This window comes from Nicotiana tomentosiformis, chromosome 11 (assembly GCF_000390325.3).
Source record: "Nicotiana tomentosiformis chromosome 11, ASM39032v3, whole genome shotgun sequence".
In the NCBI taxonomy this organism is placed as follows: domain Eukaryota; kingdom Viridiplantae; phylum Streptophyta; class Magnoliopsida; order Solanales; family Solanaceae; genus Nicotiana; species Nicotiana tomentosiformis.
In genome coordinates, this window is record NC_090822.1 from 21,870,429 (window position 1) to 21,942,517 (window position 72,089).

The 72,089-nt window shown below is 38.8% G+C and overlaps 2 protein-coding genes across 4 annotated transcripts; both read right to left on the minus strand.

Moving 5' to 3' along the window:
* Positions 1-10,779: 10,779 nt before the first annotated feature.
* Positions 10,780-46,871, minus strand: LOC104110863 (uncharacterized). 3 transcript variants are annotated; one of them, XM_070188016.1, is made up of 20 exons: positions 45,760-46,871; positions 43,900-44,335; positions 35,305-35,392; positions 35,017-35,198; positions 34,506-34,642; positions 28,448-28,514; positions 26,541-26,670; positions 26,292-26,406; positions 24,105-24,180; positions 23,814-23,996; positions 23,226-23,386; positions 22,175-22,280; positions 21,414-21,615; positions 21,000-21,286; positions 20,665-20,786; positions 19,797-19,941; positions 19,600-19,692; positions 11,752-11,825; positions 11,610-11,663; positions 10,780-11,537 (listed from the first exon to the last, which is right to left on the minus strand). In XM_070188016.1, the coding sequence occupies exons 1-20, from the start codon at positions 46,737-46,739 to the stop codon at positions 11,252-11,254; spliced, it is 3,924 nt and encodes a 1,307-aa protein (XP_070044117.1). In that variant the 5' UTR covers positions 46,740-46,871; the 3' UTR covers positions 10,780-11,251. The 3 variants fall into 3 exon arrangements, with proteins under 3 accessions (XP_070044117.1, XP_070044116.1, XP_070044118.1); XM_070188015.1 differs by having other exon boundaries at positions 43,900-44,338; positions 45,760-46,870; XM_070188017.1 differs by lacking the exons at positions 35,017-35,198; positions 35,305-35,392 and having other exon boundaries at positions 43,900-44,338.
* A 13,948-nt stretch (positions 46,872-60,819) lies between these two features.
* Positions 60,820-62,563, minus strand: LOC104109666 (uncharacterized). The gene is made up of 4 exons (XM_009619016.1): positions 62,126-62,563; positions 61,802-61,957; positions 61,343-61,682; positions 60,820-60,875 (listed from the first exon to the last, which is right to left on the minus strand). Exons 1-4 carry the CDS (start codon positions 62,561-62,563, stop codon positions 60,820-60,822), a joined length of 990 nt encoding a protein of 329 aa, XP_009617311.1.
* Between the last annotated feature and the right edge of the window lie 9,526 nt (positions 62,564-72,089).

Consider the following 72,089-nt stretch of genomic DNA (forward strand, 5'->3'; position numbering starts at 1 on the left):
TTAATCACTATGATTTGGCTGAGGCCAATACACCAGATGGTGTCGTTACAGGTGCGATCCTGATTTTTATTATAAAAGGATATTTTTCTTAATTTGATTCGGTTCTGAATATTGAGGTGAATCCTCTTATTATGCTCCACTTATGGGTGAGCTTCGTAAATTTGTGACCCACTTATATGTGTATCCCTGTTGGGAGATTTAGAGATGTGAGCCTCTGTCTGTCATTTTATTTTTGTGCAACATTGAGGGCTATAAGTCCAAAAGCAAAATTTTATTATTCGATATAGTGGGTTTAATGTGTTTCAGAATAATTGATTCCAATTTTTATGAATTATACGCCCTACCGGTATGAGGGTTCATTATATGTTGTGAAAATTATTTATGAAATATATTGAAAAGAAGAAAGAAAGGAAATTGAAAATTTTAGTTGACACAATGTGCAAAATACTTGTGACTCGGAGTTGAGGACGAGATCCTCGAATTTTATATATGATGTGAAATATTTAAACCGGGCTGCAAGCCGCGATGGAAGTTATATAAGGACGAGGTCCTTGTGGTGAAATGTTTATGAGTTTAAAATTCTCCCTTGTGAAATTTAATTTGTGTAATAATATTAATAGGGAGTCATGCCTGTTAGGCTTATTTGATAATACTTGTATATTTTCTGTTCATTTTCATCCATTTTTGTGCTGTAAATATTGAGTTTTAGCCTATAAGGTGAGTGCACAGGTGGCGTTAAATGTGACTCATTAATCTGAGTAAGTAATCATGAGGTCTTCATGCCTCACGTTCTGTTGTCAGTGTTGTGAAAATTCGAAACGAGGTGATGATTAATATGAGATTAATTGATGATGTTGGAATTAATTATGAACAGCTTTTAAGACCAGAGATGTGGTGATGAGCATACATATGATGTGCTTCATGTCCTGATATCATTATGATCAGGCAATGCTGAGATTAATATTATTGATATATACCCTGTGGTATTTTGTTGGATTGTGGATATGTTGTTAAGAGTTGTTTGGGTGTTACTCTGGCAGGTGGATAGGCCCAATTACAGGGGAGACTCTGCCAAAATTTTTGAAAAATTTGCAAAAGAAGAGATAAATATGTTATGTGTTTGAGGGCGAATGATCCTAAGCGGGGAATAATATAGCACCCCAGAGAAAATTTTGAGTTACTTCAACACTATTGAGAAAATTTATATGTGCATAGGCACGAGTTGCTATAGCCAGTTGAGACTAATGTTGTGCGTTATTGTGAGAATTCAGGCATTTTTTGAAATGATTGGAGAGTTAGGGATTTTGCTTTAAAGCTTATAAGAATGGAGAAAAGAAATAATCCCAATTGAGATGGTGTTGTCGGACCCGTGTTGAATTTCGGGAATATAAAATCACTCACAAGTATGTGTGCAAGAATATACTCAGTAATTTAAAGTCCTCAGAAAGATTCTTAGCACGTTCGAGGACGAATGTTTGTTTAAGAGTGGAGAATGTAACGACCCGACTTGTCGTTTTAAGAATTTACGCCCCGTTCAGTGACTTAAGGTCTTGAGCAGCCTCGCAATATGTATTATGACCCGCGTGTGTGGTCGAGTTTGATTTACGGATGATCCGGAGAGATTTGAGACACTTAGTCCCTCAGATGGAAGCTTAAGTCTTAAGATTTTTACCATAGTCGGAACTGTGTAAAGACAACTCCGGAATGGAATTTTGATGATGTCAATAGCTCCGTTTGGTGATTATGGACTTAGGAGCATATCCGGAAAAATTATTTGGAGGTCCGTAGAGGAATTGGCTTGAAATGGCGAAAAATGAATTTTTGGGAAGTTTGACTGGGGGTTTGACTTTTTGATATCGGGGCCGAAATCCGATTCTGGAAATTGGAATAGCTTCGTTATGTCAATTATGACTTGTGTGCAAAATTTAAAGTCATTCCAAATTGATTTGATGTGTTTCGGCACAAGATATAGAATTTAAAATCTCAAAGTTCATTAGGCTTGAATTGGGGTATGATTCGGGGCTTTGATGTTGTTTGATGTGATTTGAGGCCTCGAGAAGGTTCGTGTTATGTATTGGGACTGGTTGGTACGATTGGACGGGGTCCCAGGGGGGCCGGGTTTGATTCGGGGTGGTTCCGGACCAAGTTTGGGTGTTTTGATGCTGCTGATTGCTGGTTTTGGTGTTGTTCTTCACGTTCGCGAGGAGCCTCTCGCGTTCGCGAAGAAGGATTTTGCTGTTAGGACTTTGTTCTTCGCGTTCGCGAAGAAGGAAATTTTGTTGTTCGTCGTCAGAGGCTCATATCTCGCAATCTATAAGGAATTTGGAGATGATCCATAAATAAAAGTTGTAGCCCTTTCTGTCTAGTTTTCAGAAATGTAAACCATTTGTCATTTGGAGTTGCGTACAAAGCATTATGGTAGATATACTATAGGCTACACAGGGCTGATTTTGGAAGCTTATATCTCGTAATCTATAAGGAATTGGTAGATGAGAAACAAACGAAAGTTATATCCTTGGAGTCTAGTTTTCATAAAGTCAAAACATTCATCATTTGGAGTTTTGTACAAAAGGTTATGACCAGTATACTAAAGTCTGTCTGAGAAGAGTTTGAAAATAACTTTTGAAGAATTTGTTCTTCGCGAACACGAGGGGAGTCTCGCGAATGCGAAGAACAAACCCCTGGGCAGCAGAATAAAGTCCAAATTCGTGTCATTCTTCCATTTTTGGACCAAGGAAGCTCAGGTGAGGCGATTTTTCAAGAGTTTTTTAAGGAAAATATTGGGGTAAGAATTCCTAACTTGATTTTGGATAAATTACATGAATGTATTGTTGTTTGTATCACTAAATTAGTGAATTGGGTTGAAAAATTTAGAAAACCCTCTTGGTTTAAATTTAAGATTTGGAGGTCGATTTGTTATTGGAATTCGATAAAATTGGTATGGTTGAACTCGTATCGGAATGCGTGTTCGGATTTCATAAAAATTATGTCGGGTACCGAGAGGCGGGTCCCACGTTGACTTTTATTGATTTTTTGGAATAAAATTTTAAGTCGACGTATTATTATCCGGAATTATTTCCGATGAATTTTAATGAAGTTATACAATTAATTTGGATAGATTTGAGCTGTCCGGAGGTCAATTCAAGCAAGAAGGCTATTTTGGAATATCGGCCTAACTTCAAAAAGGTAAGTGTCTTGCTTAACCTCGAGTGGAGGAAATTCCTCTTAGGCATTGAGTCTTATGTGCAACTTGGGTAATTGAAAATCATGTACGCGAGGTGATGAGTACGTACTTGGTTTATATGTGCAAATTTTATTGAGTTAAAGTCTTGAGCATATTATGTAGTAAATTGGATAATTGTTGGCATATATTTTATCATCTACTTGTCGTGCCTAAACCCTTGTTGTTAACTCTGTTGTTATATGACAATGTGATGTGATTGTTATTTGATTATTTATGAAATTTTGTGAATTTGTTGGCTTGATAATTTTTGGAATTTAATTTCATTTTGGATTTTTCCTCTACAAATAATTAATTAAATGAGCTTAAGAAGAGGTGTTTATATAATTATTGAAAATTTGATCTTTTATGAAGACTTTGTTTTATGTTGAGTAATTTCTATCTTTATTGATTGTTTTTGGGTGTTGTACACATTGTATGGAGCATTTGGCTATTTGCTGTAAAATTAATTGACTTGGTTGTAGCTTTAAAATTTGGTTGTGGCCATTGGGCAAATTGTCATATGAATTGATTTTTGTTATGTTGTTGTGATAATTTCCCGTGTAAATCATTGTGTTGTGTGAGTTATTATTTTGGGGAGATAAGGGTGGCATTTCATCGTTGATATTATGTGGTTATAAGGGTGGCATTTCACTGTTGTGTTTGTTGGCTATTGATATTGTCTGGGCGGAGCGATAAGGGTGGCTATAGGAGCGATAAGGCTGGCTATTGTCAGGGATGATATGTGATGATGTGGGGTTGTGGTGATTTTCATGTGATGTTGTGATTTTCTTGTGTTTATTTTTATACCTTGTGCAACTTGTCTTGTTGTTACTAAATTGATAATAATCTGATTTTGTTGAAATTGGGAGCCTGTGGCTATTGCCAGTCGGTTTATAAAATGAAATGTGGGCACGAGGTACCGTGAATTATGATATAAAATGGGGATATTGGCAGGTGAATTGTCCGTGCAGTTGTGATATAAAATATGGGCACGAGGTGTTGTGATGAAATGATAATGATATTTGGCACGTGAATTGTCCATGCAGTTGTGATATGAAATGAGGGCACGAGGTGTCGGGCAAATATGATGATTAAATTATGGGCACGAGGTGCCGTGGAATTATGAAAATGGGTCGAGACCCGTATTTACGAAAAATATAAAAATGGACTGAGACCCGTATTTTGATGATTTTGAAATGAGGTGTCACATGGTGACTTTTTAATTGAAAGAAGTATATTTAAAATATTTATTTGAAAGGATTTTTACTTAGAAAGTATCATATAAAAGAATTGTATTTTGAAAGATATTTATTTGAGGAAATTGTATTTGAAAAGATTTATTGAAAGAATTATATTTGAAAAATAATTATTTGAGAGAATTATGTTTGAAAGAAAGTTATCTCGAAGAACTATGTGAAAGACATTTATTTGAAGGGCTTGATTTAATTGGGTGTAATTGTGTTTATTAATTGTTGAGTGATATTAATGGTGTTCTTGTTGTCTGTTGTGCATATCACTGGTTGTTTTATCATGCCTTTATTATTATTTGTTTTCTATTATTTTGTATATTATATTACACAGGTTATTAGACTAGTGAGTGTCTTAACTGTACCTCGTCTCTACTCCATTGAGGTTAGTCTTGATACTTACTGGGCTCCGCTGTGGTGTGCTCACTCTACTCTTCTGCACATTTTTGTGCAGAGCCAGGTATTAAAGATATCAAACTTGAGCAGAGTTAAAGCGCGATCATAAGGATTCAAGGTAGAACTGCTTGGCCGTCGCAGTCCCTTGGAGTCTTTTCATTTCATTGTACTGTTAATTTGTAATCAAACAGTATTGTATATTCGGTCCTCGTGATCATTTCATGTATTCAGTTAGAGTTCGTGACTCAGTACTACCAGTCTTGGGAGGTTGTGTATTGTAATTATTTTCGCTATTAGATTTTTTTTAAAAATGGCTTCAAAATGTAATAGAAATCGGCTTACCTAATCTTAGAGACTATGTGCCATCACGACGCCTGTGGTGGGATTTTGGGTCGTGACACCAATGCCACCGTCTTGGCGTGACAATCAAGGATAGCATGATAGGGAAACAACCAGTCCATGCTCAAAATAACATCAAAATTCACCATACTGAGCAATAATAAATCGGCTCTGGTCTCAAAACCACTAAGAACAATCAAACACGACTGATACACACGGTCAACAACAATAGAATCACCCATGGGTGTAGACACATAGACAGGTGAACTCAGAGAATCACGGGATACATCCAAGTATGAAGCAAAATAAGATGACACATAGGAATAAGTGGAGCCTGGATCAAATAAGACTGGTGCATCTCTATGACAGACCAGAACAATACATGTGATGACAGAATCGGATGCAACTGCCTCCGTCCTAATAGGAAGGGCATAATATCTGGCCTGGCCTCCCCCTCTAGGGCGACCTCTACCTGTCCGACCTCCACCTCTAGCTGGCTGTGCAGGTGGGGTGGTAGCTGGTACAGTAACCATAGCCTGAGGACCTGGTGGAGCACGCGGTGCCTGAGAAATCTGTGAAGGTGTATACCTCCTAAATCTGAGGCAATCCCTCACTATATGGCGGGTGTCACCATACTCAAAACAAGCTCTCGGAGGATGTGGCTACTGCGACTGGCTCGAGCCTGATCGACTGGACTGACCACTAAAAGCACCCCGCACATGAGGTACGCTAGACACTGGCAGTGAATAATAGGGATCCTGGGGCCTAGGAGTGGCCGGAGCACCGCTGGCGGCTGGAAGTGCTGAATGAACGGGGCGCCCCATATAACCCCTGCCCTGATGAGCTGTCGCTGGGGCACGAGTACCACTATAAGTGCCAGACTCTTGAGACCTCTTGGCCTCTCTCTCCTCTCTATCTCGAGTCAGCATACCCTCTAACCTCCTAGCAATCCCCACTACATGCTGGTATGCAATATCTATCTCCAACTTTCAGATCATACTTAATCTGATACTGGGGTTGAGCCCCTCAATAAACCGACGAACCCGCTCTCGCAGTAGCAACCAAGGCTGGTGCATGCCTAACAAAATCACTAAACTGGACCGCATAATCTGACACGGTCATAGAACCCTAGCGCAACTTCTCAAACTCTGCGCGCCAGGCATCTCTGAGACTCTGGAGAACATACTCCCTTAAGAACATATCTGAGAACTGAGTCCAAGTGAGTGAAGCTGCCTCGGCCGGACTACCCAACTCATATGCGCGCCACCACTGATAGGTCGATCCTCTAAGCTAGAACGTAGTGAAAGAAACCCCACTAGTCTCTGCAACACCCATAGTACGGAGGATACGGTGGCACTCCTCAAGAAAACCCTGGGAATCCTCTGACGCCAAGCCACTGAAAGTATAAGGGTGGTAATTCTTGTACCTCTCGAGCCTGAGCTGCTCCGCCTCAGAAATAGATGCCCTAACCTCGGGCTGAACTGGAGCTACCGGCTACATCGGTATGATCTCTGGAACCTGATCGACCTGTACCCGCTGCTCTGGGGTACTGGCGACTAGAGTCTATGCTCCTCCCCCAGCCTGAGATGTGGCAGGAGCAAGAGGTATCAATCCTGCCTGAGCCAAGGTACTGAATGCTCAGAAACTGGGCTAGAGTCTCCTAGAGGGTTGGTGCAGTAACAGGCGTCTCAGGTGCCTGCCCCCCAACTGGAGCTACGGGTGGCTTGTCTGTAGTAGCTCGTGCGGGTGCTCTGGCTGCACCACGTGAACTTCCCCGGCCTCTACCCCGGCCCCGGCCTCTCGCGGGTGTCTGGTCATCTGATCCAGCTATACTTGTCCTCACCATCTGTGAGAGAATAGAAAGATAGAATTTAGAATCCGAAGTCAACATCTCACACAACAAGGAATCAAAGAAGTGAAGTTTTTCCTAACATTTCCATAACCTCCCGAAGATAAGTACAGACGTCTCCGTACCAATCCGCGAGACTCTACTAAATCTATTTGTGACTCATAACACCTATGAACCTAGAGCTTTGTTACCAATTTGTCACAAACCCAATTTTCCTCTGTAGGATGCCGTGATAGAACCTAGTCTCTAAGACTAGGTAAGCCTAACAGTTATGCGAAATAACGGAAATATAAAACTGAAAATCAAATCTCAACATATAACATAAATCAAATTGCGATTCAAAATAGATACAACTCCCAAAATCCAGTAGAAATAAATCACAAGCTTCTAAGAGAAAATACTAAGTGTCTCTATACATCAAAGTCTAAAGAGAATAAGGGAAACAACATAATAAGGATAGAGGGGGGACTCCAAGGTCTGCGAACGCTGGTAGATATACCTCCACGTACGGTCCGGCTAACTGGTATCTGGTCTGGTAGGAAGAGCCTGGATCTGCACAAAACAATTATGCAGAAGTGTAGTATGAGTACACCACAACGGTACCTAGTAAGTGTCAAGCCTAACCTAGGTAGAGTAGTGACGAGGCCAGGTCAGGGCCCTACTGGAATAAAAAGAAATGAGGCAGAAAATATAATAATATAATGAAATGACTGAGAAATGAACAACAAGAATTTACAGAAAGGTAACAGCACAGCAAATAGAGGTAACCAACAGGGGCGCTCCCGAGGTACTGCCTCGTAGTCCCAAACGTAAATGCACAACAGGGGGATTTCCCGAAGTACCGCCTCGTAGTCCTAAAAGTAAATATGCAATAGGGGGATTTTCTGAGGTACCGCCTCGTAGTCCCAAAAGTAAATATGCACAACAGGGGGGATCTTCCGAGGTACCGCCTCGTAGTCCCAAAAGTAAATATCCAACTCATAAAATTATGGAACAACGAATTTACGACAAGGAATCCTACAATTAAAGACCGAATACAATAATCAAGGAAACAGGTAATTCAACTAAGCATGTTGCACAAATTTCAAATAAAGGTTAAGATACGTAGACATGCGATACTAGGCTGAACATGACTGGTACACATGCTAAGGAAACTCAATTAAGGGATTTAAAAGAAGTCTACTCAGCAAGAACCGTAATTTCCACAATTTTCCCGTGTATGCACTCGTCACCTTGCGTACACGGCGCTCACATATCACAAATTGTTACAACTGTACCAAAACATAAGGGAATTTTCCCCCACACAAGGTTAGACAAGTCACTTGCCTCAAATCTCGCTCAATCAATCGATAAGGATGCCTTTCCCTTGATTTTCCGACTCTGAATGGACCAAATCTAGCCAAAAATAATTACATACCATGAATACAACTATAAGAAATTAATTTAAATCATAAATCTACGACTTTAGCAAAAAATTGAAAAACCGCCCCAAAAAGTCGACCCGGGCCCACGTCTCGGAATCGGGTAAAAGTCACAAAATATGAACACACATTCGATATCGAGTTCACCCATACCAAAATTACACAAATCCGATACCAAAACCTCGATTAAAATCTCAAAATTCGGCCTAAGGATCTTTCACCTTTTTCCCTCAATTTCTCAACCCAAATTCTTAATTAAATGAAGAAATTAATGATAGATTAGTGAATATTAATCAAAAATGAGTGTAGAATCCTTACCCAAATGTTTCATCTGAAAATCCCTCAAATATTTGCCTCAATCCTAGCTCTCTAAGTCCCAAAATGAAAATGAGATCAAACCCTCATTTTTCCCCTTTTTCTGCCTAGTCAAACCACATATGCGGCCCAAGAATCGCTTTTGCGATACCGCACCTGCGAAAAATCATCGCAGGTGCGAAAAACACTTAAGTCCTTGACATCCGCTTCTGCGGTCAAGAGCTCGCATTTGCGGAATTGCTTCTGCGGTACAAGGATCGCACCTGCAACCCAAAGCGCTTTTGCGCTCCTACCATCGCAGAAGCGAATGCGCTTCTGCGGAAAATGTTTCGCTTCTGCGACCACTGCTGGGCAAGGCCAGCTTTGCATCTGTGACTCGAAGCTCGCTTATGCGAGTTCGCACCTGCGGCCAATCCCACCGCAGGTGCGATGACACCAGAAACAGCCTAGCATCAGTTATTCCTCTAAGTCCAAAAATGATCCGAAAATGATCTGAATCACACTCGAGGCCCCCGGGACCTCAACCAAAAATACCAACAAGTTCTAAAACATCATATGAACTTAGTCGAGCCTTCAAATCACACCAAATGATGCTAGAAACACGAATTGCGCATCAATTCTAGCCTAATGAACTTTAAAACTTCAAACTTCAAACTTCAACATTCGATGCCGAAACCTATCAAATCAAGTCCGGTTGACCTCAAATTTTGCACACAAATCATAATTGGCATTACAAACCTACTCCAACTTACGGAATCGAAATCCGACCCCGATATCAAAAAATTCACTCCCGGTCAAACTTCCACAAAATCATTCAATTTTTCAGTTTTCGCCAATTGACGCTAAAATGACCTACGGACCTCCAATTCAACATCTGAACACGCTCCTAAGACCAAAATCACCCTACGGAGCTATTGGAACCGTCGAAACTCCATTCCAGAGCCGTCTTCACATAATTCAACCTACGGTCAATTCCTACGACTTAAACTTTCATTTTAGGGACTATGTGTCCCATTACACTCCGAAACCAAAAATAAATCCTCCCGGCAAATCGCGTAACCACAAAATGAAGTAGAAGGAGCAATAAATAAGGGTTCGGGGCTAATACTCTCAAAATGACCGGCCGGGTCATTATAGTTTAATGATTGAAAAATGCGAACCAACCAAACATATGCACACCCCTAGTTACACCATGTGCCAATAAAATGTATCAGATGAAGCAATCAAACAAATATCCCCGTATTTTCCTTCTCTTTCTTATCACCCAAAAAAAAAAATAGATCTCCCCTTCCCCCGGTTCTGCCTATATCTTCTCCTTCCCTCCTATCCGTCTTCTTCTTTATCGAAAACAAATTATTCAAACCTTTTACCTTTACAATCAAATATCAAAAGCCTCTCTTCTTGAAAATGTGAAATAGAACAATCATTCGCACTCCAAATTGAATTTCTCTGTTCAGATTTTTATACACTTTTAGTTGCACATCCGGTGTAGCTAAAAATTATAGTGGTTTCGTTATGTAAGAAAACAACACAAGGACAAACAACAACAAAAAGAATACGGGGTAAAACACATGTTTTTGCCATATCAGCAGGAATAAAGTAACCTCACCCGCTCAAAAATTTGGGTAAAGCACACGTTTTTGGTTCAGGAGACGCACGGCGCCTGGAACCATATGCAAATTGGACATTTCAAGTCGATTTGATTAGATTTTTCTCGAATACACCTACTGTCCTTTGTTAAACTATTCTCAAAATAGTATTAGAACTTAGAAAGTCTCATTGAAAAGGATGAATTTGAATCCTGAAGTTATCAGTCAAACAACTTGATACTCCAAGTCCAAGACAAATATCTTGGACTCCAAATCATTCACGTTGATACAATTACATGCAACAGTTAAAAAGGTCGAGCATGCTTCTGACGGCTTGCTAGTTCATCGTGCATAAAAATGAACTACCACTTTGATGGTTTTATTGGTTATGAAATAACAATGAACTCAATGATTCAATGCCTATTATATAATTATAGTCAATCAATCAATATACAGCAGTTCCATTTAATACAAAAGAATTGATCTTGTAATCTGGCTAGCTTTCAAAGGACGAGTATTAAGGAACAAACATCTAAACAGAACAATCGTTCATCTCAGTGGAATGAATTTACGAGTGGTAGTATACATGTCAAAAAAACATCTCCCACCAGGTTAAAAGCGTCGTCACCAATTCAGTCAGGATTGACCCACAAAGAACTGCAGATTACTTTCTCTATTGGATAAGTGCGACAGGCCAAATATTTTCAAACTGATACCAAACTGTAGTTCCGGCAAGGCTCTTGGCGCTTAAATGTCTCGAGGTTTAGGCTCAAATGTATGGTTAGGGGGAAGGGAAGCTTGTCTTGGTGACTCGGATAGTTGAGCCCGAGATCTTAAGACGCACTGCAAAAGATATGCCAACCAAGTTTTTCTCAGTCAGAGAATGGTTGGGAGTCCATGCAAAGATGGACTAGTTTTCTCTGGTATTGTCCATAGTATTCACCGACTGCAGTGACATCTTCACTTTCTGGGTTCAGACCCGGCAAGTTAACCAACTTATCTGAAGATCTTAATTCATCATCCAAGCTAGACAGATATTCACTATGGATTTCCCGGCAAGCAAGTATAAACATGGCTGCTGTATCTGGTTGTTGTGCCCCACGAAGAGCAGCCAATGCCTCTGGCAATGCACCAGCAGCAACATACAAGATAAGTGCCCTGCATTGAGTTATTACTAGATAAGAAAACCATTGATTTTCTAGAAAATATCAGATGAAGAGATGATGATACCTCCAAATGTTGTGTTCAGAATGAAGAACATGCTGAGCCCACCTTAGCAAAACCCTGCAGGACAGACATTTTAACTTTTCCATATTGACAAGTATACTACTAATAATATCCACGTTCTCTTTAATCAAAGATAGGTATTAACCTTGCATAATCAGTTCCTTTTAAATGTGTTGCTGCTAATGTTGCAGCATCAGTCCAGCATCCAGCATCTTGTAACTGCCAAATAGATAGAACGTGAAATTAGCCAAAAAGTAGAGAAATATGAATGTGGCCTATCACTTGGAGTTGCAAAATCTGCACGCTAATGTAAGGCATAATCTCAGAACAATAAATTAGTAAGAGGAAACCAAACTCGTAGCAACTAGAGGATGCCCCTCTTGGAAGACCACAAAGATGAAAACACAACCCAGCTATGGGTGCATTTAGCACAAACAAGATTATTTTCGATGGAAAATGTTTTTGTGTAAATGTTTTACCTCGGAAAAACATTTTCTGGTATTTAGTAGGGTATAAGTGTAAATGGCACATGTTAAATTTAAAAGTGTAAGAGGTTTTGATGATAGTGTTTGGTGATATCTTTGAGTATTAAAGATTTGATTATAATGTTTTTCAAATGAAAATTTTAACAATACGGTTCACGAGTTGGTTGAAGCAAGTGATAATGAGTAAGAGTTGGGATACTTGCAGAAAAGAATGACATTTTCCCAAAAGCAAGGGAAGTCATTTCACCACTTTGGTGAAAAATACTTTTCTTGAAGAAAGCGTTTCCCACAAGGAAAAAGCAGTTTTGGTCCATGAGTTGCTGCTTTACTCTAATTTTGTTCTCTGTATTATTAGCCGAAGTGCATATGATCTTTAAATAAATCAAATGGTTAACTTGGTCCTTAAATGGATTGAGTCTATTGCACTTTAATGTTTCCCAAGGGCAATTCTAGACTTTGGAACTGATTGTTGAATTCTAAACTTGCTTCTTCCCAGCACCTATAAATTCGTGAAGGAACATTATCTCTAGATATGATATGACGATAACTAGGATGTCTCTCAAAGACATTGAACCTTCCTGAAGAGATTACAACCAATAATCTCCAGGCATACTATAGTTTCTAATCATCCAAATGCCTCCAATTTCATCATAATGGCCAGTCAGATCGGAGAAACAAAATCGAGAACTGCACTTTGATTCTTATCAATAAATGATCCTGCTTCCCTTCCAATCGACAGTAGTAACTCCATAAGAAATTGTCTTGTAGAGTCTTTCAATGAGTTTTCTGTTAATTATGCTATCCGTCATCCCTATCAGGTTCCACCAAAATTTCATAACCAGCACCTTCCCATAATTGACAGAAGATTGCAAAGACCTTAACAATGTCCCCTCGTCAAATATCCTCACGCAGGAGCAAATTAATCAACAACACTCGTGAAGATAAAAAAGAACTAAAATTCCACACCGATAAAATCTCCCATGTGCAGAATCTCATTCAAGGTCATTGCTTCAGCTTACTTCAGATAATGTTCAATTGAATGTCATTGAAATTGTAACTAGCCTTGTGTTCTTAAACAACTCATTTTTATCCTCCTTATCACAATAACTAACAGCATCCTTCTTAGCAGCAAATATTTTGCTCGCAATTCCATCGCGGGATTTGGGAAATTTTTCATCACCGGATAAGGACGAGGCTAGAAACATTGCTCCAGTCTATGAGATGGTAAAAATACCAATGTAGATCTTAAAGTAGCGCAATAAAACCAGCATTCTCTCTCTCTCAATACCAATATATTTGTAACCTGTTGACTTTTGTTTTTAATCCTATAACCTTTTCTATTGTTTTATTATGCAAATGCTCTCAGGCACTGTTTTCGAGACTCTTCTCTCTCCTTCCCTCTAGGAGGGAGAATCTCTCCTTCTCCGGTTTTCTTCCATCGGAGATACCTTTCTCTTTCTCTTTCTTCCCCTCCCTCTGTTCTCTCTTTTCAAGGAATCAACTTCTGTGGTTGCTTTCTCCATTCTTATCCCTATCCAAGGTTTTGGAATGGGGGAGAACAGGATTTACTTTAATGCTGGGTTCAAATCTTTTGATATTACCAGGTGATCTGCTAGCAACTCAGAGTGGTATGAATGGGTTGATCATGGAATGGATTTGCTTCACTCTTAAAGAGGCCTCAAAGGACCAGAATAGAGTGGTCAGGAGATGGAAAATTTCAGAGCAGGACTCAGAGCACTTTTGCACCAGGAAATTTAATGAGCATGGGAGATACATAAGTATTCTGTCATTAAATGGTGGAGGAAGATCAGTACTTATTATTCATGAACCAGTCTTTAATGCAGGTTGGAATGAGATAGCATTTAAGATCAACAACTTCATTAAATACTCAAAAAAAGTAGTAGTGGTTGTTCCCTCAAGATTAACTGAGGCCAACTATCCTTATAAGAAGGCTGTACAAGATAGTAAATGGCAGACTAGGAGTCTTCGTGAAGCAGAGGTGACTTGTAACAGTGGAAATATTGACATCTCTGAATCTGCTAATGCACAAGAGAATGGGCCTTTGAAGAGATGTTTAGTGGGGAGTTTCGGAGAAGAGGCGAACGAAAAACCCACACTTGCTGACATAAGAAGGTGGTCAACTTCAACTTGGAAAAATGTTTTTGGGGTGAACATCTATGAGATGTACTGGGATTTGTTCTTATTCGAATTCCCTAATAAATACATGGCTGAGAGGACCATTCAAGGGCAATGGTTCTGGAAAAAGCTCAGGTTGCAATTAGAATGGTGGAACCCCATGGCAGGGTGTATTTCAAATTCTATTGAAATCAAAGAAACCTGGATTAAAGCAGTAGGAATTCCCCTTCATCTGTGGTCGCAGAGAATTTTTCAAGAAATAGGCGAATTCTGTGGAGGATGGGTGGCTACTGAAGAAGAAACAGAGCTCAAAAATCATCTGAAGTGGGCCAGAATTTTGTTAAGGAACAATGGGAGGAATCTACCAAGAGAGGTATCCATAACTAGTAAAGGAATCACTCACCACATTCCAATCTGGCTGGAAAGCAAAACCCAGGTATTGCCTTTACCCAGAGGGCAAATAGGGTTACCAACTGTGCTGAAGTACAAAAATCCCCTTCTTACAGGGATTTCAAAGACAGAAAACACGTGGGTGGTACTTCTTTGACAGCTGAAAAATATGTGAAAACAAACGCACGTGAGAAGCAGGTGGTTAGGTTTAATGAAGCAACTAAAATGAGCCAGCAAGCTGAGCCCAATAAGGAAGTTGCTTTTAATAATTCTTTTGGGCCATACTTTGCAGGCCAAGTCATTTTTAATGACTTAAAAGATCCCACTTCACAAGATTTACCCAGCGATCTCTTTGTTGAGCTCTAGAACCTTATTCCACCCAAAAGTTGGTGCATGCAAAGCCTCAAAGTGCAGATTTTCAAGGAAACTGTGCAGAGATAAATGCGGCCATTACAGAGGCTGTTTTCGGGGAATCTTCTCTAGATTTAATTGGGGCAACAGAATCCGGAGGAAAGAGAAGATGAGAGCAGGGGAATGGAAGAACAAACTTTGGAATTAGCACAACAAAATACAATCATAGCTATAGAAAATTAGGAAGTGGAAGAGGCTGAACCTCTTCTCATTCAGCAACAACAAGCCATTCAAGTCACAGCAAGGGAGACATCACTATGGGTCCAAAAGAATTTGATCAAGCTGATCAAATTACTTGGGGTAGATTTCCAGGGGCATGAAGAGGAGGCTTTGGAATTGTTGTTACAAGTAGATAGCTGTAGACAAGCTAGAAGGATGGAGCCTGACAGTGTGTGTAAGAAGACAAGATTCAACGAGGAACAGGAATTAAAAGGTCTAGTTACTTTCGATGTTAAATTCAAGAGCGAGGGGGAAAGGAGTAAGGAGAGGAAGATGCTTACCCTGGATCCATGCAGTTCAAAATAGTTTCATGGAATGTAAGGGGATTGAATGACAGGGATAAAAGGAGAATTGTGCAGAGTTTGGTAGTTGACTGGAATGCAGACATCATATGCTTCCAAGAGACTAAACTAGAGGGGGACATTAGAGAGATTGTCAAAGAAGTGTGGGGAGGAAGATGGGTTAGATTTGCTCACTTGGAGGCTAGTGGCACTAGAGGGGGTATCATGTGGGATTGTAGAAGCTGGGAGGGGAAAGTTCTGGAAACTGGTTGCTACACTTTGACTTGCAAGTTTGTGGCACATTTTCAGAATTTTTTATGTCATATAACTGGGGTACATGCTCCAAATAACTACATTGAGATAAGGATAGTGTGGGATGAGATATGAGATATGTGCAATAAGGGGATTGATGGAAGGGCCTTGGGCTGTTTGTGGAGACTTTAATGTCACCAGATTCATTTCAGAAAAAAAAGATTGTAGGAGGAGAACAAGGGGTATGGTGGAATTTTCTGATTTCATTGAAGACATGAACTTAATTGATCTACGATTAGAAGATAGTAGCTTCACTTGGCTTAAAGGGGATAATCAAGACATAGCTTCCAGAATTGATAGGTTCCTGATTTCTGAGGAGTGGGATGATAGTTTTAGTAATATAAAACAGATTCCACTACAAAGACTAGCATCTGATCACATTCCAGTAGCTCTACAGGGGGGCACTTGGAACAGGAACAAAAACTATTATAAATTTGAGAATTGGTGGCTAGGAACAGCTGGTTTCAATGACAGAGTCAAAGAATGGTGGAGTTCTTTCAATTTTTCAGGCATGCCTGACTTTATACTGGCCTGTAAATTAAAAGCTCTCAAATCAAAACTCAAGGAGTGGAGCAGAAGTGAGACTGGGAATTTGGGATATCAAAGGAAGAAATTGTTAAGTCAAATGGCAGAACTGGATGAGGTGCTTGGAGACAGAATTTTAACAGAGGAAGAAACTATCAAGAAGACAGCACTATTCATGGAGTATGAGGAGTTGATCAAAAATGAGGAAATCTCATGGAGACAAAAATCTAGGGCCCTATAGTTGAAAGAAGGTGACAGGAACACTAAGTTTTTTCACAAAGTAGCAATGCACATAAAAGATTCAACAATATTGACCAACTGATGATACATGGAGAACTAACAGAGGAGCCAGCTAGAATAGAAGAGGAAATTATTGATTATTATCAGAAGTTGTACAAAGAAACTACTCAATGGAGACCTACATGCCACTATGATAATTGCCCCGTTTTAACTGAAGAGGATAAGGAAGCTCTACAGGGTAACTTGGAAGAGAATGAAGTGCTAAGGTGCTTGCAGCTATGTGCAATAGATAAAGCTCCTGGCCCCAGATGGTTTTACTATGGAGTTCTTTATCAAATGCTGGGAGATAGTGAAGTATGACATCATGAATGCTTTTCAAAACTTCTATGACAAAGAAGTTTTTGAAAGAAGCTTCAATGCAACATTTATTGCTCTCATTCCAAAGAAGAAAGGTGCTAAGGAACTAAGGGATTTCAAGCCTATCAGCTTGATAGGTAGCATTTACAAATTGTTTTCCAAAGTTTTGGCAGAGAGACTAAAAAGGGTAATTTCACAATCGGTGGACTATCAACAAATGGCTTTCATTAAAGGTAGACAGATCATGGATGTTGTAATGGTAGCCAATGAAGCAGTTGATTCTAGGTTGAAACAAAAGAAACCTGGTATCTTGTGCAAACTTGATATTGAAAAGGCTTATGACCATGTCAATTGGAATTTCCTCCTGAGCCTGCTAGAAAGAATGGGTTTTGGCCAGAAATGGATAAATTGGATTAAATTCTGCATGTCAACAGCCAGATTTTCAGTTCTTATAAATGGCTCCCCAGCAGGTTTTCTCAAAGCAGAAAGGGGACTAAGACAAGTTGATCCTTTATCACCTTTTCTGTTTGTGATTGCTATGGAAGGTCTTAACAATATGATTAAAACAGCCAATCAGTATGGGTGGATAAAAGGTTTTGATGTAGCTAGAAGGGGCAATGATAGTTTAGAAGTGAGTCATTTACAATATGCTGATGATACCCTCATATTCTGTGATGCTGAAGAAGATCAACTAAAATACCTCAGGGTGATTCTGGTTCTTTTTAAAGGAATCTCTGGCTTGCATATCAACTGGAGGAAGAGTTTTCTTTACCCTATCAATGATGTCATAAACATGGATATGTTAGCTGTTGTTCTGGGTGGTGAAGTAGGGGCTTTACCAACAATATATCTTGGAATGACTTTGGGAGCTAAATCTAAGTCAATAGGGATTTGGAACAATGTTATAGAGAAGTGTGAAAAGAAACTGGCCAGGTAAACCCAGCATCTATCTCTAGGTGGCAGAGTGACTCTTATCAACTCAGTTCTTGATGCACTTCCAACATATATGATGTCCTTGTTCCCCATTCCAACAGGGATCATCAATAGGTTGGATAGCATCAGGAGGAATTTTTTATGGAATGGGAACAAAGAAAGGAAGGGCTACCACTTGGTGAAATGGAAAGCACTCACTTTTGGCAAGAACCTTGGACTTGCAGGGTTAGGGATCAAGAACTTGAAGATTCAGAGTAAAGCTCTTAGAATGAAATGATTGTGGAGGCTCAACAAGGAGAATCAACTCATGTGGGGAAACATTATTAAAGCAAAATATGGACAGGAAGACAAATGGATGACTAAGGAGGCCACTACACCATATGGGGTTAGTCTATGGAGATCCATTAGATCATTATGGAGTGAGTTGAGGAATGATTCCAAGATCAAAGTGTTTGATGGGAATAAGACTAGCTTTTGGAAGGACAATTGGCATGAAGTTGGCAGATTGGATGTGGCTTTTCCAGAAGTTTTCAATTTAGCTCTACATCAGCAAAGGACTATAGCAGAGATGTGGACACCTCAAGGATGGAACATCATTTTTAGAAGACATATAAACGATTGGGAAGCACAAAGAGTGGTTGAATTCTTCTGTGCACTAGAGCAGTTTAGTGGATTACAAGCAGGTGAAGATGTACTATGGTGGCAAGGCAGCAGTAAGGGTTTATTCAAAGTTAATGCAGCTTACAAGAGGATGAATTACTCCAACCAGCAGATAGCCAATTGGCCTTGGAAACACATCTGGAAAACAAAAATTCCTCACAAAGTTGTTTGTTTTGTGTGGCTACTGGCTAAGGAAGCAGTCCTTACACAAGATAATTTGATGAAAAGAGGTTTCATTTTATGTTCTAAATGCTTTTTGTGTGGGGAAACAGCAGAGACAGTTAACCATCTCTTTCTTCACCGTAAGATAACATCTCATCTATGGAGAATTATTCTTAACCTCAAAGGCATTTCCTGGACCATGCCTGGGAAGGTGATAGATACTCTTAAAAGTTGGGAGGAAACAGGGCTACAGGCAAAGGACAGGACCAGATGGAGAATTATACCTGCTTGCATTTGATGGACAATTTGGAAAGAAAGAAACTCCAGATGTTTTGAGAATGTGGAGAATGGGGTGCAGAAGATCAAGTTAAACTTTATTTTGTTGTTGTGTTTTTGGTGTAATCAGATCTACACAAATGATACTGACACCATTATTGATGTTTTAGAGTCAATATAGAGTGTCAGTGATAGTTTGTATATATGGTTTCAGTACTACCTAAGTACTGTTTTGCTACATATGAAATATAGAGAAGTTACCAGTTTCAAAAAAAAAATATTAGTAAAAATACCAATGTGTGTGTGTATATATATATATATATATATATGCAATTTTCAACATGCAGAAATCAGCCTGACGCAACATAGAACCTTACAAAAACAGTGAATAGTTCCACAAAGAATGAAAGACAAATGAATTGGACAAGATGATATAAGATTTAATCATGAACTCAAGCTCAGTCTGCAATAAGTACACTGCAGATAGTTATACATCTAGCTCATTATAGTTCAACAAACTGAAGGCATATAACTTCAGCATCAGTCAATTAATGTTCAAGGCAACATCAAGATCACTAAAAAAAGAGAATATATAGCGATCACTACCTGAGAACAAGCTTCTTGATACCTGCCAACAGCACAAAGAAGATGTGTTCCAGACAAGGACCGGTCTGTTCTCACCATATTGGCAGCAACAACCTACACAAGCATCACAACAAGGTGATTTAACAAGGATGACATTACAAAGAAAAAGAAGGAATTTATCTGAAAACGTAAAATGAAATATTGAAAGGAAGAAGCACCTTCACGGCTAGCTCAAGTAAAGACGTTGATACAGCTGAAGAAAGGGCAACGGCACGCAATGCATTTGCATAGAAATACGAACTCTCTGGAGGTGTGGAGAGCAGTAAACTAACTGCAGCTTCTAGGTTCCCAATCGATACTAATCTGGTAACCAGAAACAAAACCGTCAAACCAAACTGTTGATTATTCAACAAGTCAAGGTCAAATGACAGTCACCTAATTAATTCCTTGGAAAGATCAGAAGTTAATTGCCATAGATGAAAATCTTCATTCTTGATTCCTTTAAATGTTCTGTTGTTCCTAAAGAGAGCAATAAATGATATTGGTTCTATTGCTTCACTAGTTTCAGGGACCGGTGGGATTTCCTGGAATATTTGCAATAATAGATTCGTGAAATTGTTTCGTATTTAACGGATAAATACATATTCTGCCTCCTCCCCCCTCCCCCCTCCCCAAAAAAAACTTGTACCGAAATCCCTTTGACACAACCCTCCTTCACAAATATTCCCACACTAAACCTTTCACCAACTACGTCTAATACACCACTTTGGTGTCACGTATCAATGGCGTCTGACACGTTTCATTAACTTTAAAAAAAAAAAAAAATTGCTACACCCATTTTCTTCATCTTCCCATTAGGGGGGGGGGGGGGGGAAGAATATGCATTAAGCCTTAAAGAAAACACTTGATGTATGCCACCTTCTTCACCCCACCCCCCCTTTTAAATCATCTATTCCTCAACCTACAGATTGGACGATATCTAAGTTCAAACTGAACTAGCTCAACCCTGTCAACCTCATTGACCAATAATCCTGGCGTGCTGGCATAAAAAGATACAAATAGACCAGTTATATAGAGGACACTCACTCGTGTACACGGTTTTGAATTGCCTCTTCTCCTTCCAGCTTTTCATGCCAAGGAATCTGCTCATTAGCACGCCCCCACAACTCTTGTTGTTCAAAGGCCATCAGTTGAAGTTGACCATTGCCCTGCCAGTGAGAAGCCACAAGATCAATACAATATCCTGGGTCTGGGAGTAGAACTAAAGGCACCTAATTTCCTTTATTTCTTGACAAGCCACTAAAGGCACCTAACTTAAAAGGTGAAAACCATTCCTACGAAATTTGAGTGCAGACACATAGTTAAACAGTCAAACTACATGCAGATTATCTGTTTCATGAATATTCAGCATTGAAACTAACCAAATCATTATTTTTTCCCGTTCCAGGCCCTGACTTTCCCTTTGATGATATCCTATTTAACATAGATACTTCATCAAGTTCTGAAGTTGAAGCTGATTGAGGGACTCTTGTTGGAGACTTGTTAGTCAATCTATTCATCCAGTAGTTTAGAGCTCGCGGTAATTGCAGCCAGAAAAGAGCTTCCATGGGTTCACCAAATATAGCAGCAGCAAAGGCAAACCTTACTGCAGAACCTTTATCCACTAGCCCAGCATACAGTCTAACCGTCTCATCATTAAGTATGCACCCTTGAGTAACAGACAATGAAACATGTCAAATGCTTCACCAAGTGTATTGTCTTTTACACAAAGCTAAATGTAAATGCTGATCAACTATACATTCTACAACATAATATGGATTACATAAAAATAACACCTTCTCTACGATAAGGTTCCAGTACTTTGAGAAGCATCTCAGGCACTACAGAGTCACCAATACGGGGTGATTCAATCATGTGATTACGAAGATCTCCAGCTGTTGGAGTTCCAGGAACTTGGTAGTTTGCATCATCTGGGGTTGTACTCCATGTATTAAACCATGACGGCTTCACACCTAACTGTAAGATGGTACGTAATGCCTGCAGTAGAAAATATCCACTTTAATACGAACTTTTTTTTTTTTACCGAAAATAAAGCTACAGGATTTGTTGCATGCCAACAAAAAGGCCGATAATTGTACTAATTTAACAACCTTAACCCAAATAGTTAATTTTGACAAGTCAAATGGACTTCAAGTCTAACTCAACCCTAAAATCTAGCTTTTAGGGTGAGGACTCCCAAAGACCATATAAGTAGAAACCCGCTCATTACCTCAACCAACATGGGAAACCAAAAATCTGGGCACGCCAAGACTGGACTTTCGAGGCGTGAATAACGTAACATAGGGGCCAACATTGGATAACACAACAATTCAGTCTGGCTATGATACAATGATTAAAAAAAACAATGGACCTTCGGCCTAACTCAACCTCACAAGCTAGCTCATGAGGTGAGGATTCTCCGGGACCATATAAAGAGGCAACAACTTCCCCCTACCAATGCTTGACACATAACATATTTAAAACATTTTTCTCAATAAAGCAGTCCTAACTATATTAGTTTAGCATGCTTGGTGGAAAAAAGTGAAAGCAAAGTTACCAGGGCATGTGGTGTGGGTAGTAATATGGGAGAACACAAAGGCACCGGTCGAAATCTCTCTTTGAGTGGTCGAGCTTGGGGACCATGGACCATTTTATTGTCACTTCTGCATAAGCAAAAAACAGTTTTACAAAGATATGCAAGTTCAGGAACCAGGAACTCTGTAAAACAAATCTATCTAGAATAGACAAAAGTTTGAAGTATAACAACAACAAGAACAACAAAAAACCCAGTAAAATCCCACAAGTGGGGTATAGGGAGGGTAGTGTGTACGCAGACCTTACCCCTAACAAAATTAGATACTATTTTGGGTTATTGGAGAATGTAAAAGAAATTGCATCAAGTTAGTATTTCCATTCATACTGCAAATATCAATTTTCTGCCTCCAGGAGTAGAAATTGCACAATATCAGACAACCACAGGATTCACTTAAGTTGTTCTCCCTGTGTGTTATACGGACTAGCATTCCTTAGTTTCAAGGCTAACGCAGGGACCTTTAACAGTTTCTGGAAGTTTATTACAGTATCAGGATTCTCTAAAATGTAGCGGGTAATGACTGCAATTCAAAGAAGCTAAAGCTAATTTCCCAAAAAAAAAAAAACGAGTGTGACAGAGACAATCAGAATACCAAATAATTAAAATTAAGGAACCTTCTTGAAAAGGACCAGTAATAGAACAAATTGAAACAGCATGACAGAGTAAAATAACCAATCAAATCATGATGAACTCGTGCTAACTCCTAAGCACGATTGCGAACGATAAAAGAAGCAGAAACCGAGATAAAGTATTCTTCTGGCAACTTTAGACAAGCATTTACTTATTTTATGAAGGCTCCAGACAAGCATTTACTTTATCTGTGACCATGCATCTAGGAGGACAAGAAAGTGTATTATAACCAACACTGCAATTATTCCAGAGTCTAGAGTAGGCAATCGGCTTCCTTCTCCAGCAGGTTTGTACATTTCAATTTTTACTGAAAGATGCTATTTTTAACCCGGGAGAACAGATAAAACAGATAATAAGACAGAATAGTAAGCTTGTTTGGACATACGTATTGACTTCAACAAGGCGAAAGCTGCTATCAGCTCCAGCAATACATAACACCAGTGGATCATTCTTATCTGATCGCAAAGGCAACCAATCGAGTTCCAACACAAGAGTTCCAGGAAATTGAGGTTGTAAAAGTGAATTTGCCAATGGATCGGGCGAGTCCTGCAAATGAGAAAAGCGATATAGTTTAGAAGCAATTAGAACTGTGTGCCAGACTTTTAGATAAAACCTTTGAACAGCCAATCCTTGAGACTTTTGGCGAAACCCATGCAAAGAACTTGAGATAGGGGTAATGGAATGTTCAGTTATTCAGGCTCTATGGATCTAAATGAGATACAATTACAGATAAGGATTCACCCCCATGAAATGAAGCAGCATTGGGATTTCTGATACTACTGGTTATACTCTTAATCAACAAAGCAAAAGTATAGCAACTCAGCTACCATTATGTATCTCATTATCTGTATTTTGAAGATGGGGAAACCTACACAAATTCAAATATCTCGACTTCCATGTAAAGGAGGACACAAAAGCGCACAGAATATTGAGGCACATGCAAAGAAATCAACAAGGGGAATTTCTCGCTTACCAGATCAAACACCGAGAATGTGTTATCATAAAATAAAATGGCAATACGCCCACGGCTACGATCTCCAGGAACAACTGGTGAGAACTTGATTCTGCGGATCCCTTCCCTATGGGTATTAAATGAAGACGACTGTCCAGTAGTAACATCCCACCAACGTATGTTTCCAGACCTGTCTCCCATAACCTGCAGAACGGATGCATAACTGCCAACCTTGTTAACAAATAAGCAACCAGACAGAAAGTGAACCAGACAGAAAGTGACACTTCAATGTAAAAAGAACACATGACATACCACATGAGGCAGCCGATAGGCCATTGCTGTCACCAATCCCTCAGATGAAACAAATGAAGATGAAGGCCACTTTGGTCTGGAAAAATGACAATAGCATTATGCGAGGTACATTAGTACAGCTGATAGTAAAACAAAGACACAGAAAGAGAGAAGCAGATTCAAAGGTAAGGTAATCTGATTCTCTCTCTCACACACACATCCAAAAGAATTTCACAAGAACTGACCTACACTTCTCTTTTAGATTGTCCCAGAAACTTGACATCTTTACTTATCATTGAACCTAACAAAAATCGATATTATTTATACTATTTCAAGCTTCATGCTATATCTTTCAAACAATTACTCTTTTCATTTTTCTTTTGGGGTGCATTTCTAACTACTTAAGAAAAAATTTCTACCAATGTACTTTCCTCTGAATTTACAAGCAGGTGAACTAGGGTCATTTTTACTGGATCAGGGAGCCTAAGGGGTGATGCCAGAAGAAAAAGAGTCCTCTGCTCTTCAGAAATTAAAGAATATTAAATGAGCAAGTCAAAAATACAACTGTTTATGCCAAAGAAAGAAAAAGAAAATAGTACTAATCTACCAGCCCAGGTTAGTGTAAAGCTCTGACAGTAATTTATAACAATCACGATATGCAAATTGAACCATACCAGAAGCAGAAGAAAATTAACACACTTTTTTACTACAAGTATTTTAATTTTCTTCAGTTCCTCATACTTAATTTGACCAAGATCATTCGTGAGAAATACTTATTTAATTGACATCATACATCAAAATAGAACTGAATAATCAGTTTATTTTGGCGTTGGCTGCGTCATTGAGTATTACTCCTATTTCCTTTACAACACTTTCTTTTGCTGCCTCACTTCACCCATTTGTTTTTCTAATCAAATAACAACAACAACATACCCAGAATAATCCCACAAGTGAAGCCTGGAGAGGGTAGTGTTTACGCAGCCTTACCCCTACCTTGGCAGGCAAAGAGGCTGTTTTCGATAGACCCTCGGCTCAAAGCAAGCATGGATAACCAATCACAACAGAATAGAGAAAAAAACGCAGTAGTGAGAAAGCCAAAAAAACAGTAATACCAACAAGATAATAGAAAAACCAGAACTAAAGCATCAAGGTAGTAGTAGAAATCTAGGAATTTCTAGTCAAACAATAATTTAAAAAAAAGTTAATCCCAATTAACAATAAAGAGAATGCTCCTACAGTGGGAACCAAGGCAACATCTTGGAGATATTTACATTCTGATTTAACAGCAGGTCCTCCAATGTAATCTGCCATCTTTTAACCCCCATTCTCTGAGGACATACTTTTCCTACAACTCCAGCATTTTTCTTTTCTTGTTATAAATTTTCATGCATAAATAGAGACCACTGATGATCTAATATCTTGCACTCACTGCAACAGATACCTCATAAAAGAAGATCAGAGATTTGCACTACAATTAAAAAACATTATGAGGTACTAATTTTTGTTACCAAGTCATAAATAAAGATTTAAACTGGAGCTCAGAATTAAAGGAAGACCATAGGTACACCAAAATTATCTAATCAATTGCATTGGTTGCTAACAGGCCACAGGGATATACTTTAAATTCCTATTATATAATCAGCCTGTTCACAGCATATAGGCCATTCAGAACTGTCCGTTCAACAGCTGAGTCGCTGGAAGCTTAAGCAGATTACAACGTCTCTGCATACTTTGATCGGCAAAAGAACCTTTGCATTAGGTTTAAAAGTAGAAACAAGAAAAGATTTAATGAGTTTCTGCCCAACTTGAAAGAGAAATAAATACACAGACAGATATACATAGAAGGGTCAAAGGAAGCTAATCTAAAGGTCGGCTCTTTGGCCAAATTAATATTGATTCATAATTTTGAATCAATCGTTATATCTAAATATTCATTTTTGATAAAGAAGCATTATACCTTCGCATTTTCTGGCATGGCTATAACTATCAAAAGTCAATTGTTCTTCCATTGCTTTAGACCATGCTTTCAAATACACTCCCTACCACCCGCAAAATTTGATTGGATGTAATAGTCCTCAGTAAAATGAAATCAGAAGGGAAATATTTGTAACTAATTCTACAAGACTGGACGAAAATCGACTTAGACAGTTAGACCACAAATATTAACTAATCGACCATCATAGTTTTATAAACATTAGAAGAAGATACCTGAAGTCACGGATCCTTCGACCATGAACCTCGAAAACCCCTAGTGCACCATTGACTAGTGCAAAAGAGAAACTTTCTGAAAATTCATCTTGAGATCCATCTGTCCCAGCTCCTTCTGCAGTCAAAAATTTACTCCTTCAGTATTAGCCATCACAGAAAACAACAGATCGTAAAAGACATCGTTTTGTAAGTCAGATAAAGAAATATATATTTAAGTAATGAGTGAAAAAACAAGTATGCTGAGCTCACTAGCATCTGCTGCTTTTGTTGGGGAGGATGTTTCTGTTGATGGTACGGCAGGACGATCTTTAGGCACTGGCCGTGGTACTGTTGGAAGAGTCCATTCTAGCACAGTGAACGGTAGAGCTAGTGATCTAAGCTGCATTGAAAATATGATACAATAAAAGCTGGAAAGTAAAGATAAAGAATGCAATGCAAAGTAAGACCAACCAGACAGACAAAAAGATGTAATATTTCTACTATACTTCAATTATATTTCTGTGAAATAATTCTTCTCTAACAATAAACAAGGAAACATCAGGCAAGGGGGATTAATACTCAGCTTTTTCAGGAGTATTGGTGACACTAGCTTAGCTACAAGCATTTGGTCGAAGGTATCATCTCCGTCAGGTAGTTGACAATCCAGTTCAGAGCCAAATCAATTTGTGGAATAAGTTTTTACAAGTAACTTAGCGTGTTTAGATACAGAAACAGCACATGACTGAAAAGGAACTGACACGGAATTACATGGTAAGCAAATCCTAAATAGCAAAGCATTCACATCCACGCTTCGAATTCTAATACAAGCTCCGCTTTATTTTTCCAAGGGAGCATCTTTTCAAAAGCCTAACTGGCTAAGTGAGAAGAATGTCTGGAGCAAGAAGTGGCAGAATCTGATATTTTCATAGCTAATCTGGATATTAGCTTCGTAAAGCTTTTCCTTCTCACTAATTTATTGGAATGAAGCAACAACTGATTTTGGCTGTTACAGTTAATTCCAGTGAACGTATACTGCTGAACGTCCTCTCCCTTGGGATTCTCAGCAGTTAATCGATGTAACCTGATAAATTCTACTTTCATGGAAGGAAGTTGTCTCGAAAGACCTACAATCTCTTGGAATCCATGCAAACTTAGCGCATAATAAAGCACAATGGAAGAAAAAATCCATATAGGCGACATCAATTAGTTGTGATTAATGTTTAGTTTACTAGGGAGTCTTTTAGTCTGGCTAAAGATTTGTAAGATAGTAGAAAATATAGAGAACTTCTAGTTCTAGAGAACCTAAATCTTCAGATATTGGATTGCTACCGGTCTAGATAGAGTGACATGATCAGTGTGAATTCATATAGCCAACCACAACTTGCTTCAAATTGAGGCGTAGTTGTTGTTTATCTTTGCAATACAAAAACTTAAGATGGTTGATCATTCTGGTAGAATTGGTCTGGAGATGATACAATCACCCACAAAGTCCTACATCCTAAAATGAACCAAGCAATACTGAAAGGTCCTTTATTACTGGAGTCTCAAATTAAACAAATCATTTCTTAAATCAGAAAAAAGTTCTTTTAGTATCAAGTAAAGTTTAGCCATGCAAGAACTTCTCACAGAAAAAAAGATGGAAAGCAAACTCATTTTTCTTTTCCTTTTTCCGTTAAGGGTGGGGAAGTAACTAGTATGCAGGCCCAGTGGTCAATGAAGATAGAGCAAATATTGGAGATCAAGGTTCCAAATCCCAACAGAGACAGAGACAAACAAAAAATTCTAGGTGATCTCTTCTCATCCTCCTAAGCCTTGGCGAAAGAGCTACCCGATACTTGTGCTGGTGGGAGGTAGCAAGTAACTGCAGGAATAGTTGAGGTGAGCTCAAGCTAATCCGAACACCACGTCATCAAAAGAAAAGGTGGGGAAGAAACTACAATTCACTGTGAGCGTCTTCAGAGCACTTAGAATTCACAGTCAAATCAAAAACTATGCCTCAATCTCATTGACTAGGTCAACTTACAAACCACAATACTTCCATTTTTTTAAATGGATCCACAATACCTTCATTAATTCAAAAAATGCTATATCAAGATCCAAAAAGTAATTGCAACAACCCGGAAACATATTTTACTCGATATGAATCATGGCGAGAACAAGGGAAAGAACATATTTACCATGATTGGTGTCTTAGTCATAGCCCAAACTTCTACTGGTGCATCACGAAACAAAATCAAAAGGTACCTACATAACAGGAAACCACTTTTAGACTTAAAAGATTAGGGAACATCAAAGACTTTTATCAGCTCAATGAGACATGATAAAAAAGGACATAGAACAAGATGTGGAACAAAGAGAACACACATTGTGAGTCACTTAATGTTTTTTGGGACAAAGTAAATCATTAACTAGAAAGAATCACTCATATCGCAGGTATCTTGAGAGCAAAGAGGAATTCAGTACCCATTCGTATATAATCTAACTAGCATCAACAAGAGTTTCCCTAAGATCCCCTTCCCCGAGTAGTTATGCTGCACTTAAAAGATTACTCGTGTCTTCAATGCTCCAGATGAGTTTAGGAATGGAAGAAGAGGGTCAATCATGGGGCAAGCCTCTCCCGACTCCCAATTTTTTCTTTAAAAACAATGCAAAGGAATTACCAAACGGAAAACAATGCAAAGGAAGTGCTACATGGGCACAAAGCTGTTATTTGACTAAAAGAAACAAACAAAGACAAAGAAAAAGAGTGAATTTTGTACTAAAGCAATTTGAAGTGCATCAGCAATGGAGAAACAAAACTTAGTGGGAAGGAGGAAGAGACTAACTTATTTGTCTCTCTACATTTCTTTTCCAGAAATTGTTTTTTATTTTATAATTAAGAAAAACTCTTTCCATGTTTCATAAGTCAATAACACTAATGTCCTTGCATTCATGAGGTGGCAGGTGCATCCATGATATATTGTGATCCCATGACACGTAAAATGGGTGCCACATTGTCTTTTCAAATGTCAAATAGAATGTTCAAAATAACAAACATAGTCCTTAAAAATCTAATCTCAAGAAACATGAAAACGCTCTGGAGCTTGGCCAACTAAAATTTCAAGATTTCTCATTCCCTAGCACATGCATGCCTCTTGTAAATGAAATGGTATGATCCTTCAGCAAAGCCTAACTGCTCCTAGTCATTGTGAGAAGGCACGGGAGAAAATATGTTATTGATATTGAATGAACAATACAATACAAGAGGTCCTTATTTATAGCTATACTATACAAGGACATACTACTCCTCTACCAATGTGAGACAGTACTACACTATATACATGTTGTAAACTAACACTCCTCCTCAAGCCGGTGCATACAAATTATATGTACCGAGCTTGTTACATATATAACCAATACGAGGACCAGTGAGAGACTTGGTGAAAATATCTGCAAGTTGATCATTCGACCTCACAAACTTTGTAGCAATCTCTCCTGAAAGTATCTTTTCTCCGACGAAGTGACAATCAATCTCAATGTGTTTAGTTCTCTCACGGAACACCGGATTTGATGCAATATGAAGGGCAGCTTGATTATCGCACACAAGTTCCATCCGACTGATTTCACCAAATTTTAACTCCTTGAGCAATTGTTTGGTCCAGACTAGCTCACATGTTGCCATAGCCATTGCTCGATATTCTGCTTCTGCACTAGACCGAGCAACTACATTCTGTTTCTTGCTTTTCCAGGACACCAAATTTCCTCCTACTAAAACACAATATACAGACGTAGAACGTCTATCAGAAGGTGATCCTGCCCAATCAGCATCTGAGTATCCAATGATTTGCTCATGACCTCGATCCTCAAAGAGTAACCCTTTGCCTGGAGCCGATTTTATATAGCGAATAATGCGGACAACTGCATCCCAATGACTATCACAGGGAGAATTCATAAACTGACTTACAACACTCACAGGATAAGAAATGTCGGGTCTAGTCACTGTGAGATAATTTAATTTTCCAACCAGCCGTCTATAGCTTGCAGGATCGCTAAGCGGCTCCCCCTGTCCTGGCATAAGTTTAGAATTCGGATCCATCGGAGTGTCAACAGGTCTGCAACCTATCATCCCCGTCTCCTCAAGAATGTCTAAAGCATATTTTCTTTGAGAAATAACAATACCTGAGCTAGACTGGGCAACCTTAATACCTAGAAAGTACTTCAATCTGCCTAGATCCTTAGTTTGGAAGTGTTGGAAGAGATGCTGCTTCAGATTGGTAATACCATCCTGATCATTGCCAGTAATAACAATATTATCAACATAGACTACCAGATAAATACAGAGACTTGAAGTAGAGTGTCGATAAAACACAGAATGATCAGCTTCACTACGAGTCATGCCAAACTCCTGGATAACCGTGCTGAACTTACCAAACCATGCTCGAGGAGACTGCTTTAGACCATAAAGTGACCGACGCAAGCGACGTACAAGGCCACGAGACTCCCCCTGAGCAACAAAACCAGATGGTTGCTCCATATAAACCTCATCCTCAAGATCACCGTGAAGAACGGCATTTTTAATGTCCAGCTGATAGAGGGGCCAATGACGAACCGCAGCCATGGATAGAAAAAGGCGGACTGAAGCCACTTTAGCCACGGGAGAGAAGGTATCACTGTAAGCAAGCCCAAATATCTGAGTATATCCTTTGGCAGCAAGACGGGCCTTAAGTCGATCAATCTGTCCATCGGGACCAACTTTGACTGCATAAACCCAACGACAACCAACAGTAGATTTACCTGAGGAAAGAGGAACAAGCTCCCAAGTACCACTTGTATGTAAAGTAAACATCTCGTCACTCATAGCCTGTCGCCATCCTGGACGAGACAACGCTTCACCTGTAGACTTAGGGATGGAAACCGAGGACAAAGAAGATATAAAAGCATAATGGGGAGATGACAGACGATGATAGCTCAAACCGACATAATGAGGATTAGGGTTAAGTGTGGTCTGTATACCTTTCCGAAGTGCAATCGGTGTGCTAGGAGCAGGGTCCGCAGCAGGAGCAGGGTCAGGTGCAGGACGAGAACCAGTTGGGCCTGATGGAGGATGCAAACAACGATGATAAGTCAAAAATGGTGTTCCTGTGGCTGGGGAACTAGGGGGAACAACACTAGACTCCTCAACGGTTGGTATGGATGAAACCTCTGTGGTCGAAGGTGGAGGAAGAGCTATAGTAAACTCCTCAAAGGTCGGTATAGAAAAGACCTCAGATATATCATGGTGGTCAGCAGAAGTAAAGAAAGGTTTAGACTCAAAAAATGTGACGTCAACTGACATAAGGTACCTACGAAGATCTGGAGAATAACAACGATATCCCTTCTGAACACGAGAATAACCAAAGAAGACACACTTGAGAGCACGAGGAGCTTACTTATCTTTCCCAGGAGCTAAGTTATGAACAAAACACGTGCTCCCAAAAACACGAGGTGGAAGAGAGTATAAGGGTGACTGGGAAAACAATACTGAATGCGGAATCTGATCCTTGATGGGAGATGAAGGCATCCGATTAATCAAATAACAAGCTGTGAGAACTGCATCGCCCCAAAAACGCAACGGAACACGAGATTCAATTAGAAGTGTGCGAGCAGTCTCAATAAGGTGCCTATTCGTTCTCTCAACAACCCCATTTTGTTGAGGGGTATAAGGACAAGATGTCTGATGAATAATTCCTTGAGAAGTCATAAACTGCTGAAATTGAGAATATAAATATTCTAAGGCATTATCACTGTGAAAAATGCGAATAGAAACACCAAATTGGTTTTTGATTTCAGCACATAAACTCTGGAATATAGAAAATAACTCATAACGATCTTTCATTAAGAAAAGCCAAGTACATCTTGAATAATCATCAATGAAACTAACAAAATAACGAAATCCCAAGGATGAATTGACTCTACTAGGACCCCATATATCAGAATGAACTAAGGAGAAGACATACTCTGCATGACTCTCAACACTACGCGAAAAGGAGGCTCGAGTATGTTTCCCAAGTTGATACGACTCACAATCTAATGTAGACAAACTAGATAAACTAGGCACCATCTTCTGAAGTTTGGATAAACTCGGATGTCCTAAACGTCTGTGGATTAGATCTGGAGGATCTGTAACTAGACATGTTATGGAAGGACTGAGTGAGTTAAGGTAGTAAAGGCCTTCTCATTCACGTCCTGTACCAATTGTCTGTCCCGTACTGCGGTCCTGCATAATAAAAGAATCGTCAATAAAATATATACCACAATGGAGGGCACGAGTCAAACGACTAACAGATGCAAGACTAAAAGGACAGTCAGGGACATAAAGAACGGAATCTAGGGTGATAGAAGACAAGGGATTAGCTTGTCCAACTCCTTTTGCCTTAGTTTGACATCCATTGGCTAAAGTAACAGTGGGAAGAGACTGTGAACATACAATATTTGACAAAAGTGATATATTACTAGAAATGTGATCAGAAGCGCCGGAGTCCATGACCCATGGGCCAAGAGTGCTAGACTGGGAAACACAAGCAAAAGAATTACCAGTAACAGAAGTATCAGTCTAAGCAACTGAGGCTACTTGTGGAGATGTATGCTTACTTGCTCGATACTGAAGGAGCTCATTATATTCTTCTTTAGATAAAGAAAATCCCCGGTTACCTGGAGTCTCGGTCTGAGCAATGTAAGCATTTTTGGGTGGACGACCATGTAAGGAATAGCACATTTCACGAGTGTGTCCAAGTTTGTGACAATAAGAACACTAGGGTCTAGATCTTCCAAAACGATCTCCTCATCGTCTATGCTCCATAGTTTGAGATGCCCGAACATCCATTGTCTGGGATGCAAGAACAGAGGAATCAAGTATCTGTGATGAGATCACTGGTGGACTTGGTGTTGCAGCAAGGCGGAGTAATCGAGAGAATAATTCATCAACTGTCGAGACAGTCGAACTAGCCAAAATCTGGTCGCGTACTGAATCAAGATCATTAGGAAGTCCAGCGAGGGTAAGAACGAGAAACATCTTCTGTCGCTGCTCTTGTTGTTTTTCCACACTAGCAGAAACTGGCATCAACTTCTCAAATTCCTCCATGACTGTCTTTACTTGACCCAAATAAGTAGACATATCCAATTCCTGCTTCTTTAAGTTTGTCATCCGCGATATCACATCATAGAAGCGAGATATGTCATTAGTGTATAAGGTGCGTGCCTTTGCCCAAACCAAATAACATGTCTGGAATGGACGAAATAAGGGCATCAACTTGGAATCAATAGATCGCCACAAGATGTCACATAACTGAGCATCGATTTTTGCCCAAAGTGTTATTGCCTTTTCATCTCCATCGCTAGACTGGTTGATTAGATGATCTTGAACACCTTGACCTCTACACCACAACTCGACAGATGAAGCCCAAGCTAAGTAGTTTGAACCTCCCATTAAAGGTTCCAAGGTAATAATAGCACTAGAGCTTCCAGAACTATGTTTCTAGACCCAAAAGCATCAAATCCCAAAGACATTGTTGCAAATTATTACCAAATAAGAGAAAGAATCAACTGTAATCCACTGAAACAGAGTACGGAAATACAGAAACAGAATACGGAAATACTGTAGCTGCCGGAATAGTATTGTAGCTGCCGGAAAAAACACAAAATTGTCGGAATGAAATGAAAACAGTAGGGGTAGGATCGGAATTACCAGGCGACCCAACTGTTCTGAAGGAAGATTTTCAAAAAATGGCCGGAAGTGGTCGTACGCGCCAGCGCGTGAGCTTCTGATGGCGCGTGAGGAGGCTGCTGCCGGAGCTTTTCACTGGGGTTTGGTCGCCGAACAGTGACGACTCTTGTGGTAGTGTTGGATTTTGCACAACACTGACAAAAATGAAGCAGATAGAAAACAGCCTTAAAAAAAGTATTGATTTCTCTTTCCCGGAATCGCTGGAATTTATGCACAGCGATAAGTCTCTCACAATTGCTCTGATACCATGTGAGAAGGCACGGAAAAAAATATGTTATTGATATTAAATGAACAATACAATACAAGAGGTCCTTATTTATAGCTATACTATACAAGGACATACTACTCCTCTACCAATGTGGGACAATACTACACTATATACATGTTGTAAACTAACACTTAAAGAGTAAAGATCTCGTTAAATTTACTGCGTCGGGGAAACAAAAGCAATTCATCTTTTCATGCACACAATATTTACGGGATGACAAATGCACCTGCCAGAAGATGAAGCCCTTAAAGCTCTAATAGGTGCTCGCTCTGGCTTCTGTAGAACTCGAAATGGTCGATTGAGTCCACTTCGAAGACATGTCACAACAAGCCTATTGATGTAGCCACCTGCTTTTTCTGTACCCTGAAGTCCAAAATGAAGATTCCTTGTGAGGACATTCATTTTTTATATATAAACTAATGAATTTCCCTGTGCTTCATGCAGTTGCAAAAAATACTCAAATCTTAACATAACCAAAAAAAGGGAGGAAAAAGGAGGATAATTCACTTGCATTTGAGGGGGAAATAGCCCTTAATATATTTAGGAATATTCATGAATCGATTTGAGTCAGTTTTTACCTAAAACAAACAGTATATGCAACGGAAAAAAGAATATGCAATGGAAGATTACTCCGTGATAGAAATGCTAAAGAAGCCACTCAACAGGTAGAGAAGAAGATGCAAACATAATGTTTTAGCCTTGGAAATAGTGAACTTTCCACTGTACATGTTTGTCACCTGTGAGTACGAGAAAGAAACCAGCCGGGAATTGCCAAGCCACCTTAATCCCCTGACAACACTGTTATGGACTGCAAAGCTAACGGTGACAGCATTGGCAGAGACATCAATCACATCTATTGTACCACTTTGAGTTCCCACAGCAACCAGCGGAACAGCCACAGCTGGAGAGTTTCCTCCACCTTCATGATTGTAATCTATTTAGTGGCAAAAGCAGCACTACCTCGTCCAAAAACTTGATAAATTTTATATAACACAAACAAAGTAGCAGTCCACAAATATACTTACGTCCCAAGGTAGCAGTCAAAGAAGGGGAAGGTACAGCCAGCATAGTCACTGCTGAAGAAAGAAGATGAAGCTGTCCCACTAGACTAATCTGCAATCGTAAACTGGCCTTCAGCTATAGTTAAAAAAACTTAAATTCTAAGACAAAGGAAGAAATTGTTATAAAATAAAAACTGTAATGTAAAGACAATTATAGAGAGAAACTGATATATTATTCAAACTTCAAACTTATGTACATAATGAACTAAAAATTCCTCTATTTATAGAAGAAAGGAAGCAGCTGCGAGGCTTTTCAGGAAGCAGCTGCAAGGCTTTTCTTTAGCTGCTTGTAAGATGTCTGCATGAGCTGCTTGCAACCTGTCTGTTTAATAAGAAGCAGCTGCAAATCATTTCATTAAGCTGCTTGCAACCTGCCTGCATCAGCTGCTTGTAGATAAACTTCAACAGAGTACTAAATGGATAATCTATAGCGGAGTAATAAATGGACATCCACAATATAATTATTTTCATAACAGAAATTAGTTTATCAATCATTTATTTAAGGGCCCATGATCACATGCTTCATTTTTTTCCCTGTCAGCCAATGAAAGGAGACCCTCCATCCCAGCAAGAATGACCAGAATGAATATTTTCTCCACTATTTGTGCAGGTATAACATAAAAGTATACCTTGTAAAACCTATCAATCAACTGTAAAAGAACGAGGAATAGAGCCAACTCTTTTGGTTGACAAGGAAGCCCTATCTAAAGAGCTCACGCAACTCAAGTAACTAGGACACCAAGTCTTGAATTTTACATTATTGTTGTGCATAACTATAAATAGGTTGCTTCATTTTAACCCTTGCACGCAATCAGTAAGTCCAATAAATTTGTCTATATGCTGCCTGCACCTTTTACATAATAAAAAAAAAAAGATTGGAGGACGTCAAAGTACCACCTTTAGCGAATACTGTCAAGAACTCTATCCTACTGAATAGAAGCCTTGTTGGCTTTTTCTCCCCTAAGAGAGGAATAAGGCAAGGGGATCCTTTATCCCCTTTTCTCTTTATCCGAGCAATGGAGGGTCTGAGCAAAATGTTGGAGAAGGCCAAACAACTACAATGGTTGGAGGGATTTGGTATTGACACTAGACCAGAGTCTTCAGTCTCTGCGTCCCATCTATTATATGCCGATGATACTCTCATTTTCTGTGGTGCAGAGGAGTCACAAGTTCAATATCTCAACATCACATTGATGATTTTTGAAGCTTTGTCCGGGCTACACATTAACATGTCAAAAAGTGTCATATACCCTGTTAATTGTGTACCTAACCTGGAGGTGTTGGCTGAGATCATGTGTTGCAATACGGGTTCATTCCCAACCACTTACCTAGGCTTTCCATTGGGGGCTAGACATAGATCAACTGAGGTATGGAATGGGGTTATTGAAAATTTTGAAAAAAGGCTGGCTTCCTGGCAGCAACAGTATCTCTCCTTTGGTGGCAGACTAACTCTTATCAGTACTACTGGATAGCTTACCAACCTACATTATGTCTCTATTTCCTCTACCAGTTAAAGTTCGAAAGCAGCTTGATAAACTCAGGTGCTCATTCTTATGGGAAGGTAATTCCAAAGATCACAAATTCCATCTTGTGAAATGGGATAAGGTAATACTTTCCAAATCACTTGGGGGTCTAGGAGTTAAGGATTTGTCACTACACAATAAGAGCATGCTGATGAAATGGCTTTGGAGGTATAATCAAGAAGGAATGAGTCTATGGAAGGAAGTAGTACAAGCTAAGTATGGCAGTGATAGTCATTGGTGCTCTAATATGGTTAATACACCTTATGGTTGTGGTCTATGGAAGGGTATCAGGAAGCTGTGGAATACCTTCTCTCTTAATACAACTCTCTAGGTGGGCAGTGGGGAACACATTCTATTTTGGAAGGATCTTTAGACTGGTCAAAGCACTCTGAAGGATGCTTACCCAAACACTATTCTCAGTTGCATCTAACTCAAACTCTACAGTAGCTCAAAACTGGGAAGAGAACACTTGGAGCCCAAGATTAAGGAGAAACCTGAATGATTGGGAGATAGAGGATCTGCTAGCTCTACTTGGCAGCCTTCAGAACATTTCCATCAACTGTTAATTTACAGCATGTATATAGTGTAGTATTGTCCCACATTGGTAGAGGAGTAGTATGTCCTTGTATAGTATAGCTATAAATAAGGACCTCTTGTGTAGTATTATTCATTCATTCAATATATCAATAACATATTTTCTCCCGTGCCTTCTCACATGGTATCAGAGCAATTGTGAGAGACTTATCGCTGTGCATAAATTCCAGCGATTCCGGGAAAGAGAAATCAGTATTTTTTTAAGGTTGTTTTCTATCTGCTTTATTTCTGTCAATGTTGTGCAAAATCCAACACTACCACAAGAGTCGTCACTGTCCGGCGACCAAACCCCAGTGAACAACTCCGGCAGAAGCAGCCTCACGCGCCTCCACGCGCCACCAGAAGCTCACGCGCGTGAGCTCACGCGTCCGGCGCGTACGACCACTTCCGGCCATTTTTTGAAAATCTTCCTTCAGAACAGTTGGGTCGCCTGGTAATTCTGATCCTACCCCTACTGTTTTCATTTCATTCTGACAACTTTGAGTTTTTTCCGGTAGCTACAGTACTATTCCGGCAGCTACAGTAGATTCCGGCAGCTACAGTATTTCCGTATTCTGTTTCTGTGTTTCCGTACACTGTTTCAGTGGATTACAGTTGATTCTTTCTCCTATTTGGTAATAATTTGCAACAATGTCTTTGGGATTTGATGCTTTTGCGTCTAGAAACATGAGTTCTGGAAACTCTAGTGCTATTATTACCTCGGAACCTTTAATGGGAGGTTCAAACTACTTAGCTTGGGCTTAATCTGTCGAGTTATGGTGTAGAGGTCAAGGTGTTCAAGATCATCTAATCAAACAGTCTAGCGATGGAGATGAAAAGGCAATAGCACTTTGGGCAAAAATCGATGCTCAGTTATGTAGCATCTTGTGGCGATCTATTGATTCCAAGTTGATGCCCTTGTTTCGTCCATTCCAGACATGTTATTTGGTTTGGGCAAAGGCACGCACCTTATACACTAATGACATATCTCGCTTCTATGATGTGATATCGCGGATGACAAACTTAAAGAAGCAGGAATTGGATATGTCTACTTACTTGGGTCAAGTACAGGCAGTCATGGAGGAATTTGAGAAGTTGATGCCAGTTTCTGCTAGTGTGGAAAAACAACAAGAGCAGCGACAGAAGATGTTTCTCGTTCTTACCCTCGCTGGACTTCCTAATGATCTTGATTCAGTACGCGACCAGATTTTGGCTAGTCCGTCTGTCCCGACAGTTGATGAATTATTCTCTCGATTACTCCGCCTTGCTGCAACACCAAGTCCACCAGTGATCTCATCACAGATACTTGATTCCTCTGTTCTTGCATCCCAGACAATGGATGTTCGGGCATCTCAAACTATGGAGCATAGACGAGGAGGAGATCGTTTTGGAAGATCTAGACCCTAGTGTTCTTGTTGTCACAAACTTGGACACACTCGTAAAATGTGTTATTCCTTACATGGTCGTCCACCCAAAAATGCTTTCATTGCTCAGACCGAGACTCCAGGTAACCGGGAATTTTCTTTATCTAAAGAAGAATATAATGAACTCCTTCAGTATCGAGCAAGTAAGCATACATCTCCACGAGTAGCCTCAGTTGCTCAGACTGATACTTCTGGTAATTCTTTTGCTTGTGTTTCCCAGTCTAGCACTCTTGGCCCATGGGTCATGGACTCGGGCGCTTCTGATCACATCTCTAGTAATATATCACTTTTGTCAAATATTGTATATTCACAGTCTCTTCCCACTGTTACTTTAGCCAACGGATGTCAAACTAAGGCAAAAGGAGTTGGACAAGCTAATCCCTTGTCTTCTATCACCCTAGATTCCGTTCTTTATGTTTCTGGCTGTCCTTTTAGTCTTGCATCTGTTAGTCGTTTGACTCGTGCCCTCCATTGTAGTATATACTTTATTGACGATTCTTTTATTATGCAGGACCGCAGTACCGGACAGACAATTGGTACAGGACGTGAATGAGAAGGCCTTTACTACCTGAACTCACTCAGTCCTTCCACAACATGTCTAGTTACAGATCCTCCAGATCTAATCCACAGATGTTTAGGACATCCGAGTTTATCCAAACTTCAGAAGATGGTGCCTAGTTTATCTAGTTTGTCTACATTAGATTGTGAGTCGTGTCAACTTGGGAAACATACCCGAGCCTCCTTTTCGCGTAGTGTTGAGAGTCATGCAAAGTATGTCTTCTCCTTAGTTCATTCTGATATATGGGGTCCTAGTAAAGTCAGTTCATCCTTGGGATTTCGTTACTTTGTCAGTTTCATTGATGATTATTCAAGATGTACTTGGCTTTTCTTAATGAAAGATCGTTCTGAGTTATTTTCTATATTCCAGAGTTTCTGTGCTGAAATCAAAAACCAATTTGGTGTTTCTATTCGCATTTTTCGCAGTGATAATGCCTTAGAATATTTATCTTCTCAATTTCAGCAGTTTATGACTTCTCAGGGAATTATTCATCAGACATCTTGTCCTTATACCCCTCAGCAAAATGGGGTTGCTGAGAGAAAGAATAGGCACCTTATTGAGACTGCTCGCACACTTTTAATTGAATCTCGTGTTCCGTTGCGTTTTTGGGGCGATGCAGTTCTCACAGCTTGTTATTTGATTAATCGGATGCCTTCATCTCCCATCAAGAATCAGATTCCGCATTCAGTATTGTTTCCTCAGTCGTCTTATACTCTCTTCCACCTCGTGTTTTTGGGAGCACGTGTTTTGTTCATAACTTAGCCCCTGGGAAAGATAAGTTAGCTCCCCGTGCTCTCAAGTGTGTCTTCCTTGGTTATTCTCGTGTTCAGAAGGGATATCGTTGTTATTCTCCAGATCTTCGTAGGTACCTTATGTCAGCTGACGTCACATTTTTTGAGTCTAAACCTTTCTTTACCTCTGCTGACCACCATGATATATCTGAGGTCTTACCTATACCGACCTTTGAGGAGTTTACTATAGCTCCTCCTCCACTATCGACCACAGAGTTTTCATCCATACCAACCGTTGAGGAGTCTAGTGTTGTTCCCCCTAGTTCCCAGCCACATGAACACCACTCTTGACTTATCGTCGTCGTTTGCGTCCTCCATCAGGCCCAACTGGTTCTCGTCCTGCACCTGACCCTGCTCCTGCTGCGGACCCTGCTCCTAGTACACCGATTGCACTTCGGAAAGGTATAAGGACCACACTTAACCCTAATCCTCATTATGTCGGTTTGAGCTATCATCGTCTGTCATCTCCCCATTATGCTTTTATATCTTCTTTGTCCTCAGTTTCCATCCCTAAGTCTACAGGTGAAGCGTTGTCTCATCCAGGATGGCGCCAGGCTATGAGTGACGAGATGTCTGCTTTACATACAAGTGGTACTTGGGAGCTTGTTCCTCTTCCCTCAGGTAAATCTACTGTTGGTTGTCGTTGGGTTTATGCAGTCAAAGTTGGTCCCGATGGACAGATTGATCGACTTAAGGCCCGTCTTGTTGCCAAAGGATATACTCAGATATTTGGGTTCGATTACAGTGATACCTTCTCCCGTGGCTAAAGTGGCTTCAGTCCGCCTTTTTCTATCCATGGCTGCGGTTCGTCATTGGCCCCTGTATCAGCTGGACATTAAAAATGCCTTTCTTCACGGTGATCTTGAGGATGAGGTTTATATGGAGCAACCACCTGGTTTTGTTGCTCAGGGGGAGTCTCGTGGCCTTGTATGTCGCTTGCGTCGGTCACTTTATGGTCTAAAGCAGTCTCCTCGAGCCTGGTTTGGTAAGTTCAGCACGGTTATCCAGGAGTTTGGCATGATTCGTAGTGAAGCTGATCACTCTGTGTTTTATCGGCACTCTGCTTCAAGTCTCTGTATTTATCTGGTAGTCTATGTTGATGATATTGTTATTACTGGCAATGATCAGGATGGTATTACCAACCTGAAACAGCATCTCTTCCAGCACTTCCAAACTAAGGATCTAGGCAGATTGAAGTACTTTCTGGGTATTGAGGTTGCCCAGTCTAGCTCAGGTATTGTTATTTCTCAAAGAAAATATGCTTTAGACATTCTTGAGGAGACGGGGATGATAGGTTGCAGACCTGTTGACACTCCGATGGATCCGAATTCTAAACTTATGCCAGGACAGGGGGAGCCGCTTAGCGATCCTGCAAGCTATAGGCGGCTGGTTGGAAAATTAAATTATCTCACAGTGACTAGACCCGACATTTCCTATCCTGTGAGTGTGGTAAGTCAGTTTATGAATTCTCCCTGTGATAGTCATTGGGATGCAGTTGTCCGCATTATTCGATATATAAAATCGGCTCCAGGCAAAGGGTTACTCTTTGAGGATCGAGGTCATGAGCAGATCATTGGATACTCAGATGCTGATTGGGCAGGATCACCTTCTGATAGACGTTCTACGTCTGGATATTGTGTTTTAGTAGGAGGAAATTTGGTGTCCTGGAAGAGCAAGAAACAGAATGTAGTTGCTCGGTCTAGTGCAGAAGCAGAATATCGAGCAATGGCTATGGCAACATGTGAGCTAGTCTGGACCAAACAATTGCTCAAGGAGTTGAAATTTGGTGAAATCAGTCGGATGGAACTTGTGTGCGATAATCAAGCTGCCTTTCATATTGCATCAAATCCGGTGTTCCATGAGAGAACTAAACACATTGAGATTGATTGTCACTTCGTCAGAGAAAAGATACTTTCAGGAGAGATTGCTACAAAGTTTATGAGGTCAAATGATCAACTTGCAGATATCTTCACCAAGTCTCTCACTGGTCCTCGTATTAGTTATATATGTAACAAGCTCGGTACATATGATTTGTATGCACCGGCTTGAGGGGAGTGTTAATTTACAGCATGTATATAGTGTAGTATTGTCCCACATTGGTAGAGGAGTAGTATGTCCTTGTATAGTATAGCTATAAATAAGGACCTCTTGTGTAGCATTATTCATTCATTCAATATATCAATAACATATTTTCTCCCGTGCCTTCTCACATCAACAACCAAGGCAGAGATAGACTTAAATGGGGCAAGAGTAGGGGTGGTTCCTATTCAGTCAAAGCATGCTACTACAACATGAGCACTAACAAAGCATTGATTGATCAGTGGCCATGGAAAGTTATTTGGAAGACTAAAATTCCCCCTAAGGTTAGTGGTTTCTGTTGGATAACACTACAGGGTGCTTGCCTAACTCATGATAACCTTCTCATAAGGGGTTTCCAACTTGCCAACAGATGCCATGTGTGTCTTAGCAATCATGAAACAATCAATCACTTGTTCCTCCACTGTACAGTTGCAACAGACATCTGGTCTATGTTTATTTCACTTTTTGGTCTACAATGGACTATGCCACGCAATGTTAGGGATGCCTTTGTGAGCTGGAGTTCCTGGAAAGTTGAGAAGTCCATCAAGAGAATCTGGTCTATGGTTCCTGCTGTTATTTTGTGGTGCATATGGACAGAAAGGAATCAAAGATGCTTTGATGGCATTTCAACTATCAGACACAAACTCAAGGCTAGAGTTTAGTTTTACTTTTTTGCTGGGTGAATCACACCCGTGTATAACCCTGACCTTTTCTTGGACTTTATCAGCTCTATAGTATTGTAATAGGTTTTTGTCCTTTCTTGGAGCTGATATCTCCTTTTCTTTTGTAATCATTGCATCTTCTGGATGCCTTTTAATTAATACACAACTTCATCAAAAAAAGTACCATCTTTAGCGACACTCTACCTACTATTTATTTGCTCCACACCATAGACCCAAAATAAATGTTGCCTTTGATGAGAAAGCAATTAATATAAGTTGCTCCCCCATCCTCTCAATCATAGTAATGGAAACACTTCTTATTTAAAATATCTAGTCAAGACGCTCGGATAATAAATCAAATCTTTCCAAGTACAAGCAGCGCAAGTGCTTCAGTGATAACAATATAAGTATCAGAAAACACAGGCAGCAATAAAAGTGAGATTATAGGTAATCCCCGAATGTACACTCTATAAAACTCCCTCAATTCAAATATAAGCTGGAAATGTTGTACATGAATAATGGCTTTTGCCTTTTAAGCTGACACTTTCATGTTGTATACTCGCAAAAACTTTTTTCTTTGTCCTTTCCGTAATTAACATAGAACAGAATGGAACCTTCTCTAACTTATACCCTTTTCTGAAGCCAGTATAATCCAGTGAAATCAGAATCCCCTCTTACAGTTTTATCTGCTTCTTCTTTCTATATAATCTAGTTTCCTTTCTTTTGTTTTTTTATCAATATATATTTTTTGTAAATATACAGATTTGGGGAGGGGGGGGGGGGGGGTGCTTAAGCTAGTGATGATGTCAATAATATATATTTTATACCCAAGTTATGCCTGTGAATGTGGTTAATCCATTGTTCATAATTTTGTTAGTACAGTGCCAGTGCAATCCAACATGATATTCGACATTGTTTTATGACCAAAGTTATGCATGTTCAACCAACCTTGAAGGACACTTCATCCTGGCTTGTAGGGGATTTTGAGAGACTGGTCCTGCTGCTAGTACTAATCTCAGAGATGTGACCAATGGGAATCTCTGAAGGTATAGTTTTACAGGCTTCTACAACATTATCTGGATTTGTCATGTCCTTCTGAACATCTACAGATCCTTCAGCAGTCAGGAGCCATTTCCATACTTTCCCGTCATCAGAAATAGAGATCAAACGAGTCTTAGATAAAACAAGAGATTCATCACAAAAATCAAATAGATTATCAAAATCCACATCAACTGAATGATGTGCATCTGAATATAGCTTGCCAATATTTTGAAGGGCGGCATCTGAATGGGAGATAACAGCTGCAAGAATTGAGGGGGAAGGAACAGATGTGCCAATTGAGGGCATTAGCTCTTCCATCGCACACATTGTGTGCACTTGCTCTCTGCTGTGACAACATGCAGATTGTTATCCCTTTGAACTCCCATGAATACAAGAATTCAGTAATTATAATGCAAGAAGAAAAAAAAACACGAATATCAAAGTTTCTAGTCACGGTCATGGAAAACAAGGACAAAGAAAATGTTTACGAGGGTAAGAAAAATTAACCAGTAGACTAATGAAAAAGAGCATTGCATATGAGTGCTTGCAGGAATTGGTGAATTCAGGCTGAAAACAACATTTATCTGGCTACCACAACACCAAAGAGCTCCTGAGTTAAGTCATGGATATCTTTAAGAAACACCACAATCCATACTACATATACCTACAAATCAACCCAACTATGAACTTCTTGAACCCAAACTTAATCAGCTAGCAAAGTTAGTTCAAGAATATAAGGTTGGATTAAAACTCCCTGTTATGAGATGCTTGTAGATCAATTAATATCAGTTAACTAAACCTCAAATTCAGAACTAGTTGAGAACGAGTATACGAATCCTCCATGTCCGCTTTATCCGGGCTCAATTTGTTTTAGTACTATACAATTTGTCCTTTAAGGTAAATTAGGTGTACTTTAAAGTTAGAGGTTCTCCAAATCTCACAATTCCACACACTGAATTACAAGTCTCTAACTAGATTAAAACAATTTCTAGCTAATACCTAAACAAACTTCGAACTGAATGTAAGTATAACAACAATGACGAAGTTGTTTTATCGCCTATAAAGATCTGCATTATGATTTGTTCTTAGCAAAGTCAACATTGATTAGAGCGCATAGATCTTTGGGACAATTTCCCTCGGTCTGATTTTAGTTCTACCTCATCCTTTTTTTTAGCATCTCCAATCATCATAGTACCGCACTAATGGACTCGATGCATTTGGAGGTCTAAGTGGGACATGTTTAAACCCTTCCATTGCTCATAAATCAAGATAAATTCATTTCTTTTTGTTCTCTTTGGTTATACAACTAAAACACCAAAAATAATCCAACTTTATCTCGCATGAAACAACAAGGAAAGCAAATGAATGTTCGTGGATGCGAATCAATACCCTAAACATCTCGACAACTGCAGTTTAGCACAACCTTTGTGAATTGAAGTATTTGCACATCTTATTTTTCCCTCTCATCGGAAAACTACAACTATAACCTTCTAAGTTTGTCGCAAGAAACATTAAGGTTCACGCACGGGCAAATGCAAAAATCAATATAGTCAACTATATAGTCAATCATTCGCAGGGCAATAACTGATCCTAAATCATAATCAAAGAGTGAACAGAATTCATAGTTTGAAGTTAAATGCTCCAACATGCATAGTACAATACACCAAAACAAGTTAAAAATCACATGTCAATCACGTAAAGCTACAGAAATCAGCAACTACAATGTCGAACTCATGCCAAGTACGCAAGTTTCTTTTAAGTACTTACTCTTTCCGCCGCCAAGTACTGAGCTTTCCATCAAGATGAGCACAGTACAAAACCTCAATATTCGAGTCGGGCAACACCTCGAGAAACTTCCCACATCCCCGGGGCAGTCCAGCAGAGAACAATGCCGTCTCATACTGCAAATCAAACACCACCAACTCCCTCGGAAATGCCACGAACATCAAGTGCCTCCAGTGCGGCGAAAACGCGAATTTCGCCATGTACGTCGGAAATGTAGCCGACGCCGGAGCTCCATTACCACCTCCGGTAGCAGATGAAGATGAATCTCTCTCTAGCTTCAGCAATTCAGAAGCGTCCGTACGAATCTGAAGCTCCTTTAACACGACATCATTCTCCGTATCCCCTAACGCAGTTACTGTAAGCAAAAATCCTTTAAGCCCAAGGGCACAAAAATGGCGGGAATCAAACGGATCACGACGGATACACGAGAAATACTCCGGCGACGCGTCGTATTTGAAGAAACAACGACCGGTCAAAGTATTATAAAGAGAGAGCAAACTCGGTCCGCAGAGAGCAGCTAGGATCCACGAATCCGGTCCAGTTTGAACCCAACAGAGATCCTGAATCCCTAATTTAGAACCGGAACCCGAACCGGTATCGAAGAAAACAGTGGGTGATTTAGACCGGAAATCGAGTAAACAAATTCGGCCTTGACGATCACCGACTGCGAGGAGGAGGTGATGTTGAGGAATGTCGATGAGATGCGGGAGAGGCTGTGGGGACCACTTAACGGAGGTAATGAAAGGGGAAAGTGAGGTAGTGGAGGTGGTAGGGGGTGGGAGAGGGATAGTGGTGACGAGTTGCATGGAATGAGTTTCGACGACTGAAACAGAGCTGCCGGAGGAATAAGCGAAGAGGCCGGCGGGAGAAATGTCGACGGATCCGCCGTTGGAACGGGATGGTGGGCCCGGTAACATACAGTCCCATGACTCATTGGGCGGTCTTTGAATTTGTATCGACATGTTTTATTGGTTCAAACTTCAGTGTCCAAACTCAGAGCTGAGATTTGGGAATTGAAAGAAAGTTCAGTAAGGACTGAAGAAGATGGCCATGGACATGGTAGCACGTTGAACAGTCAAATTGTAAAGTGAATTTGATGAATAAAAAAAGTGCAATTTTTTTTTAATCAATATGGTCTTTCTTAACTCTTTTTCTTGGAATTATTGTTAACTAGTCAATTTGTGTTGTAAAAGAAAATAATAAATTTATGATTTTGATCTTATTATAATTTAATTAAATTATAACATACTTTTTATAATTCTGGAGTATTAAAATAAACAAAAAGTAGTTTTTTTTCAAGTGATTGATCAAAAAGCTAGTAATGTGTACAACTCAAGTTTCCAAAAAAGGGCAAATCAAACCATCACACATATGTTTGTTTTAGGCAAAGAAGTAAAAATAAAAAGAAGTAGCCACGGTGGCACCACAACAAAAAAACTAAATAAATATATTTAAAAAAAATTATTTGCTTACAATATATTTTTGTCACACTTTTCCAAACTAATTCTTAAACGTCCTGATAATCCAGCATGTTGTTGCATGAGGTTTACTTTACTAAGCATATATGAAAGTTACCGTTCGAAATGTTTAAACGTTTCATCTACTTTTGCTGGTAGTTAGTCCGTGAATCTTATTGCTGGACATAAAATCACAAGATATAAAATTAAAAATTAAAAAGAAGTAGAAAAAAGAGAACACATAATGTAGCTAAGTGAGTCCTTAAGATCTTTCATATCCAGTACAACAAATGAATAATGTTGGCTTTAGGCGAGTTTTGATACCTGCTCAAAGTTTAACTATGTTTGATCTTACAACTTGAGATAATGAAACAGACAAAGTAATTTCCTATATTCCAAAAGAAGAAGCCATACAAAAATAGCGTTGCTTGACAAAAAAATAAAAAACTTCATCAAGTTTGAGCGACTCTCTCTCACGAACATAGAAATTACTCTCTGATGTTCGTATTGTACATAGCAGTAAACATATATCAAATGCCTACATAGATCGCCATAAAAGACTTCTGCAATTCTCCTTATTTATGATGAATCAGAATAGTCTTTCAAACTATTCAAAATAAAGAGATTGTTATACTTGATCATCATATTGTATAGTAGCAGAATAGTCTTCTTTCAATACTTTTACTCCTCCTTCTATTTCCTTTCTTCTAATAATGATCAAAGTTAAATTCTTTTTCTGCACGGTGAAGGAGATACTGGAACTCAGGTCTGATCAATTTGGAGATGATAAGCCAATTTCAACGGGGTATTACAAGGAGAAGAGAGAGGAACCAATCCTTGTTCAAAGGGAAAAAGTACGATATGCTTTATAAGCAAAGAGAATTAGAAGAAAAAGGCTCACACATTAATCCTCATAAAATATTGTATTAATCAATTTAGGAAGAAGAACACGGAAGCCACACATTAATCCTCACAATTGTTGTATTAATTAATTTAGGAAGAAGAAAACGGAAGACATACAAGGAAAACAGAGAGATTTCAGGAGAGTAAAGAAATAATAATTATACAATTATAACGAAAGAAATAAAGCTGGTAACTTTATATTTCTGCAATCTTTTAGATGGAAAATAGGATAAAAAAGCAAAAAACTGAGAAAAGAGATCAATAGGTTTCCTCGCATATAAGAGGTGTCACATCATATTTTCATTTCCCAACTTTATATATATATATATATATATATATATATATATATATATATATATATATATATATATAGAGAGAGAGAGAGAGAGAGAGAGAGAGAGAGAGATTTGTTATATAGACTTTAAAGTATTTGAATCTGATATTTGAAATTTGTTTGTTTCATGGAGTATAATAAGAATAGGCAATATGAATTAAAAGAACTTTATTTAACAGCATATGCAAGGCACATCTTAATTGGTATATTTATTGATTTTGTTATGCACTAGATATGAGTATATGTCCAAAGGTTTTTTTTTTTTAACAATTTTTAGATAGAGGAAATATACTACTCTTAGAAAATATGTGATTTAAAGTATCAACGCAAGTTAAAACAAAATAAAAAAATATGACACGAGTTATTCAATCTTTTCCATGAACTAATTTGCGTTTCCTACTAATGATTGGTGTTGGATCTATTGCTAAAGATATAATAAAATAATTATTTTATTTTTTTCATTTATGTGGCATAGTTTGACAGTGCTTGAAATTTAAAAAAAAATTTAAAAAACTTGGTTTAAACAAGCCTTAAATATTTTTTTGTATGGCTATGAATCATTTCATTAAGAATAAAATAATTAAAGTTAAATTATTTTTTAAAACAGAAAACTGTAACATCTTTGTGTGATAGAATAAAAAGAAATGTGCAATACATAAATGGGACAGAATGAGTACTATGTTTTAATAATCTAATATTTGAAACTTATTGTCTTGATTATTTTGAATTCACGATAGGTAAGAGAACTCAGCGGGTAAAACACTTTTAAAAGAAAGTTCTTCATTTTCAGAATACAAATTTAACTCTAGTTAAAAGTGAGAGAATTTAGACCACATATGTGAAGCCAGATGATATTAAAGACAATAAACAATCATAAAAGATGGAAGATCTTTTAAAAAATAAGTAAAAACATAACGAAAGACAATCCTATATTGATAAGGATGAGACTCTTTTTTTGTAAGAAAGCTCCGCACCCAAGGAAGCAAGGTAGTGATACCTGAGGTAGATGAGGATCAAGAAGGCATGACAGATGAACCAATCCCAGAAAGAAGACATGACCCCATGGCGTCAAAACTAGTTGGAACTGGTTTCCACACTTTTACATTGGATGATGTAAAGGTTTCAAAATGGTCTCAAAAGATCCAAGACTTCTATACTAAGATGGTGACCAAAAATTTGGTGGAACGAGAAAAGTATATCATTCTGTCAGAACTCACTTCACGGTTCTCAGGAATACTCCGAGATTGACGGAGACATCAACCTGAAGCAAGCTTTTGTCTTTTCCCTTCCAAAATTATTAGCAAGTCGAACCATGACTATCATTGAAGAAAACTTTCAGTCAATAACAGTTCCACAAGCCGGCTACATCAGGTAAGTTATTTTTGTCGCATTGGAGGATATTTTTACAAAGCGTTCTGCCCTAAAATAAATTATCCAACACAATCCAGCAGTTGACAAAGCATGTCGCATATCCGATATGATCACCGGATGAGGATGTTACTGCCACACATCAAGGCAGCGTAAAGGATTCAGGAGGTTCAGATGGCCACGAATTCCAGATGGGAGATCAAGGTCCATGAGACGCACAAAATATTTCAAACGAAGGAGGCCAGCAAATTTTCACAAAAAGAACAGATGCTTTATTGCCAAAAGATTGGACATTTCGCAATAAATTATCCCCAACCGAGGAGATCTGTCAAACTTCTTGAAGAAATTGAAGATTAAACTGGCATACATCTCGAAGAAGAAGAGGACCACGAATCTATTTTCTCTATGGATGATGAACCTACTGAAGAGACTTTATTCTCTCTTGATATATACGAAGATCATGGTGATGACCACTACCAAATTTTAGAACCAGCAGCTAAAGAGATCAACACTCTCATAGTCATCCCTCAGATGGAACTTAAGGTTTATCCATCCAAATGGGATAAACCAACCCAAATCAATACTTTCATTGATACGGGAGATATTTGTTCACTCATGAATCCAGTTGTTCTCCCTGAAGATCAATGTGTGCCGTACTTTAAGTATTTTAATACTACATCAAATGTGATCCTTACTACCACAGTCATCATAAAGCACCCGATCACAATTGAGTTTTTTTTTTTCAGGATTAAAGTACAGAACCAAGCTGATAGGATCTGATGTACCAGGAGAAAACCTTATTGTTGGATTTGACATTTTCAGACAACTAAAAGATCAACTATAGATTAGGGCTAACAGGTTAACCTTTAAGAAGCAGTTCAAACCTTATTCTGAAATTCCAAGGCTATTCCAAATCACCATCGATAAACAAATCAAGGAGATAGAATAAAATCTCATTTAGTATTCATGTGTTGAATCCCACAAGGATTTTATGAATAAAGGCAAAAGCCCATTATGGAAGAACAAAGAATTTTTTTTTATCAAGCTCCCTTTCAAGAAGAATGAAACCATCAATCTAACAAAAGCCAGTTATTCAGGCATGAACCTAGATCATTTCCAGCTCGCAAAAAATGAGTGCGAAGAACTCTTAGAATTTGATCTAATAGAGTCATCATATTCACAATGGGCATTCGAAGCATTTTATATCAACAAAAGAGCTAAGTAAATAAGAGAAAAACTCAAGTTAGTTATTAACTAGCAATATCTTAACCACTTCCTCCTGGATGATAAATTCCATATCCCAAATAAACTCATTCTTTGATCATTCCCATCTTTAAAAAGCCAATAAAACCATCTTTTCTTGCCAAATAATTCAACCCAAATATATAGACCCTGACCCTGAAAGAGAACTATTCTGGAATATACAAACTATCATGAAAAAATATGACTGAACCCAATATTTTGACAAAGAGGGTAAAAGAGTTTGGTGGTTCAAATTTCCCTTTACGGTACACTGCCCATAGGATCTTGGTTGAGACTGCCAAGACTGTCTTGAAGACCCAATTGGAGAATTTGATGAACACTAGCAGCAGCATTGAAATAGATTTGGCCTCAACGAGACCAAACCTGAAAACAAGAAAAAAGGGAAAACCACTGAAAAGAAATTTCGAGCAAGATATGAAAAAAAAAAGATCCTTCAAATTGGCTCATTAAGCCATCCAGGTTAATATGAATTTTTTGTCAGTTACAAACCCAAGGAATGGCCAAAATTACTAGAATTATTCACTCCATGCTAGAAAAATAGTGAAACAACACCCAAACTCAAACCACCATCAGCTCATACCCATAGTCCAAAAAGCCACCAAAATCTAAAATTTCATCAACTCAAAATACCTCAAAGTCAACACAACCACAGATATTCATGTTAGCACTTCAAGTTCCAGTCATACCCAAGATTTTTCTTCACTTCAGCCTTTTGTAAAAGAAGGTATCATCCATACTCTAAAAATCTCCAGAAAAATATAGTGCTACCTACTGAAGAAAAACCTCCAACAAATGATATCGAAGCAACAATGAACTGGCAATCAGAAAATTCCATCTGTCAAAACAAAGTGTTGAACAATATTGGCAACACCATAAAAAATGTGGCCCATACACAAAACAAAATGATGAGCAAAGTGGAAACAACTGAGAAAAAGGTGGAGCAGACATCGTCTCACCATGCAGAACTAATCAAAGCCCTGGAACAAAGGTTGACAAATTTACAATATGAGATTTGTCTGTTAGGAACTTCACTTTTCCAATTCTTCCAACAACAATAAAAGGAGACGGTTTCCATCAGGGAACAAATTCAACTTTTAAGAAATGATTGCTTTGAGGCACAAAACCCCCAGTTTTCCCTTCAAAACCTACCTTCTTCCCTATGTCTCCACAAGCATACTCCCCACATAAATTAGACTATACATTTTCTACTTTTACTACTGCCTCAAAGAATCCAATTTCTTTCACCCAACCCTTAAAAGAAGAACAAGAATTTGATATTGCAAAAATGGTTTGGGAAAAGAAAGATGCTTTTGCGGCCCAGAAATAATCCAGAAAAAATCGAGATCACGGAGAGAGTTCAAAAGGGCAAAAATCTGATGATATCTGATCAGAAGACTCCAGACCTCTATGTCTCCCAACCAAGAAATATGTGAGAAGAGGATACCACATGGCCGAAATCTCTAGATTCATCAGACGATGATACAATGGAAGATAGCTCTCAATCAAGCAATGAATCCACAACAAACTCTTCTGAAGAAGATTATCCCCCAATATTTGTGAACCAGGCAAGAGACCCAGAAATATTTGAGGTAGATGAGGATCAAGAAGGTATGATAGATGAACCAATCCCAGAAAGAAGACATGAGCACATGACGTCAAAACCAGTTGGAACTGGTTTCTACACTTTTACCTTGGAAGATGTCAATGTTTTAAAATGGCCTCAAAGGATCTAAGACTTTTATATTTGGATGGAGACCAAAATTTTGGTGGAACAAGAAAATTATAACATCCTGTCAAAACTCACTTCACGGTCTCAGGAATCCTCCGAGATTGGTGAAACTCACTTGGGATTCAAGACAAAAATACTTTTCTTACTTCCCAGGATTTTGCCTTCAACATCAGAATCCTTCATGAAGTTTTCTGTGGAGATGCTGGCCAAAGAAAAGAAAAGATGTGACGATAACTCTTTAAGATAAAGTGTGTGTCATTCGGCATAAATGACATTGACAAACATTTTTAAAAAATGACAAAGATATACTTTGAGATTGGCGGAGACATCAACCTGAAGCAAGCCTTTGTCTCTTCCCTTCCAAAATTGTTGGCAAGCCGAACCATGACTATCATTGAAGAAAACTTTCTGTCAATAATAGTTCCACAAGTCGGCTACATCAGACAAGTTATTTTTGTCACATTGGAGGACATTTGTACAAAGCGCTCTGCCTTAAAATAAATGATCCAACACAATCTAGAACTTGACAAAGCATGCTGTAAATCCGATCTGACCACCAGATTAAGATGTTCCTGCAACACATATAGGTGACGTAAAGGATGCAGGAGGTTCAAATGGTCACGAATTCTATATGGGAGATCAAGGTCCAGGAGACGCACAAAATATTTCAGACGAAAGAGGCCAGGATAATTTCACAAAAAGAACATATGCTTTATTTGCCACAATATTGGACATTTCGCAAGAAATTGTCCCCATTCGAGGAGATCAGTCAAACTTCTTGAAGAAATTAAAGATTACACTACATACATCTCAGAGAAGAAGAGGACCTCGAATCCATATTATCTATGGATGATGAGCCCACTAAAGAGACTTTATTCTCTCTTGATATATACGAAAATCATGGTGATGACTATTACCAAATTTAAGAACCAACTTTTGAACCCCGAGAGGAGATCAACGCTCTCATAGTCATCCCTCAGGTGGAACTCAAGGTTTATCCATCCACTTTATCCGGATAAACCAACCCAAATCATTGCTTTCATTGACACTGGAGCTGCTTGTTCACTCAAGAATCCAACTGTTCTCCCTGAAGATCAATGGGTGCCGCACTTTAAGGATTTCAATACTGATAAACTAACTTAATCATAGCTTTTATTGACATCACAACTGTTTATTCACTCATGAATCTAGTTGTTCTCCCTGAAGATCAATATGTGTCATACTTTAAGGATTTCAATACTGCATCAAATGGGATCCTAACTACCACAGTCATCACAAAACACCCGATCACAATTGAGTTTTTTCCAAGATTGAAGTATAAAACCAAGTTGATAGGGTCTGATGTATCAGGAAAAGACCTTATTGTTGGATTTGACATTTTCATATCAACTCCAGATCAAGGCTAACGGTATAACCTTTAAGAAGCAGTTCAAACCTTATTCTAAAATTCCAAGGATATTCCAAATCACCAACGATAAATAAATCAATGAGATTGAACAAAATCTCATTGAGTATTCATGTGCTGAATCCCACAAGAAATTTATGAAGAAAGGCAAAAGCTCGGTATGGAAGAACCAAGAGTTTTTTTATCAACCTCCTTTCAAGAAGAATGAAAACATCAATACAACAAAAGTCAGTCATTCAGGTATGAACCTAGACCATCTCCAGCTTGCAAAAAAGAAGTGCGAAAAACTCTTAAAATTTGATTTAATAGAGCCATCAGATTCATAATGGGCATGCGAAGCATTTTATTTCAACAAAAGAGCTGAGCAAACAAGAGGAAAGCTCAGGTTAATTATTAACTACCAGCCTCTTAACCGCTTCCTCCAAGATGATAAATTCCTTATCCCAAATAAACTCACTCTTTTCTTCCACTTAACACAGGCCAAATATTTTTCTAAGTTTGATCTTACTCTAGATTTTGGCAATTGGGAATCCACCCCGAAGAAAGAGCTAAAACGGGATTTTGCATCCCTAGTCATCATTTTCAATGGAAAGTCATGCCCTTCGGATTAAAACTGCACCCTCCTTGTTCCAAAAAGCCATGATAAAAATATTCCACTCCATCATCCATACCTCTTTGGTTTACATTGATTACATCCTGTTATTTAGTGATACATTTGAGGAACATGTCAACTTGCTTCGTTAATTTGAGACACTAGTAACATAAGATGAGATTATACTTTCAGCCAAAAGGATGGTTCTTGCTCAAAAGGAAGTTGATTTTCTCAGAATGCATTTAGTCCAAGGTGCATACAGTTCAGGACCACATATATGTCATGAACTGCTTAAATTTCTAGATACCAGCCTCACAACAAAGCAGATCCAATAGTTTTTGGGTGTAGTAAATTATATAAGAGATTTCATCCCAAATATCTGTACATACATTTTTCCTCTCACAAAGATACTCAAGAAAAATGCTCCGTCGTGAGAAAAGGAACAAGATGAAGCAATCAGGAAAATAAAGGAGATATCTAAAGATGTCAAGTCCCTCTACATCCCTTCAAAAGGTAAGAAGATACTACAAATTGATGCCAGTAATGAATATTAGAGTGCTGCTCTATTTGAAAAAAAAGATGGCTAGAGAAAAATATGCGGATATGCCAGCGAAAAGTTCAAATATGTCGAGCAACATTATCACTCCACTTTCAAGGAAATTCTTTCAGCAAAGAATGAAAACAAGAAATTTAATTTTTTTCCTGATTCATACAGAATTTCTGATAGAAATGGATATGAAGGCCCTCCCAAAAATAATCCACACAAATGCAAAAATTATTCCCAATCCTCAAATTCTTAGATGGCCCCAATGGTTCTCTCCGTACAAGTTCCAAGTCAAGCACCTGAAAGGAAAAGTAATATCCTCGCAGATTTTATCTCGACCAGAAGAATTTTCAAAGAGTTTTTCCCCAAAAAAGATGAAGTCAAAACAAAAGCTAACCAACCAGATCTTCATGTTTTCAAGGAACAAGTTCATTTAAGCCAACGGATCATCCACCGAAGATGTTCAACCTCATGGATCCCTTTGATCCATAAATTATAATGGAAAGAAGAACTTATTATGAACTCCAGGTTTTTCGACAACATAGAGGATCCATTATTAAGCCTTATGGTGTCAATCCAGAATATCTATTTTTTCATATATTCATAGCACAAGACAACGATTTTCTCCAAAAACTTTTATGGTTTTGCTGGTACTTATGCCATCAATATTATATTTTCATGGAATTCAAGTGCAAACAAGGATTTTGACAATATTGAACCTACTCTTAACGTTTTTTTTATGGTTCAAGCTTTGAAGATATTGGATAAAATATTTCAACGATTCCTACGAAGGCAAAGGTATTCATGTTCCATAGGCCAGTAAAAATTATTAATGGAAAGGTCCAAGCGCAAGCAGAAGTATCATTTTGGTGGAAATTTCCTGTGTCCATTTTATCCATGGAAGAAGAATACAGTTGATGGTAAACTAGAAACTCGTGTTTAGTTGTAGTATTGCACTCTAATTACTGCATTTTACGTGTGTTTGAGCTTAAATGATAGTGAATTACACTTATTATGTATTTTATGCATTGTAGGAAATAATCCCGACCTATTAAGATAATTTGGAGCTAAATCGAACAAGTCTGGTTTATTAATGGCTATTATCTGTCAGTCGGACGTTGGGAACCCAATTTTGTGGCAAGTAAAGCCAAGCAAATTAATTCTATAATTTGGGTACGCCTACCTCAACTGTCCACCGAATTTTATGATGTTATTATACTAAGCAAATTTGGCAATACAATTGGTAAGCTCCTTAGAGTAGATGCGTGTAGCAGTTCTACTTTGAGGGGTAGATATGCAAGACTATGTGTTGAAGTTTCCCTAGATCAACTAGTTCAGCAAGCCATTTAAATTGGCACACATATACAGCAAGCCATTCCTTGACTGCATATGCCTTGAGAGTGGTGAGTACCTTAGTTGTGACGCCTAGGATCAGTTCTTGACTCGTAGATAAGTGTCTTAAATTAGTTTATTGTGACTCTGCTTAACTGCTTTGACTAGAGAGTCAGGATAGATTCGATCCTAAGTGAGTTATGTGCTAATGTGAGAGTGAGGTTTGTGTTGATATTCTGTGCATGTCAGTTGATGTCTACAACTTGCCCCATATATTTGTAAAGTGAAATAATAATCTTGCTCAGTCTAGGAAGTGATATGTGCATTTATTTGTGAGCCAATTATATGTCTATGACCCGCCTAATTGTTGTGTATCCTAGTTGGCCCTCTTGAACCTGTAATCCTATTTTATTTGGCAACCATACTATAAGCCTGGCCTCTTTGTTTGAATTGACTATATGTTTGAATCGTTTACCTCTCTTGACCACTTGATATATTTGTGAGCTTGTTAAAAGCTAAGTGGAGGCATGGTTGGGTTTTTGAGTGGAACTATAGGAAAGGAGCTCAGTTAGTAAAGTATTACACTACGGGTAAGTCTATAGTATATTTTCTGTGGTGCATGAATTTTATTTCTAAGAGTGAGTTAATTCTTTCTATTTAGAGTTCCTATTTGTTCATGAATTTTACTACGTGTGGAACTACTCTCTATTGTTTGTGTGAGGGAATATGATTTGCGAAGGTAAGGTAAAGTCTTTGACCTTTGTGTTAGAGTAAGTAAATAGGTTGTGAAAAATGTGTGGTGCTTTTGTGTCAAGATTTGAAACTAGGATGTTATGACATGGTGCTTAGTCTATTTTAAATATTTTTAGCATGATGTGTTAGGGAAGTTGTTTGATGAAAAGGTCGTCCCTATGTGAAGTGTAGTTTGATTGCTCGAGGACGAGCAATAATCTAAGTGTGGGGTATTGATGGTAGGCTAGAAACCCGTATTTTAGTCGTAGTGTTGCACTCTAATTAATCCATTTTATGTGTGTTTGAACTTAATTTATAGTGAATTATACTTATTACGTGTTTTATGCCTGGCAGAAAATGATCCCCAGCTATTAAGATAATTTGGAGCTAAATAGAACAAGTTGGAGCTTTGAAGTCTACGTAGAAGCCCAAGAAATTAAGTCGGGATCATGTTTGGGGGTTGAGGACCAAGTCTGAATGTCAAAAAGTGGATGAAATAATTTATTCTGTGAAAAACACACATGCGGTGCAAGGCACGGCGCGGCAGTGTAAAACTGTAAACGGGGTCTGACAGGCGTTTTGCGTGCTCTATAAGTTTCCTCACAAGTGCACCGCATGGCGCGGCGTAGGATGCCTCTACAAGTTTGTCACAGTAATTTCTTGTTTCGGCTAGGAAAGGGTAGTTTCATCCGAACTTATTTCTACATGGTATAAGTACACCAAAAACACGATTTTAGAAGACTTTTGACCTACGAAAGAATTGAGAAACAACCAAGGCAAGAAGACACAAGAATTCATCAAGATTTCAACCAACAATCGGTCCAATAGGGGAGTTTGTATCGAATCATTAGCATTGATGTTTTCTTTATTTTTAAACCTTATTGAGATGAATTTTTCCATTGCTATGGAGTAATTTCTATTAGGATGTTGACATATACGGTGTTTTGATAACTTGATTAGGGATTCGATTCTTGATAATTGTTGGAATTAATTGATGGAGTTTTAATTCATATTGTGGAGTTATTTCTTATTTGGCCTAATCGAAAGAGGAGCTTGATATTGAATTTCTTTACATCTTATGCTCTAGTTTAAACTTTAAATTTGTGATTCAAATGGGTAATCGAAAGAGCCTCTTGAATTGTTAACCGAACTAGAAAATAGGAAAATATTCGTGAGAAGTTACCCTTTAGATCATAACTATCATTTTATTCGTTGTAATTGTTTACCGTGCTTCAATTGGATTAATTACTGAAATTAACGTTTAATCGATAGAGGAACATTAACTTCAAGCGTAATCTAATTATGTGTTAAATTCGCGAGAATCAACAATATTATAGAGTAAATTAACTCAAGAATATTCCGAGTCAATTATCTTGCACCTATCTAGTCAATTACCCTTATTTATCTCATTGATATTTCTTCGTTACTCATCAGTTGTCCTTTGTGATCAATTGTTAATTGCTTAATATTTAGTAGTTAATCATAGTGGATAGTAATCAACTGAAGATTATTCGAGCACTATTTAAATTCAATCCATGTGGAGATGATAATTAAACTATATTATCTTTGGCTAGCGAGCAATAATTTTGTGTTGTGTTTTGTGCTTATCAAATTTTGGCGCATCAATAGTGTTTAAAATAGTTTTTAGTACTAATTCAGGAACCAATTTTTACTTTTGTGTATTCTCGTTTTCTCATTTGTGTGCCACCGATACTCAAAGGTAAGTTTTACAAAGCGGTAGTTAGAACGTCCATGATGTATGGAGTTGAGTGTTGGCCTGTTAAGAACTCACATATCCAGAAGATGAAAGTAGCAGAAATGAGGATGTTGAGGTGGATGTGCGGACACAATAGGATGGATAAGATAAGGAATGAAGATATTCGGGAGAAGGTGGGCGTGACTCCTATTGATGACAAGATGCGGGAAGCGAGACTCAGATGGTTCGGACACGTACAAAGGAGAAGCCCAGATGCTCCGGTAAGGAGGTGTGAGCGGTTGGCTTTGGAGGGCATGAGAAGCGGTAGATAACGACCTAAAAAGTATTGGGGAGAGGTGATCATGCAGGACTTTATGAGACTTCAAATTTCCGAGGACATGGCTATTGATAGAAAGTTGTGGAGGTCGAGTATTAGTGTTGTAGGTTAGGAGGTACGTAGTTGAGTCTCCCTTACTTCGTATCTTTGTGAGGCTAGTCTGGTAGGATTTTTGTTGATGTTAACTAGTGGCAATATTGTGTCTTGCTACTCTTTTGTTTTCCATAGTGTCGGGTCTATGTATTGTCTATCGCGTTTGCTTTGCATCTACTTTCTCATTTTCATGATGTTATTTTTCCTATGGTTTCTTTTGGTGATACTGATATTGTCTCTTTTCGTTTTCTTGAGTCGAGGGTCTTCCGAAAATAACTTCTCTACTCCCTCGGGGTAAGGGTAAGGTTTACGTACATACTACCCTCCCCAGACCCCACTAGTAGGATTTCACTAAGTCGTTGTTGTTGTTATTGTTGTTGTTGTCACTTGTGTGCAGGATACAAGTTTGATTTCTCTAGTGTATGACTCGATCTTCTTCAAAGGAAGTGATACCCTATGAACCAGAGTTGGAGAAACACCTGCGACAACTGAGAAAAGAAAGAGAATTAACATAAAATTTCTTGGGTTATACTTCAACTTCAGATAACATAGAAAACAAAGAAATTGATGGAGTAGACTAGTGGCATAGTTGACTTGAGCATCATTTAACGTCATGCTTGCATAGTAGATGGGCCTAAACATCTTATCTTTTCTTTGCCCCAGAACTGCCCCCACAGCTACATCACTAGCATCACACATTATCTCAAATGGCTTGCTCAAATCAGATGTCAACATAATATGAGCACTCACAAGCTTTTCCTTTATCAATTCGAATGCTCTTAAGCAATCCATAGTGAAAAAAAACTTGACATCCTTTGCTAGCAATTCAATCAATGGCTTGGTAATGCTGGAAAAGTTTTTGATGAACCTCATATAGAACCCAACATATCGCAAGAAACTCAATATGCTCTTCACAGAAGTCAGTGAAGGGAGCCTAGCAATTACATCAACCTTAGCTCTATCAACTTCAATGTCATGTGCAGTCACCTTATGGCCCAGGACAACTCCCTCTTTCACCATGAAGTGACACTTATCCCGGTTAAGAACCAAGTGAGTGGCTTCACAACATTCAAGCATCATCTCCAAATTATTCAAGCAATCCTCAAAGTCATCACCAAAGAGGGTAAAATCATCCATGAATACCTCGAGACACTTCCCGTTTAGATCGGAGAATATAGACATCATACACCTATGAAAAGTGGCAGGTGCATTACACAACCCAAATGGCATCATCTTATAAGCAAAAATACCTAACAGTCAAGTGAATGTGGTCTTCTCAACATCTTCTAGGGCAATGGGTATCTGATTGTAGCCTGAGTATCCATCCAAGAAACAGTAGCATCCATGTCCAGCCACTTTATCGAGCATCAGATCAATGAAAGGAAGTGGGAAGTGGTCTTTCCTTGTTGCATCATTCGACCTTCTATAATCAATACACATTCTCACCCAGTGACTGTTCTTGTTGGGATTAATTCATTATCTTCATTATTCACCACCGTCATGCCCCCTTCTTACGTACAACTTGCACTGAACTAATCCATTGGCTATCAGAGATGGGAAAAATCACTCCCGCATCTAACAATTTAATGATCTCCTTGTGGACTACCTCCTCTAAATTTTTGTTCAACTTGCATTGGGGCTGCACCACTGCTTGCTATTTTCTTCCAGAAGAGTTTGTGCATGCAAATGGTTGGACTTATTCTTTGAATATCAGCTATACTCAATCCAATGGCCTTCTTATACTTTTTTAACAGCTCCACTAGCTTTTTCTCCTATGTACCTGTCAAGTAAGCATAAATAATCACAGGAAAATTATTAGTTTCAAGAAAAGTATATTTCAAGTGAGTAGGGAGAACTTTTAATTCCACACTAGGCTTACAAGCCTCCTCTTTTAGTTCCTCCTCATCCACCACTTTATCCTCAGTTTCAAGAGCTTCATCCTCTTTCTTTATTTCAGGATCTCCATCCTCCACTGTGCTAGACTGAGTAATACACCTCTTTAGAGTATCCCCCACAAGCTTGTCAAGCTTATATTTTTTAGCCAATTTCCTAACAACATCTATCTTGAAGCACGAGTAGGTTGACGCCTCATCACTAGGGTATTTCATCATCCTCTTCATCTGGAACACACTTTCTTATTGCCCACTTTGAGCATAAGCTGTCCCTCGTAGATATCAAGGATAGTTATACCTGTACATAAAAATAGCCTCCCTAGAATTAGAGGCACCTCCTTGTTTACCTTCATATCCACCACAATAAAGTCTACGGGTAACACAAACTTGTCCACCCGAACTAGAATATCCTCAATGATTCCCTCAAGCAAAATGGTGGTCTGGTCAGCTAGTTGTAGGGACACTAGTATCAATTTGATCACTCCAAGCCCCCCTTCTAATTTCTTGAACACGGACAAATGCATTAGATTAATAGATGCACTAGAATCACAGAGGGCTTTGTCGAATTTCTCACTCCCCAACTAGCATGGTATGGTGAATCTTCCTAGGTACCCACACTTTTGGGGAATTCTATTTTGCAATATGGCACTGCAGTGGGCATTAAGCTTGACCAATGTTGTCTCCTCCAATTTTCTCTTGCTAGACAGGATTTCCTTCAAGAACTTTTCATAAGCAAGCATCTGAGTGAGTACCTTTGTGAAGGGAATGTTCACATAAAGTTGCTTGAGCATCTCAAAGAACCGCCCAAAACATTTGTCAAGTTTTTCCTGCTTCATCTTTTGAGGGAATGGTAGAGCTGGCATATCTCTACTTTCTTCAATCTCTTTTTGTATCCCATTACTCTGGACTTTCTGCTCTTCACTTTTTTTCTCTTCTGGTGTCTCAGTCTGCTTGTTCACCACCTCGGGTCTTACTTTCACCACTAGGTCAGTTAATGTTTTGCCGCTTCTCAGAGATAAAACTTTGAGTATTTCCTTTGGGTTCTTTTCAATGTCAGAGGGTAGAGCCCTAGGATCCCTCTCAGATAACAAATTTATAATTTGTCCCATTTTCCTTTCTAAATTTCGGATAGTCGTTCCCCGAGTCTCAAATTTTCATCTGATTTGCCGATGAACGCCTTCATGAGATCTTCCATACTAGACTGATTTGACTATTGTGGCTGGTAATACTGCCTCTACTGGTTTTGAAATGCTGGTGGTCCTTGACCCTAGGGTCTAGGATTATTTTGCTACCATGAGTTCAAACTCCCACTAGGTGAGCTCCACGAAAAACCTGGATGTTTTTTTCACATAGCATTATAGTTGTTCCCACCTTGGTAGTTTTCTCTATTGTAGTTTCCCACAATGCTGATTTTCTCAGCTGAAGCTTGACACTCATTTGTAGGGTGTCCCATTCCACAAAAGTCACTTGTTGTTTGTGGCTCACTCTGTACCTTGGCCAATGTCACCTTTCTTATCTCCTTGGCCATGGTGTCTAGCTCGGCTTTCATGGATGTGTTATAGTCCACCTGGTGAATCTCAACTGATTTTCTTCTGTCATTACTCTTAGTCGGCCACTGATTAGCATCCTCAGATAATTCATCAAGGATTAAGACAACCTCTTCCAGAGTTTTCTTCATTAGTGGATCTCCACATGCAATATTCAGAGTTCGTCGCGAGGAAGGTGTCAGTCCATCCCAAAAATCCTAGAGTTTCATCAACAAATCAATTACGTTGTGCTGACACTTTCTGACTATCTCTTTAAATCTTTCCCAAGCTTTGAAAACAATTTTTGTCTCCTTCTGGCAGAAATTGTGGATTTCCCTTATGAATTTCCCTGTTTTTGCAGCCGAGAATTACTTGTCAAGAACTTTTTTGGTCATATCCTTCGCGTCATCTTTCAATGAAAAAGGAAATGTCCTCAAGTAGACTGCATCCTTTGATACTCCATTACATTGGAAGGTGTTCATGATTTCTTCAAATTCCATCAAGTGAGTGTTAGGATATTCATTCACCTTCCCTCTAAAGATACAATTGTTTTGGATGGTTTGACGCAAGCTTTGCTTCAACTTGAAATTGTTTGCTGCTATAGGAGGTCTGACACTTGATAGTCCTTGATTATAGACTGGCCTGGTATAGTCACCCAATGATCTTCCATGCCTAGGTGATGCATTCTCGAATCTCGAACTGGTCTTCAACCAAGGGTCGGTTTAGATTGATCTTCAACCCTTACCATCTTCGATAGTGTCCTCAGTAGCTCTGAGGGCTGCTTCAGCTGCTATTTGTGTAGCTTCTTGTTGTGCCGCCTCTGTTGCATCTAGATTATATCTAGTAGGGAGTAAAGTGATTGTACACACTGATCACTCAGCCTTGAAATACATGTTGAGTAAGAAGGAGTCCAAGCCACGTTTGATGCGGTAGGTGTTGTTGCTCCAAGAGTATTACTTGGATCAAAGATACGAAGGGCACAGAAAATCAAGTCACAGATCATCTATCACGACTTGAAAGACCTCCGGTTGAAACAATTAAAATAAGGGAAGAGTTCCCAGATGATCATATTTTCTCCACTACTGCGTTCTCCGAAAGGCCGCCTTGGTATGCTGATGTAGCCAACTTTTTGGCTAGTGGATGATTGCCTCGTGACCTCTCTCATGATCAAAAAAGGAAGCTTCAAGGTAAGGTGAAAAGTTATTTTTGGAATGACCCTTTCTTGTTTAAATTGTGTGCAGATGGTGTGATTTGAAGATGTGTGCCTAAAGGAGAGATGGCTAGCATTCTATCTCATTGCCATGATAGAGCAGCTGGAGGACACTATGGTGGAAATCACACTGCATCAAAGGTCATGAAAGTCGGTTTCTATTAGCCTACTTTGTACAAAGACGCACGGGCGTATGTTGCTGCACGTGACAAGTGTCAAAGGGAAGGTAATATTAGCAAGAGGGATGAAATGCCTCTCAAATCCATTCTGGTATGTGAAATTTTTGACGTTTGGGGCATTGACTTCATGGGCCCATTCCCATCGTCTCATTCTTATGAGTATATCCTAGTAGTCGTTGACTACATTTCTAAATGGGTCGAAGCAATCCCTACTAGGACCAATAATTTTCGGGTGGTGTGTGAGTTCTTACGGAAGAACATCTTTACCCTCTTTGGGACACCTTGAGTGATTATCAGCGATAATGGGTCACACTTTGTGAACAAGCAGTTTGTTACATTGCTGTCCAAGTATGGGGTCACACACAAAGTAGGAACCCCGTACCATGCCCAAACTAGTGTGCAAGTTGAAGTGGCTAACCGTGAACTTAAACGAATTCTTGAGAAGACGGTTAGTTCTTCTCGAAATGATTGGTCTGTAAAGTTGGATGGAGTTCTATGGGCGTGCAGAACTGCGTTCGAAACGACTATAGGGACTTCACCATTCAAACTATTGTATGAAATATCGTGTCACCTACCTGTTGAGATAGGACATAAAGTTTATTGGGAAATTAAGATGCTTAATCTTGATCTTAGTCTTGCAGGTGAATACAGGTTAGCGCAGATGAACGAATTGGAGAAGTTTAGACTGAACACGTATAAAAATGCGTGAATTTTCAAGGAAAAGACAAAGAGGTGGCATGATCGCCTGATTAAGCCAAAAGAGTTTCATGAAGGGGACAAAGTCTTACTATACAATAGTAGACTTAGGTTGTTCCCCAGAAAATTCAAGTCAAGATGGACAAGTTCGTATGCGGTAAAACATGTCTCACCGTACAACACCATTAAAATATAGGATAAAGAAATGAGTGAAGGTTTTAAGGTGAATGGGCACAGGTTGAAACCGTACCTTGTTGTAGGATTTGACAAGCAATCCTCTAGCATCGTGATCAAATGAGCCTAAGTGACGGAGTCAAGCTGGTGACTATAACTCAGAACTACTTCTAACCCTTTTTTTCTTGCTTTTGTAGAATAGTTTAGATAATTGTAGATTACGATTATTAGTGTTTAGGAGTTTTGGTACTTCTTTGGACATGTATAAGTATGAATCGAACACAAATAAGTACATAATAGAGTTGGGATGCACACCATGGGTTATAAAGTGAAAAATAATCGGGAACTCTGAGAAAAGTGGCCTAGCGCGCCGCACCACGCCAAAGGGTTGTTTTTGATAGAAAGTATGGTCTCTGAAAAACCCCAGTACCGCGCCGTGTGGGGCTCCGCACCTAGCGATATGGTAGTGTAAATATTTTCGGTCAGATTCTTTAAAAAAAATTGAAAATGTTAAAAACAATATGGACGCCCAGTCCTACTCTAACCCCCGTCTCCCCCTCTCTTTTCCCCTTTATTTTTTTACTCTCCTCTCTCATTACACTCTAACTCAAATCCCAAACTCTTTCTTCTTCTCCAATTTCTTCCACACCCACATCCTATCACTCCCATCCAGCTTCAAGGTAAGTTCCTCCTCTCATCTCTTCTCTTTCTTTTAGTGTTTAATTGTAGTATTTAGCCAGTTTTAATTTAGTTCAACCAAACCCTAGGTAGTTGTAGTTTTGATAGTTTTTTTAGTTACTTTGCTTATTATGGCCGAAAATTGAGCTTAACTTGTGGGGTTTTCATTGTTTTTATGATTGTGGAGGACTCGTGGTATGTATTGGTCCTTATTACATTATTTTGTGATGGAGTTTGGTGGGGGTACCTATATGGGCGAAAATTGGAGGAAATTTGGAGCATTTTGTGCTATTGTTATATTGTGGTGGTATTGTGGTTGTTGTTGGGTGGTTGATTTCTGTTGTTGTGTAGTGGTCCTAGACAAATTGAAGTTGAAATTATGAGTTGAACTTTATGAATACAATGTGTTTGATAAAATGCCCCAATGACATAGAAGGTGAAGTTGTGCTTAATTAGAGGATATTTATTATGAGATAATATGATGCTTCATGATAAGTTTGCTAATGTGTTGCTAGGTGCTAATTGGGGTGTCTGATTCATGCTAAGTACTTGTGTAGTGCTGTATTGTAACTTCTTAATTTTTTTAGTGGTAAATTAGAATTACTTCTTATTCTTCTTTACTTAGTTACCAGTTTAGCTTCTTAATTTTGTATTTTACACTAGTGTAGTCCATGGTTATGTTGTTGTAATATTATGTGGGTGGTTGGGTGGGTTATTGATTCCTTGTGGCGTGCTTTTGATGGGGTAGTCTGAGTCCCCGATATACATTGTACTTGTTAACATGCCAAAAGAAGTCAGAGCAAAAGTCAAAACAAGAAGGACATAACATAAATGTGGGGTGGTTACCCCGTTTGGTTTTGCTTTTTGTTTTAAGTGTTGTAGTTAATTGTGTTCGTCTTGTGCAGGTATAATGTCTCGTCGTCCTAACAAACGTGCTAACACAGGTTCCTCCGAGGTTGCCTCTAGTAGCCGTAGAGTAGGTATGCGGTCACCTCCCCCCGCCTCAGTGGAGGAGGAAGATGAGCGCATTGATCCAGATATAGATGTAGTACCGGGTTGCAAGTATGGCATTCGGATTATGCCAACTCATGCTAGGATGTGGTACCGGACGTTTGTTACGGTGGTGAGCCCCGACCCGAAAGTTAGTATTGATGATGGCAAGCTAGCTAGGAAGTACTTGAAGATTTACAACAATATCAGATACCTGGGTTTTGAAAGCTTGTTCAGTCCCGATGAGTCGGTGAATGTGAACATGGTAAAGGAGTTCTACGCCAACTAGCAGCCTGAGGCCAGTTTAGATATGGTGTATGAGGTACAGGTAAGAGGCAATATGACCCCCTTTTCCTCACATGTGATAAACCATATTATGGGTTTCACATAGCACTCTCATAAGTTGTTCCAGAGGTGCCATAAAGCACTCTCATAAGTTTCACAGAGCACTCTCATAAGTTTCACAGAGCCTCCTATCCTGATATTAGGCACCAACTGTGTGGCGCTCACTCTTTTTCCACGTGGATGCTAGATGTTAATGAGTTCCACAAAGAAGAGCAATTTCCAGCATCCCGCCAGGGTCATTCTCCGATTTATTAATGCAAAGATCATGCCTACCCAAAGCGACACTGATGTCTTCAGGTTGAAGGTGTGTCTCATTTATGCCATCTAAACTTGGGTGAAGTTTGATCTAGGCAAGATGCTTGAGCACATAGCTCACGTACGACCACTTGGGGCCCGCGGCTTGTATTTCCCGAGCATGATCACTTGGCTTCTGGGGACGCACCATATGGCGGAAGAGTTCCATTATGATCGGACGATTCCGATGATGTAATCTCTTAAGGGATTTCATGTCACAGTTGTGACAGACCCCCTTCTACTGTTGTTCATGTGGATTAGAGATTACTTCATATCGAGGAGAAACTTCAATTGCTATTTACTGATATGCGCCTTTGCGCTGCTCGAGGGGAGACTGACTTGGTAGAGCTGCAAGAGGACCACCTCCTTTCCGCGGTCACTCAGTTGTGGTTAGGCTTGGCCGATGGAGCACAGATGCCACCAGATGAGGATGTAAACTCTATTCCCTCTGATGATGAGGAGTACCTGCGCACCTTTGAGGGTGTTGTTGAGGAGTAGGCCAAGGGCCTCAGGGAGTTACCTTTTCACTCTTGTTTCTATTGGTTTGCATTGGGGACAATGAAATTTATTAAGTGTGGGGTGGGGTGCTCCTATTTGGTTGTATTTGTTTGTTTTCTATTTGCCAATTGGCCTTGTTTGATTTGTTTCTTACTTTCTTAGACAATGTGGTCGGTAAATTATAACCCTGAATTCTATCGGTCTGTAATAGTTAGTAATTAATTATTTAGTTTTGACTCTTCCCGACGATGGATTTCGTCGACTGCTTCTTGAGGGATCTGAAGTCGAACGAGAAAAATACAAAAAAAAATCAAAAAATTTGAAAATCCAAAAATATGTCTATTATTTGTTTTTTATTTTACTCTCTTAGATAGTGTAATAATTCCCCCTTAGTTTTTCTTTGTGCCACTATTTTTTTTTAAGGGTTTTACTTGAATCGGATGTAGTTAGTTTTTTTAGTTTTATAGGAATAAAGAATCTTGAGTCACAATGCCAATTTGAAGCAATTTTCCTTGACTGCATATGCCTTGAGAGTGGTGAGTACCTTAGTTGTGACGCCTAGGATCAGTTCTTGACTCGTAGATAAGTGCCTTAAATTGGTTGATTGTGACTCTGCTTAACTGTTTTGACTAGAGAGTCGGGATAGATTCGATCCTAAGTGAGTTATGTGCCAATGTGAGAGTGAGGTTTGTGTTGATATTCTGTGCATGTCAGTTGATGTCTAGAACTTGCCCTGTGTGTTTGCAAAGCGAAATAATAGTCTTGCTCAGCCTATGAAGTGATATGGGCATTTATTTGTAAGCCAATTACATGTCTATGACCCGCCTAATTGTTGTGTATCCTAGTTAACCCTCTTGAACCTGAAATCCTATTTTATTTGGCAACCATACTACAAGTCTGGCCCCTTTGTTTGAATTGACTATATGTTTGAATCGTTTACCTCTCTTGACCACTTGATATATTTATGAGCTTGTTAAAAGCTAAGTGGCGGCATGGTTGGGTTTTTGAGTGGAACTATAGGAAAGGAAAAAGGTGCACTGTTTGAAAAGAATTTGTGAGATCCACTTGTAGGGAATTGAAAAAAGAAGAAGGGAAAATCATAATCTAGAAAAACGAAAAACAAAATTTGGTGTTTGTATTTATTATAAGGAAAATTATTCCTTGCTAGTGGCAAATCTTGCTTTGTCTGTGCTTAAAGAAATTGGGAGTTTGGTGTTAATATGATGTGAAGGTTGGGATTGAAATTTGTGAAATTGTATGTATGAAAGTGCTTAGGAAGTGTTCATTATATCCATATGTATCCTACCCGTCCCGCAGCCTACATTATAGCCAAAATTAAGTCATACTTGATCTTTGACTGAATGAACTCAATTAGTAAAGTGTTACACTACAGGTAAGTCTATAGTACGTTTTCTGTGGTGCATGAATTTTATTTTTGAGAGTGAGTTAATTCTTTCTATCTAGAGTTCCTATTTGTTCATGAATTTTACTGCGTGTGGAACTACTCTTCATTGTTTGTGTGAGAGAACATGATTTGCGAAGGTAAGGTAAAGTCTTTGACCTATGTGTTAGAGTAAGTGAACAGGTTGTGAAATGTGCGTGGTGCTTTTGAGTCGAGATTTGAAACTAGGATGTTATAACATGGTGCTTAGTCTATTTTAAATATTTTTGGCATGATGTGTTAGGGAAGTTGTTTGATGAAAAGGTCGTCCCTATGTGAAGTGTAGTTTGATTGCTCAATGACTAGCAATAATCTAAGTGTGGGGTATTGATGGTAGGCTAGAAACTCGTATTTTAGTCGTAGTGTTGCACTCTAATTAATCCATTTTATGTGTGTTTGAACTTAATTTATAGTGAATTACACTTATTACGTATTTTATGCCTGGCAGAAAATGATGCCCAGCTATTAAGGTAATTTGGAGCTAAATCGAACAAGTTGGAGCTTTGAAGTCTGCGTAGAAGCCCAAGAAATTAAGTCGGGATCATGTTTGGGGGTTGAGGACCAAGTCTGAATGTCAAAAAGTAGATGAAAGAATTTATTCTGAGAAAAAGACATAGCCGCGCCGCATGGGGCGGCGTGAGGCACAGCGCAGCAGTGTAAATCGGGTATGGCAGACGTTTTGTGTGCTCTCTGAGTTTCCTCACAAGTGCGCCGCATGGCGCGGCGCAGGACGCCTCTACAAGTTTGTCACAGTAATTTCTTATTTCCACTAGGAAATGGTAGTTTCGTCCGGACTTATTTCTACATGGTATAAGTACACCAAAAATACGATTTTAGAAGACTTTTGACCTACGAAAGAATTGAGAAACAACCAAGGCAAGAAGACACAAGAATTTATCAAGATTTCAACCAACAATCGATCCAATAGGAGAGTTTGTATCGAATCATTAGCATTGATGTTTTCTTTATTTTTAAACCTTATTGAGATGACTTTTTCAATTGCTATGGAGTAATTTCTATTAGGATGTTGATATATACGGTGTTTTGATAACTTGATTAGGGATTCGATTCTTGATAATTGTTGGAATTAATTGATGGAGTTTTAATTCGTATTATGGAGTTATTTCTTATTTGGCCTAATCGAAAGAGGAGCTTGATATTGTCTTTCTTTACATCTTATACTCTAGTTTAAATTTGTGATTCAAATAAGTAATCAAAAGAGCCTCTTGAATTGTTAATCGAACTAGAAAATAGGGAAATATTCATGAGAAGTTACCCTTTAGATCATAACCATCATTTTATTTGTTGCAATTGTTTACCGTACTTTAATTGAATTAATTACTGAAATTAACGTTTAATCGAGAGAGGAACATTACTTCAAGTGTATTCTAATTATATATTGAATTCGTGAGAATCAACAATATTATAGAGTGAATTAACTCGAGAATTGGATCCCGAGTCCATTATCTTGCACCTATCTAGTCAATTACCCGTATTTCTCTCATTGATATTTCTTCGTTGCTCATCTGTTGTCCTTTGTGATCAATTGTTAATTGCTTAATATTTCGTAGTTGATAATCATCAAATCAAGTGTTAATTTTTCTGGATAGTAATCAACTGAAGATTATTCGAACATTGTTTAAATCCAAACCCTTTGTGGAGACGATCATTAAACTATACTATCTTTGACTAGCGAGCAATAATTTTGTGTTGTATTTTGCACTCTTCAATAGTGAAGGACAAAGAATTATCTTCCAGCAAAATAGGTGTATCCCAAGATAAATATGGCCAAATGAATGGGCGAGCTGGAATTATACCAACACTCATCCTTACTGGGAAAGGGTCCGAGAAGCAACAAAGGAATACCAAACCCCTTACGAAGTCATCTAAGAAAAAATCACTCATGACATTGCCAGATTAAGGTTATGCATTCCATCAAGCTTCGGGCACTACTACACAAGATCTTTGAAAAGATGCCTAGAAGACAAAGCCAGAGAATCAACACCAGATAATCATAAGGATTTAAATCCTTGCTAATCTCACTTTAATCCCACATTACCTACCAAAAGTCGCTAACAATCATCTACCCATACCAAGATAAAATTTCACATAATTTCATACTATACAAGACCCATTTTCACATGCTTCAACATGCTTTGTCACATGAAGCACCCTACTTTCATAGGCTCCCACATGCTATACCATGTATATTTCACCTCTTTCACATGTTTTCAAGAGCTTTTTAGTGTATATTAGTTGCTTGGCCTAAGGTCCTTCACATGTTTAAAGACACCCACTTGTTAATAGGTTTGCTATGTAAGATAGATTTATTTTATAATATAAGTTTGCCTTGTAATAACCTCCTAGCCCTATATAAAAGAGGCAATGTAATAGTTGTAAGATCATCTTGTAACCTTTGTAAATCTTTGTGATATATTACATATGAGTTCCTTCAAAATTTCCCTCCTGTTCTTTCTTTCGAATGGATAGAAAGGCCGCTCCATGTATGAAAATGGAGTAGGAATACTCTAAGAAAGTTAGCTTGTTGTAGTACAAAAGTTTTCTGAGTTATAACAGCTAAAGTTGTTTATAATACAAAAGTAT

Excerpts from the sequence above, each read along its gene's own strand:
- LOC104110863 (XM_070188015.1), bottom strand. The coding sequence starts at position 46,739 with ATGTCGATACAAATTCAAAGACCGCCCAATGAGTCATGGGACTGTATG. Across the intron at positions 26,671-28,447 it reads TGACTAAGACACCAATCATG|CTTAGATCACTAGCTCTACC; the intron begins GTAAATATGTTC and ends TTTTCAATGCAG. Across the intron at positions 26,407-26,540 it reads AACAAAAGCAGCAGATGCTA|AAGGAGCTGGGACAGATGGA; the intron begins GTGAGCTCAGCA and ends TTTTGACTGCAG.
- LOC104109666 (XM_009619016.1), bottom strand. The coding sequence starts at position 62,563 with ATGGGACAAATTATAAATTTGTTATCTGAGAGGGATCCTAGGGCTCTA. Across the intron at positions 61,958-62,125 it reads AATTGGAGGAGACAACATTG|AAATTAGAAGGGGGGCTTGG; the intron begins GTCAAGCTTAAT and ends TCCGTGTTCAAG. Across the intron at positions 61,683-61,801 it reads TTATTGTGGTGGATATGAAG|ATGAAGAGGATGATGAAATA; the intron begins GTAAACAAGGAG and ends AGTGTGTTCCAG.